This window comes from Pipistrellus hanaki (genome assembly GCF_964339955.1).
Source record: "Pipistrellus hanaki genome assembly, chromosome: 8".
NCBI classification, from domain to species: Eukaryota; Metazoa; Chordata; class Mammalia; order Chiroptera; family Vespertilionidae; genus Pipistrellus; species Pipistrellus hanaki.
In genome coordinates this window covers 40643736-40715824 of record NC_140510.1, presented here as the reverse complement: position 1 = coordinate 40715824, position 72089 = coordinate 40643736, and the positions used below count along the sequence as shown (strand labels likewise).

Genomic DNA, 72089 nt, shown 5'->3' with positions numbered 1-72089 from the left:
CAGTGTCCAATCCAGTAGCCATGAAGCACAAGTGGTTATATAAAGTAACGATATAGCAAATAAAAAATTGTAGTTGCTCAGTCCATTAGCCACACGTGGGCAGCAGCTTTCATTGGCCAGCTCAGATATGCAGCATGTTCGCCGACACAGCAAGTCCTGCTCTAGAGGAGAATGGAGCCACTGACAGTCCTGTCCCCTGAAAGTGGCTTCTGAGTTACCCCATTTTCCCGTCACCACAGAGCTACATGATGGCGTTTATGAAAACCATTTACTATACACATTGACATTATTTGGCAACATTTACTTTATCAGCCACTTCCTTCAGTCTGCCAACTTTTCCTTAATCAAAATCGCTGGCCAGATTCCACGGATTTTTCAAGGCTTCTTTTCCTTACATAACAGCCTTCCAAGTAGGTAGAAGTAGAGGTTTTAGTATATGTGATTTTTTTTAATCAAAGAAAATAAAGTTAGCATATTCTGTTCTTTACCTAAAAGTTCCACTTAACTTCATGTATTCCTAGGAAAAACTAACCTTTACCACGTTGTTTTCTAGTGAGGTGAGCCCATCTTAGTTCCCTGAGATAGGCTCACCTCACTGTGTCTCTCAGAATTGTATTCAAATGAATGAAACAATATCTGAATTTATTCTCTGCAGTATTATATTCCTCATAGACTGGCAACAATTAAGACACTGTGCCAGCAACTAACAAAATTTAGACACACACACACACACACACAAAAAAAATAAATAAATAAATAAAAAAATAACACCCACAAACATGATTGTTTTATCTTAAATATTAGAGTAGTTCACCCATAATCTCTTTGGCTAAAATGAATTATAATTTACCAGAGGCCGGATACATGAAGATTCATGCAAGAAGGGCCTTCCTTCCCCTGGCTGCCAGCAACCCCTTTGTTCCAGTAGGAGCCACCTTTCCACCTTTGCTCTGGCCTGGAGCTGCCTTTCTGCCTTGGCTCCAGCCAGGAGCTGCTGCCTTTTCACCTTCTCATGCTGCCCAGAGGCCTGGTGCAGTTAGGGCAGTGTGAAATGCCTGTGTTGTCGCTATGGCAACAATGCAAGCATCCCGCCCCACCCCCAGCTGCTGAGTACCTGTGTATGCAAATTAACCCACCATGTTTGTTGGGTTGATTTGCATACTCACTCCTGATTGTCTGGTGGGCATCACAAAGGTAAGGACAATTTGCATCTTTCTCTTTTATTAGTGTAGATATTAATTTATCCGTAAGATGTTTCATTATCACTTACTACATACCTAATATTATATTAGGTGTGTCCCAAGTTCTTACAAAAATTGGGCTTAAATTTCTGAAATATAAAAGTGGTGTCTGTTGTTCTTTGAGTTCCTATAGGGGGATGGTGACTGCCTATGCTGAAATCTCTGCTCACAATCTCCAAATTTCACACAGATACAAAAAAGGGAGCAAATAAAACAATTCATAAGCCATGCCTACAGCATAGCTGGAAAACAAGGAATGTGACAAACTTCAGTTTACATGTAAGCAGAGAGCAAGCCTCCAAAGCCCAGGCCCACTCCAGGACCCAGGACAGGGAAAAAGTAAAGAGAGAGCAGAGGGCACACAGCAGCAGAACCCTGAAGGCTATAGCATCATTCCCTGGAGGAGAAAGTTTTACTTGGACTGGAGAAACTTCAAATATAGGGATGAGACCTGGGGGCTCAAAGACTTGAAAGGGAGAGGAAGAAAAATGCCCAGAAGCAGAGAGGGCAGTCGAGGGAACTTGTGGTCTCTGGGTAGAGGGAGGGAACTTGGGGGTCCCTTGAAGACTTGGTGATAAAGAGGAAATAGAAGCAAGTTTTAGAAATTAAAAAAAAACTAAGAGAATCAGAACCACTTATAACACTAAAAATTAAATAGCAAAATAAATAAATTTAAATATGAGCCTGAAACTCTAGAATAAACAAATAAACATTATATAACACAAGAAAGCACAAAAAAGAAAATGGTAAAAAGTAAAGCAGAAAATAATTTTTAGAAAAAATATTAGAATTAAAATTCTGTTTTATAGGGGGCAGGAATCACTTGCTAGCTTATTTAAGAATAAAAAGAGAGGAGGCATAAATAAGAAGTAGCCAATGAAAGAAAAGAAATTAAAATATTTAAGCAAGTACTTTGCACAACTCTTGCAAATAATAGAGATGACATAATAATTTCCTAGTAAATTTAATCTATCAAAATTTATCTTATTAAATATAGGTAGCTTAAGTATACTAATTTCCATAGGAAAATTTTTTTTTTTAATTATTCCAAAACTACTCCTATTAAAAAGGCAATAGGTACCTTTGATAGCTTCACAAGAGAATTCTACCAAACCTTCAAAGACCAGATAATTCTAATTATGATTAAATTATTCTAGAACATGGAAAAGGAAAGAACACTTCCAATTTTCTACATTAATAAAAGAGAAAGATGCAAACTGCGACAACCACCAGCCAATCAGGAATGAGTATGCAAATTAACCTGACAACCCTAGGGATCTTAGAGCGATAAGTACTGAAAGCCCAGAGCTTAACATCCCACAAGCACTGGGTAGCTATGTGTCCTGCTTGACTTGCTGGAGAGACCTGAGCCCAAGATTGAGTTGCTGCAGACACAGGGCCTGGCATTGCATCATCCCAAGGGAAACAGAAAAAAAATTATTTTAGTTTTCTATAGCCAGGCTGAGCTAGCTGCCTCCTGCCCCTGGCCAAATCTACCATCCCCTATGGGTTCAAAACATCTGCCTTCCCCCATCCCTCTACTCAAGGGATCCTTGTTTTTCTCTCTGTGTTTTTTTCCAGTGGGTTTGGGAGTTGGGGCGGACTGGGAAGGGGTTAGGGGGAGAAAAAAGTCAGCAGGCCTGCTACATCTACCTCTTGTGTGGAAATAGAGGCTCTGAAGAAAAAAAAAGATTTGAATGCTTTGACTAAAACTCAGCATTGTTTTTTTTCTTTTCTTTTTTTTTTTAAATATTTTTTATTGATTTTGTACAGAGAGGAAGGGAGAGAGATAGAGAATTAGAAACATCGATGAAAGAGAGTCATCGATCAGCTGCCTCTTGCACACCCCCTACTGGGGATATGCCCGCAACCAATGTATTATACATGTCCTTGACCGGAATCAAACCCGGGACCCTTCAGTCCCCAAGCCGACGCTCTATCCATTGAGCCAAACCGTTCTCAGCTAAAACTCAGCATTATTAAAAGGGAATGGTGGAGGATAAAGTTAGAAAGTTATTTCAGAATTATGAAGGGTGATAAATGAGTTAACTGTGGCCATAATCACTGAGTTCTACCAAATTTAGACTTGATAGATCCCTGAATTTTTTCCATCAAAGGAAATTTTTTATGAAAAGAGTGCTATAGAAAGATCAGTATAGTGATAATCATTAGGAGGTTATTGCAGCACAGGCCAACATCACCTGGGAACATGTTCAAATGCAAACTCCCAGGCCCCACCCCAGACCCATGGGGTCAGAATCTGCATTTTAATAAAATATTCAGGGGATTTATTGTATGTGAAAGTTTGCCCAAGGCAACATAAAATAGCAAATGGAAAAACAGAGGATCTGATCCAAGAGAAATGATACTTTAAAGATCAGAGAAGACAATAGGTTTTCAAGATTGGGTTACTGTATGTAAAAACTGGCCCCAAAAGCAAATTCATAATGAATTTGACTCTAGTTAAAGGCTTACAGTTGTCATGTGCCTTATTTTCAAAATAATTTAAATTGTAAAATCATAGTAACATTTCAATTTGGTAAAATAGCAATAGAAATCCTGTTATTATTTCTTTAACTTTCAAAGATTTACATGGCTTATGTTTTTAACCAAGCTATCCATCAGATTTCCCATTTTCTTCCTTACAATGTGGTAAATTTAGAGTCTTCCCCCAAAGTTCCCATTGTCACTACCCTGGGCATTTCTCCAAACCCAAAGATAGTAGTGAAAATTATAGGCTCTTCCTACATACTTTCCTTTTTTAAGCAACTAGATCTGTGTTCCCTATTAGCAAGCCTCAATCTTTCCTTATTTGTAGAGGTTTTATTTTCAACACAAGCCACTCCTTGGTACTGATTAAAACAGAAAGCCTTCAAAAGAATCTAAACTCATTAGTGTGCAATTAAGGGTGTTGGTTTATATAGTTTACATAATTTCTTACCAAATATACTTGAAGTTTTACAAATATTATGATAGAATGAGAGGCCTAGTGCATGAAATTCCTGCATGGGTAGGGTACCTAGGCCTGGTTGGCAATTAGGGCCAATCTGTGGGATGACCAGTGGGGCAATCAGGGGGGGGCCCCTGCCGGCACCTGCCTTGTCTGGCTTGGTACCATTTGCTTGCTGGCCCCACCCCTCACCTTTGCCGCTACTGGTCACTTCCCTCTGCAGGTCGACCAGTGAGGTGATTGGGGAACCCCTACTGGCACCCTCCTTGGCTAGCCTGGGGCCTGCAGGCTTAAGGAGCTCCTGTATTGAGCATCTGCCCCCTGGTGGTCAATGCACATCATAGCAACCGGTTGTTCCACCAGTCATTCTGCCGATCAGTTGATTTGCATATCAGGCTTTTATTATATGGGAGGATTGTTGAAATGTGAAAGCATGTTAAACAGTCAAGTGCTGGAAAAGGTAATCAGTATAGAATATTGTCAATTTGGTTAATATGATATAAATAAAACCATATATAATAAAGAGGTAATATGCACATTGACAGTCACTCCAGCACACAAGATGGCTGCCACATGTGGTCAAAGATGGCCACCCCCATGTGGACACAAGATGGCTGCCACAAGATGGGGAGGGTAGTTGTGGTTGATCAGGCCTGCAGGGGAGGGGAGTTGGGGGGACCAGTCCTGCAGAGGAGGGCAGTTAGGGGGGACCAGGCCATCAGGGGAGGGCATTTAGGAGCAATAGGGTTGGCAGGGGAGCATTAGGCATCGATCAGGCTGGCAGGGGAGTGGTTAGGGGGTGGTCAGGTGGTTAGGGGCAATCAGGCAAGCAGGCAGGCGAGCAGGAGCAGTTGGAAGCCAGCAGTCCTGGATTGTGAGAGTGATGTCCTACTGCCCTTGAGGGGTCCCAGATTGGAGAGGCTAGGCTGAGGGACACACAAACCTCCCCCCTCCCCACTGTGGATGAATTTCGTGAACCAGGTGTCTAGTATAAATAATGCTATAGGAACAAAAAGTAAAATCATAATAAAAGGTGAACCCTCTGTGTAACATAAATGTACCAACCTTTTTCTCAGGTTTTACCTTGATGCTAAAATTAAGATTAAGAAAATTTACTTGATCTCAGTAACATCCTGGTTCACTCTCAACAACAACAGAAAACTTAAACATTGAATAATTAAGCATATAATAATGAACTGCATGGTAATAGGAAAAAAGCAGTTTTTTTGAGGTATGTCAGCATTTTTTAACTGTCCCTTAGAAAACAGAAAATAAAATATATTTTAAACTAATAATTATTAATGCTTAAATAATTACATATCTCTTCTTTTGGTCTCTTAATCTCACTTAAAAAAAATGTGTCCCTTTTTGCTAAAAGTCATCTATTAATTCCACACCCATCTTAAACCTTCCATGTCCACATCTGCTTTTTCTCATTCTGTGTTCATAACCTACAACAAGTATACCTTTATATATCTCTCTAATTAAAAACTTTACTTTTAATATTTTCAGTTTCAAAAACTCAGAAAAAGGTACATTCAGGGACTCTGCTTATCTATGTAATTCTTTTATATGATTAATTTTGTTTTACATCTAAACACTATAACATACATAATATTTTCCTCCTGAGGAGTTGGTATGCACAAACACTCATCCGTTGGTAATATTTTTTCCTCAAAACAGTGTATGTGCACATTCCTTTGGGACATATTGCTACAAAGAATTATGAAGATTCCAATATGAAATTATCTCACTTTCCCTTATGCAGATTGTTAAATTGCTTTTCAGTCTATGTTATTGTCTTTATTTCTAAAAGTTATTTGCTTTTTGATATTAAGTAGATGACAATATAGATTCAACCATTTGTTATTAGACCTGCATGAGTCTCACAGAATGATAGAGACTATTTAGGAAATAGTTGCAAAATCATAGTTAGACAGTTGTTACCAGAATAGCCCTTGCTCCCAGATCATGCAGAATAATTAATTTCATCATATAAAATCTCAGTGGAGTCCAGAAGTTTTAATTGGTCAGGACAGAAAATAAAATATAGGTGAATGAGGCAGCATCTCCGGTGCTGGAGGAGTCCTGAGATCTGCCTGTGGGACAATTTTCACTTAAACCAAAGGCTCTTGAAATCAAACTGGATAAATAGGGAAGAGATCTAAAGTGTTCATTTACTCTGACATATACTATGGTCTTAGAAAATGGGCCAATTATGAAAAGGTCATTTTGTATGGTCAATAATGCAGATTTTTTTCATAAGTAAATAACTTTTAATGTCTCAGTGGAATGGGTCTCTATGAAATTTATTTTCACTCTCTACCGTTCCTGCAAATGAAGTATCAATCTCTACAACTCTGTGCATATAATGATAGATGCATGGATTTACCCCCATGTTTGCACAACCTAAAACTTTCCCTGTAGGTTTCATTTCCTTGGGTCTCCATTATAAACATCGTATTTCAGTCAAGAAAATTATAGTGGTATGAATTGTCTTTATTTGGGTTGTCCTTATTTATTTTTCCTACAAAATTGCTTTGTGAAATTGTTTGGTGCTTAGAGCTTCCTTAGGGGAAATAAACATGCCCCCTTTAAATATTGTTCTACATGTTTTTTAGGGCAGAAATAAAATTTTGGGGAAAAAATTATTCTACCAAATGAGATTCCCAACCTTTTTTGTAAGGCACTAAAACAACTATACTCAAATTAAATTTTAAAATCTTAAAGATCAGATCAGATAGTCTACATTTAACCTATTCCATACAACAGCAAAAGAAAGTTTCACCAATTTATTTTATGCTGATATAATAAACCCAATTTTCAAGACCCTGATAAAACAGTTTTTTAAATGTGCGTATCAATATTGTTTATGAATATGGATGGAAAATTACAAAAGAAACAGCAACAAGTTAATTCAACAGCGTATTAAAAGAGTAATAATATGATAAAGTAGAATTTCTATTAGGATTAAAAGTATTGTTTATACCCAACTGGCATGGCTCAGTAGTTGAGTGTTGTTGACCTGTGAACCAGGAGGTCACAGAATGACTCCCCGTCAGGGCACATGCCCAGATTGCAGGCTCAGTCCCCAGTGTTGGGCAGGTAGGCCATGGCCAATCAATGATTCTCTCTCATCATTGATGGTTATGATATTTCTCTCCCCCTCTCCCTTCCTCTCTCTTCCTCTCTAAAATCCATAAAAATATATTTTTAAAAAAGAACAGGCTCTAAGAATGGAAATCGGGGGTCTGCATATACAATTAGACTGCAGTGGTTCTCAACCTTTCCAATGCCGCGACCCTTTAATACAGTTCCTCATGTTGTGGCGACCCCCAACCATAACATTATTTTCGTTGCTACTTCCTAACTGTAATTTTGCTACTGTTAATGAATGGTAATGTAAATATCTGTGTTTTCTGATGGTCTTAGGCGACCCTGCTAGCGGTTCTCAACCTGTGGGTCATGACTCACAGGCTGAGAGCCGCTGCTATAGAGCCGATGATATAAAACATAATCTATGTCCTCAAGGAGCTTACAATTTGATTGAGGAGATAACACATACCAGGCGAACACACATGAAAATATAATAAATGAGGAGCTACAAAAGTAAATGATAACAAAAAGTAGACAAATGTGGTAAAAATGAGAGAGGAAGAAGCTGGAATAGGTGGAGTCGTGGGGAAAGGGAACCTGTCATTGCCAAGCGATTACATTTCTGCATGCAGGATGTGTGAAGGTGAGTGAAAACATAGACCTGAAAAAGAGGATGAAAAGATAGGCCAGAAAAAAAAGTGCATCCAAAACATAATTAAAAAGCAAATCTTCTCTAGGGACTCTGTAATTTTGAATTTACATTTTAAATGTCTCTGTAACTTCTCAACCATAAAGTCTAACAGGTTGGCCAAATTATTCGGTCCTCTGCCTAAGGATTATTAGTAAGACTCGCATAGAATCATTTCTTCTCTTGGAAGATCAATGAGAAAATGGCGGGTTTCACTGCAAATATCTGAAGATTTCCACACCACAAAGCCCTCCAGGTACAACTCAGCATTTTGTCGAGACCCACATTAAATCTTAAAAGCAGTAAAATGCTTCCCTCTAGTGGCCAAAGTGCATAATGGATGAACATCTAGCATTGTTCCTTCATGATGGTCCTCAGTGGTGAAGGCCTCAGCAGAGAGCAGCTTTCAGGTTTTATTTAAATGTTTTTGCACTTTAAAGGAAAGAACAACTTGATGTAATGCTATTGAATCCTTCAAGAAATCACATTAAAGTGTTTCAAAATGGGACCTACTGTTCTAATTACTACTATGTCTAAATGCAGCTCTAAAAAGTTCCAAATTTGACTTAAAATCCTGGTCCAACCCTTTCCGTCTATACAGCAGAATTACTTAGACTAACTTTTCAATAGAAAATTTGTCAGACCCTAGCTCTTCTTATCCCCTGATTTTCAACCCTTTTCATCTCATGGCACACATAAACTCATTACTAAAATTTTGCAGCACTGACCAGCTGGTGTGGTTCAGTGATTGAGCATCAACCCAGGAACCAAGAGGTCGCAGGTTCAATCCTTAGTGGAGGGTATACAGGAGGCAGCCAATCGATAATGTTTCTCTCTCATTGATGTTTCTAGCTCTCTAACTTTCTCCCTTCATCTCTCTAAAAGAAATCCACAAAAACATATTTTTTTAAAAAAATAAAATTCTGTGGCACACCAAAAAAATGTTATATTTTTGCTGATCTGACAAAAAAAGATAATTATAATTTTGATTCATTCACATCGGATGGCTATTGTTATGTTAGCTGTTGTCTTATTATTATTATTATTATTATTTGACAATCTAAGAGAAAAGAAGTCAGTGTCCCTGACTAAGTGATCAGGCACACTGCATGTTTTTAAAATTTTGGGAGTACACCAGTGAGCTGCCACAGCACACTGGTTGAAAATTGCTGCTAGCCAGACGTTTCTTATCTTGCTCTGATTACCAATAACACGTGGTTCTATGCTGGAAACCGATAATTCTCTCACTAATGGAAAGATGTAAAAGGCTGGTCAACCTTGAAGCTCTGAAAGGTCAGAGCCAACCACTCCCTATCTAATTGAGACAATGGTAACTGAGGCAACTTCCCCAACTTGTAATTATGTAAATCCTTACTGATATGATAATCTGCTTATTACCTGCCTAAGGGCTATGGGGATATCCCAAACCTGCTATATCCCATAGTCTCAATAAAAGGGATAACAAGGCCAGAGCCTAGCAGTAGTCCTCCCCCTAGAGGTGGGCTCCCACCTGGCCCCCCATATAGCCAAATTCAATTTCTTCTAGTCTCTCTTTAATTTGTGTGCGGCCCTTCTCCAGAACTCGGACCTGAACTGGAACCCCGAACCACGTGGGACATGAAAGGGGTTCCCACAGTCCTACACTTGTTTGGGTCTTGTTTCCTATTTTTAAGAGCACATTTAGTCCCATTATGGCCCTTTTGATGGGCACGGTACATGGTGTGTGCCTAATAAATATATGAATGGATGAATGAATGAATGCAAATTGAATGACGAATGGACAGATGGATATGTGATAAGTGTTAAAATAATCACTGTTATTTAAGCAGAGAAAAAACTCTTACTTGTTATGCAAATACAAATACAGTTGACCCTGAGCAACACAGGGGTTAGGGGAACCGAGTTGAATTCTGGACTTTATCTCCATAGAGTCTTAGGAAGGTGGCACAAGAATCATTATTTGAGTAAGACTGAGGGTTTTGCAGAAAAATGGTTTATACTACATCTCACTTTAAGGTAAAATCACCTCATTTTGTGTTCTTGGCTTGCCTGGTGAAACTGCTAGAATTAAGTATCTTAGCAACCTAAAGGCAATGGGCATAAAAGAAATGTAAGGAAAGCACACTGTCTAAACCAGTTCTTTTTTTAAAAAAAAAAAAAAGCGTTTCTTACACATCTTTCTTTTATCAAAACTTTAGATTTCTAATTCATTTATCACTATAATTTTATTCTAAATTTAAATTAATACTGTTGATGGGAAAGTAATACATCTCATAGATGTAGAGGCTATAATAAAGAACCAAGAAGCACACAGATTAATGCAATTCTTCACTGACGATTTCCACCACCTTGATTTACATGGGCCTTAACTTTCAAAAGATTCAATCTGGCACCTTCAATAAAAAAGTGGATCCTGTATTTGTTTCAACATTTGAAAAGAATTCAAAACAAACATTTCTTTCTATGCCAATATCCATTGTAAGAATCAGTCTGCATCAGCTCAGTGACTCTATCCGTGTTTGTTTTTCTTCCTCAATTGTTCAAAGCTCCTTTATGGCTCCAGAGTAAAGAGGAAGTCCATGCGGAGGAATAGTCATATAGGACCAGGCAAACAGAAACCATCTCCAGTGGAGCACGGGTGGTTCTGTAGAGAACGTGAAAGCTGAGAGTTAAACAAAGGGCTGTAACAACCTAGGACGTTGACAATAGCAGGAAATCCTTACGGTCCTTAAGCTGGAGGAACAACGGGAAAACATGCAATGACTGGAATCACGAGGCCAGGCTGACCCTATGGGAACTGGGAACTGTGGTGAGTCTGGATGCAGTGGACGCTGGAGTCACAGAGGAGACGAAACCATTAGAGAAGCCATCCTACGCTGAAAGGAAAAGGAGGTGTCTTGACCCTCCTCCAAACCACTCCTCACCCTGTCCTTCAGTCTTCAACCATTGATTTAACCTTGCCTCCCCCTGCCTCATCCTGACAGAAGGTGACTAAGGCAGGAGCCTGGAAAAGTCCACCTGGAGGGGATCATCTGCACCTTAGCAGGAGCCTGGAAAAGTCCACCTGTAGGGGATCATCTGCACCTTTAAGGTGCAGAGCCGGGGAGCAGTGAGGAATGGGTCTGAGGGCATGCAGGCCCAGGATAAGCACATCCTCTGATGAAATGATTGTATAGTGTTAGATCATGTAAAATAGCATTTAATTCTTCCCTTCCACTTTACAGAGAGGAAGTGAGGGCCAGAGAGACTAAAACCACGTACCTAATTGCACACACCCAGCAAGCTTTTAGGCTCCAGCACACAGTGTGCTTTTACTAAGATCTACTATTTATTGTGAAACTGTGTTCTGTTTAATTTAAACCACATTAAAAAGTACTTAGTAGCTGGGCCTATCTCGTATTCATCCCCGGTATCTGATTCGGTACCTGTTGTCAAGAAAACAAAGAAAATATTCAGTGAACTAAGTGAAAGAGAAAATATAGCCCACCAACTGATTCATGATAGCTTTAAATAATTTCCAGTCAAATATGAGTTACTGAACAAGTAAAACAAAGGAAATGGCCACAAACAATCTCTTAAATGTTTTAAAAGGGAAGCACACATTTTTATTGACTGGTGATGGTTTAAGGTTTCTACCATACAAAACATGGGCAAAGATAGAATCCTCTTTTAACTATCGTAAAAGTTTTCACTTGAAATAAATAGGTAAACAAGGATGTCAGCCAGAAAAGCAAAAAACAACAACTGTATAGCTTGTATAGAATGGAATTAAAAACTCATAAATATTTATGGGGTCGTGTGTGGGAGGCGTTGCCTGGAGTGTTTTCTCCACAACATGACTATCAACAGAAAAGGAAACTTAGGGAAAAACATATCCAAAGAGGAATACTTAAATAGCATGGTGGGCCGCTGGGGGAGTGATGACTAATACTACTGCTGGTAGTGGTTTAGAAACAAAAGAGATCTGCTAGCGATCTATTGCCTTCTGCTACCATTCCCCTTTAAAGTGATGCTGGAAAGGAAGCCGGAAGGAAGGAAGGGAAAAACGGAGGGAGGGCAGAAACCAATGAGGAGTGGACGTGAGAGAGAATGCAAGCTGAAAACCCATTTCCTGCCTCTGACCAAACAGTAATGTACATGTTTAAAAACTAATTTGTTGGCAAACCCAATTGAAGTGGAATTAATGAAAATCCTACATCACTTAACATGTGAACATTAGTTCACTTCCTTTATCTAGGAAAACTTAACATGCATTGAATTAATGTAATAACACCTGATAGAACTTAAATAACTACAGTTCAAAATTTAAAGGAAAATTTTTTAAAAAAATCATTTAAATTAAAGTGAAGAGAAAACGAAAGACAGAGAAAATGGCTAAATAAATAGAAAGGCTTCCTTTAAAATTACAGCTATTGGGGGATTTTATTATTATTATTATTATTATTATTATTATTATTATTTATTTTATTTATTTATTTTTTTTTCCAGAAAGCTTCCTAGGGATCAGGATAGAAGCTCTGACTCACAATCAGTCATTAATTACCCAACCACTCTGCTACTACTCATTCAGTGGGGAATGGAAAAGAGATCAAATGGATAAGAAAAAAGAAGGAAAAAGAGAGGAAGGGTGATGTGGAGAAAGAGTGGGAGGATAGGAACTATCTGTTTCAACAAGACCATGCAAGGTAAAATCCATTACAAGTTTATAAGAGAAGTCACAATGGCAGGTTATGAACCGTCTATGAAGAATTAAGAAAAACATATTTTTTTTTCCAAAATTTAAAATTACATTTCTAGGTAGCTTAAATAAAATTTGAAGTAGTTTATATGTTAAATAAGTTTGTTTTCAATCTTTTATGTTATTCAATTTATATCAGGAGAATATACATAGAGGGATTAAGCACATACAAAAATTATTAGCCCCACAGGTGTGGCTCAGTGGTTGAGCATGAACCTATTAACAGTTCAATTACCAGTTAGGGCATATGCCTGGGTTGCAGGCTTGATCCCTAGTGGCAGGCATGCAGCCAGTCAATAATTCTCTCTCATCATTGATATTTCTATCTCTTTCTCTCTCTCCCTTCTGCTCTGAAATCAATAAAAATACATTAAAAAAATTATTAGACCTCAAAGTAAGTATAGTGTAGGAGATGAGTAAGTTAGACAATTTTAGCTATATAAGAGGTTTTCATTTCTTTTCTTATGAGGAATATAATTGTATTACACAGTATGCAGGAAAACAAACTAGAAAAAACTCAGGAGAGGACATTGAAAACTTGATAAGGTAGGATAAAATTGAAAAAGGCATTTCATATTTTGAGTGCCTGCTAAAAGATAATTCCATTTCTTAGGAAAGAAAGCAATATAAAAATTTCAAAGTTTGTATTAGAAAGACACATCACCTATGTAGTATTTTTGTCAAAAATACTTCGTCTAAATATAGTGATGAAATTACCCAAAAAAACACACACCAATTAAGACAATCTGTAAAAGGAATAACCTGGACTCTTTATTAATATAAAAACATAAAATAAATTTAAAAAGCAGAGAAACTATTGCATCCAAATGTTAGAACTGTACTTCCTGTCCCAATTGTGATGGGTGGGTCTTAGGCTCTACAGCAGCGGTTCTCAACAGTGGGTCTTGACCACAGGTTGAGAACCGTTAGCAGGGTCACCTAAAACCATCAGAAAACATAGATATTTACATTATGATTCATAACAGTAGCAAAATTACAGTTATGATGTAGCAATGAAATGGTTGGGGGTCACCACAACATGAGGAACTGTATTAGAGGGTGGGGGCATTAGAAAGGTTGAGAATCAGTGGTTTAAATGAACTCCTGAGTTCATTGTTTATTAAAAACATTTTCAGTGGCTAGTAATTGTATATTTGGCTTAGTGTAAACAAGACATTCCCATATTTCTTTGTAGAGTTATACATTTATTTTTATGGGTTTTGAAAAACTAGAAGAAAATTTACTATAAGAACACATGAATATAGTATCTTTAAAAAAAACAATATATATATATATATATATATATATATATATATATATTTTTTTTTTTTTTTTTTTTTTTCACAGAGAGAAAGAGAGAGGGATAAAGAGTTGTAAACATCGATGAGAGAGAAACATCGATCAGCTGCCTCTTGCACAACCCCCACTGGGGACATGCCCGCAACCAAGGTACATGCCCTTGACCGGAATCGAACCTGGGACCTTTCAGTTCTCAGGCTGAAGCTCTATCCACTGAGCCAAACGGTTTTGGCAAGAACACATGAATATAGTATCTTGAAAGAAAAATGAAACGTTCTGTTTTGTAGAAGGCATTAGTCCATTTGTCAATCAAATAAAGATTAACTTTTCATTAGAACTTAATCTTCGGGAGTGAAAGAGCCAGAAGCTAATGGACAACACATGACTAAAGAATAAATTAGCTTTATTCCAACAGTTGCCACCCTGAACTGTGTAAATTTAACCAGGTCAAATGCTTTCAATTTTTTTCATGTGTGGATAAGATGACTTTAGGCTAACCAGACAAATCAAATCCTTATTAGTTATTTTACTTAACGAACAAAATACCATGTTATTTGTATTATTTATGCCCTTACCTTGTTTCAACATGGATTTAAAATATAAATCATAAAATTATTTTGTTAACACATTAAACACACTTTATTTAATTTTTTTAATTTTTAATTTTTTAAAATTTATTTATTGGTTGTGGTATCACATAATTGTCCTCATCCTCCTATTCCCATCCCAAACCCCTCCCCACATATACCTCCATCCCCCTGTTATCCATGACCACTGGTTAGGCATATATGTAAGCATACAAGTCCTCTGGTTGATCTCTCCCCCTTTAGTAAACCTGTGAGATTATTGTTTTCCCCTCTCATACTTTTCAGAATATTTTAATCATATTATAGAATTTATTTACTCATGAGTATAAACAAAAGTAAAAAAAAAAAAACCTCTTCTCTAGAACCTCTACAATACTAAGCATAGAAACAAAGAAAGAAGATCATATTTAGAGAAAGTGTGTGTTTGACCTTTTACCTAATGCCCTGATGTCCTGCTCCAGATACTAAAATTATTGCATTTACTCAAATATAAAATACTCAATCTCTTAAATTCAGGATGATGATTTACACACTTTAGGTTTATAGATTATGTATAAATTAATGGTATCTTTTTCACCAACTAGTAGAAAGCATTCAATAAATGTTATTGTTATTGTTTTATTGTCTTCCAATATATATATGTATATAATCTAAAATATTGAAACATTACTAACCTTACAGTATAATTGAATACAAAAGGTGATTAAATTAAGCCAAGAAAATTTTAACAGACTAATTTTAACTATTCAAAAACTAGGTAATTATTTGAAAGTCATTCCTTTTGTAGAACACAAGTTTATAGGGTATTGCTAACAAAAACCACCTATACTACTTGGATTTTCAAAAGTCTTCATAAATATTAAATCATAAAATCTTGTGGATTTTCCAATTGTTAAATGTCTCTCTCCCTAAGATATTTTGTAAATTTTTGCAATTGTGTTTTAGATAGAGCATGAGCTTTGTAATTAGCCAAGCATGAGTTTACCAGTCATAGCGTTTAGGACATGCTACCCCAAAATATGGTACCTTGGCATACTAAATATCTTAAACTGAAGAAATCTGAGGAAACTGCAGAAGCAGGAAGATCACTCAAACCTCTCCTACCCACTTCTTCTTTGAAATAGGTCATAAAACTCCCATGTGAAAAGTATCCTACCTGTCCCAGGGGAAGGAAGACATTCTTATCACCAGAGATGGGTCATTCACCTGTACAAAGAAACCCTGTTAAATTAAACCTTATCTTTCTAGTTACTTCTTCACCATTTACTACCTTTAACTCAAAACCCTGTGTGTTGTCAATTCTTAACAAATTTATTGTGACTTTGTCTTAAAGGAATAAAGACTTCCTGCTGTGGTCCCTTCTTCAGGTCTTCATTCTCTGTGAAGGCTCCCATGGACATGCAAAATTTCAATAAAATCTGTATGTGTTTCTCCTATTAATCTATCTTTTTGTCAGTTTCATTTTCAGAAGCAATCAGAAACTGTAGATTGTCAATAAAAACATTTTCCTCCCTTAAATTACCTTAATTAACACGTGTTATATAACCTTTATCTACTTAACCTGAAAGGCTTCATCAGCAACATTTCTAAGTAAGATATATTATTAATTACCTTTTGGAAATATTGTTAAGCAATTCATGAGGCTATGCAACTACATCCAATAAGGTAATAACCCACACTATGAAGAATATCTGTAATGAAACAGTAAAGTTACATAAGTCAAGTGGCTACCAGAAATCATGTATTCATTAATCAATCCATAATTCCCCTTTTTCTCAACCCCAAGTTCTAATAAGTATAAGGAGAAAAGGGAATATCTCAAGAAATTTTCTTTAACTATCTAACTGGGATAGTTGAGGACTCATCCATTCATCTACCTTAATCTACAGTTCGTTCCATGGCTATTTTTGTGTCTAAAACCAAAATTAGACATTATTTTTTAATCTCTAAATTTCAAGTCAGTTAAGAGCTGATTAAACTACTAAAGAGTCTTGGCTGAATAATGAGCATTGACTACAAATTAAATTGATTACTACATATTCTACCTGGTGTTTTGAGAGGCCATGTCTCATTGTACACTATAATTTCATGAAAAAAAATAGCATACACAAAACAAGTACTTAAGAATAAGAAAATTTTGGACTTAAAAGAGCTGTCAGTGTAATGTGCCATGTTAGAGATGAATAGTAATTAAAATGTGCTTCAAGAGCTAAATAAGACTCCCTCCCCCTTTTTTCTGTTAAAAAACACTACAAAGGAGTGGGCATTTTTTGGTAAACAATTCAATCAAAATGGCCAAACCAATGATGCTTACAGCAGTTCTCTGTTCTTGATATCTGAGCCTTATTCTAAGGTCCTAGTTCCTGAATTTATTTGCTGAAATAGAATCTTGCTTCAGGCAAGTTTTTATCTGAACTTCTGTGCGTACCTAGAAACCAGGAAAGCTTATTGAATTGTCTCTCACCATCCACTTGATCTTAACACAGCATTGAAATAGTACTGAGCCTGGGTCTTGCCATGGAGTGCCCAGCCTATCTGCTAACTGCACACAGGACCCGTCCAGCTCATCTGAGCCAAGGCTAAATGCAATTACAGGACTCAGAGCTAATACACAGAGCACTTTTTTTTAATCAATTCACCTCTGAATGGCTTATAAAATAGTTGCTTAAAAATAATTAGGTAGCAAACAAAGATAATATCTAATAAGTAAGTCTCCCTAAATGAATACTGGCTTAAAGGTTTATTTTTTAAGTTATCTGAAATACATTTTCGTGAAGAAAATCTATTTTGAATGATTATTAGGTTTTTATCATAGAGCTAAAGTTTGCAATAATGAACAAGAAGAAATAACCAGCAAAACAGTAATTGAATAAGAACATAAATTCAATAAAATGGTATAGAAAAACCAATATTTTAAATTTGCCCTGAACAAAACGGTCATGGCAATGTAAAATACGGCATAAAAATACAGTTAATACAATTGTAATAACTATGTGTTGTGCCAAGTGGGCACTGGGATTACTGGGGGTATCACTTTGCAAAGTCTATAATTTTTCCAACCACTGTGCTATACACCTGAAATGAATCATTTAACTACTAAAGACCATGTCTCTCTGACTGTAAATATCTTTATCATAACTGAAATCATTGAAAGAGTTTTGTTGTCTCTCTTGAATTTTATTGGTGGACACATCACACACAAAAAGATGTCAGTAGCTTATGAGAAACATAACTGGAGATCATTTGAGCAAACACAGAAACCATTACAAATGGATTATGGGATAATAGCAATTTCAGATTCTGTTGTGTTTTCCATTTCATTTTTTAACATTACTTTTAATCCGGCCTTTTCCCATAAATATTTGGGGAATAGATAACAAAAAAAAAAAAAAAAAAGACTTATATAACACAAGTATGTATAGTCATTTGACACAAATTTATTTCAAAAGGCATTTCTAAAAGGGAAATTTTTCTTCTAATTAGGATAAACAAAAATGATTTTTAAAGATAAATTTTATAGGATTTTTAGTAAGACATACTATACACCAAAAAATTCTCTGGTTTTTAAAATTAAACCTTAAAGCACACACAGTCTTCTTACAGTTTACATACTGTGGTTGTTGCTACTGTTCTACATTTCTTTTCTGCCTGTGCAGTGGGGACATTTAAGGCCAGGCCAACACAAGGGCTTTGCTGTCCTCTGCTTCCCACCACCCGGGTCAGCCCCTGGGAAGCAAGGTCGTGAGAATGCAGCTGCTGCCTGCACTGCGCCTCCTCCAGCCCTCAGGGGGGCCCTTTGCACATCATGTTGAAGAAGGTAGTAGTATTTAGTGCATGCATTCTTATTATTCTTGCCCAGACTATTTTAAAACAACTTCTTGTAATCAGGCTGACTTTCTATCTGGCAAGAGGCCACTGTGTTTACATTGGCCTTTTTCTAGAAAATGTTTTAGATAGAGAGTCTCATACTGAGCGAATAGCTTGGAAGAGCTGGGAGAAAGGAGCACAGCTGAGAAAGGGAAAATTAAAGCAAAATGATCTGAAATGAAAAACAAACGGCTTTTAAAAAAAAAAATGGAGTAAAAAAATGCCTTGCTTCATTCTTGCTTTTATTTCATTTTCCCATATGGCTTTCTATATTCAGAAATCAGCCACTAATAAGAATAAAACCACTTATTACAACATATTATTTTTAACTTCATAAAACACTAATAGTACTTTATATTAAAAAAAAAAAAAACACCCCACATTTACATCTTTGCAAATCAAGCACCTTTTCTTTTGTCTAATATACCCATGATGCCGCTCCAGTTAACAGGAGGAAAGTATGTAATACAAGGCAATTTTACCAACTGAAAAATATTGAGAAATAATAATAAAATTAATTGGAATTTACCTTTATCAATTTTTCAATACCTTTGCCTCTTTCTTATTTACCCTAATAATACATGTGTTGGTCTTATTCCCCATATTAGAAATTGCCATAACTTCTCCTTATCTTACTTTCAATGACAAGGTCCAACTCAGACCCTACCTAGCATCATGAAGAATTACCCATTCCAAGGGAAACTTTAAATTACTTAGTGTTTCATTTATACGTTCAAGTCACTGCCCAAGCCCACCTTTACTTCAAACTGTTTCCCCCAATCCATTCCCCAGTGCTTGGCAGGTAAACCATAGTAGCTGGCCTACAGCATGGCCATTGACTGGATAAGGGATTGGAATCTAACTCAAGGAGAGCTCATCCCTACGCTGGCAGCCACCCAAGAAGATGTGTGGTTCAAAAGGCTGTGCTCAACAGAGGTGACTGTAGTTAGCTTGGCGGGTCAAACTTATTCCCTTAGATTTTGCCTAGGAGAAACGAACAGCTGGGAGGAATAAGGAGCCAAAATGAAGATAAAGATAAGCTGGCCATGACAGACAGAGAGAGCAAACATCTAGAGCTATCAGGAGCCCTGCCAAGTTTCCTAGTCCTAGATCTATTGATAGTATATAAGTACTTCTAACAGCTACCCCTCCTCATTTCTACGGAGCTCAAGTAACTTTTTCCTACTTGCAAGCAAAGCTCACCCAGCCCACTTCTTATCCTTCATCATCCCCAAGTATACTCTATAATACAATGTCCCTGCCCAGTGGTCATGCCTATGTTTAAATATCTCCACTAGGAATTTACCACCCAACGCATCCCAGAATATCTCTAGGTAATTAGAATATGAAGCCATTTCTTATATTGAGTCAACCCTTAATCCCCTGAGTCTTATATTCTTGAGCTATTTAAAGAGTCAGGAGACCTTTCATCATTCTGATTCCTCTCTTCTGAAAATGGCCCAATTTATCTGTAAATTTTCCAAATTGTGGCTTCCATAGCTGAAAATAATAGTCTACACATGTGTGGTGTAACCAAGACAGATGGCCTGGACTACTACTTTCCTTGTTCTGTGTCATATGTTTCAAGTTTTATTGCCTAAGACGGCAGTAGACTTTTTTGCAATGACATTGTTGAATCATTTAAAACTCATTGTTAATTAAAAACATTAACTCATTTTGAAATGAGTTTCAGACATCCCATATGTTTCCACCTTTTACCTATATAGTTTATTTTCTTTTTTGGATCCAAGGTTAGAATGTTAAGCTTACAAATTAAATTTCAACTTTGATAGGCTAAATTTTATCAGTTTCCAGTCTTCCATCAAATGTCCCTGACCACTCACTCAGCCTTTTAAGATAAATTGATCCTTTGAATTGTTCTAGCAAATATATCTATTTTACTCATTTGCTACATTACTTATACTACCTAGTCAAGTTATTCATCTTTTAATGAAGGTTGGCTCCCAATTACAGAGTTAATATATCTTATTTTCAGAAACTATAGAGTGCTATACACAAAAACTTTATCCATCATAATAATGTTCAAAAAATGAAATAATGTTCAAAAATGAAAAGAAAAAAAAAGTGAGCATACCTGATGGGTCATACACTACTTTTCTAGTCAGAGTCTATGAGCTTCCATATATGTGACTAGTGTGGGACTATGAAATGGAGCATAGTTAATTTCCCCCTTCCTTATATAGGACAAGCAGATAATCCTCTTAAAACATGAGTGGATAATTGATACCTTTAATTGCTAGTATTTGATGCATCTTTTAAAATATATGTCTACTAAGCATTTGTAAGACAGACAGTGCCTGTCACAGGTAGTTGGAAGGGTCATTTGGCTTGAGTCTTCAGTGCTTGATGAATCTCAGATTTAGACCTTAATACTACATGAAGTTATATATATATATATATATATACAGTTGCAGAGATGCATTAAAGAGATTAAACTTTGTCCCCCATAATCAGTTTTAAAAATTAAAACACCATCCCGCTGTTATGCATTATAAATAAATATATTTTAATATATCCTATTATTATCATGCCAGAGGTCTAGTGCACAGATTCGTGCACCAGTGGGGTCCCTTGACATGGTCTGTGGGGATTGGGCCGAAACCAGCAGTCCAAAGCTGCCTGCTGCTCCTGACAGCCGCTCCTGCCTGCCACTCCCGCTCATCCTGGCCCTGCTGTGCCTGCTGTGGGCTCATGCTGCTGAGTCAGTCACCATCCAGAAGAGGCTTGCACTTGCAACCATGAGCCCTGCGTCTGGCACCAATAGGTCAGCTGAGTAGCCCTCCCACTGTGGGAGTGCACTTACCACTAGGGGGCAGCTCCTGCATTGAGCATCTGCCCCCTGGTGGTCAGTGCACATCATAGGGACCGGTTGACCTGTCATTTGATCATTAGGTTGCTTAGGCTTTTACATAAATAGATGAATAACAGTGATATTACATTGTATTTTGGAGTTTAACAGCAGAGGATTAATTTGTTAAATGAAAACATTTAAAACTGTGTCACAATCATGTGACATCCTTTCCTATATTTTCCTTATTTTTTTCAATATTTTGGTTGAATTAATAAATGGAGATGATCCAGGCCTTTCTCAGTTTCTCAGATGCCCTAGAGGCAAATGAGCATCATGATCTCATTACTGAAATGTTCTCCTGATGGCCCTGATTTCTGGCCACATTAAACTCATTCTCTCTTAACGAGACTTTTTACTAACTGATTTCTCTTGAGATTGTTTCTTCGACTTGGTACATTTTTAATGAGCAGCAGTAACTATAATAGGTTCCGTGAAGAAATAAAATAATCATCATCAACAAGAACAATATAAATGTTATCCATCCCATTCCCACAGACAGTCCACAATTACATAGAGCACTAAGTAAATGACTGGGTATTACATTTTAGGAATAAACAAAAGTACCTGAAACCAGAATGAAAGAGACACAGCCAGATTAGGAGGTTTAGAAGTTTTCCAGCCCCATATTTTTATACTATTGGCAATCCAGGCTCTAGTCACAAAGTTATTTTGGTCCCTTAATCCCACTTCCTGATCTTAAACCCACTTGCCATTGTTTTTTGTTGTTATTGTTGTTAATCCTCACCCGCAGATATCTTTCCATTGATTTTTAGAGAGAGTAGAAGGGAGGGAAAGAGAGAGAAAAACCCATCAATGTGAGAGAGGCACATCAATTGCTTGCCTCTTGCACATGCCCCTAATAGGGCCAGGAATCAAGCCTGCAATCAAGGGCTCTTCAGTCTGCAGACTGATGCTCTATCCACTGAGCAAAACTGGCTAGGGCCACTTGCTATGCTTTGTGATGAAGAGCATTTCTGTTACACATCATGCATGAGAAGGCAGCCTTCCAGCTAGGAGAGAATACACACCCGTAGGTGTCACTCACACTCCTGCTGCCAGGGTCCCACCTCACTCTCTGCTCCAGTTCTGCTAGTCCTTGAGATGATATAATCTCTAGAGCACTATCTGGGAGAGACTCTTCCTACCAGCTCAACTGAGGGCACAGAGTTTCATTTCTCCAGTTTAGTTCAACTGATACAGGATTAAAATATTGCAAATGGAACTTTATTAAAACAAAAGAAAAAAGACCAAAATAGGCAAATCAGCTCTTATTTATCCTAGTATAATCTTCATAGGATAAACGAGGTAACATAAAAGGTATGAAAGGGCAGGTAGCACCCAATTTCACTTCTTCAACATTGTCACTTTACAGGTGCTTGGGCATATTTATTGAGTGAAAAAACTGGTACCATTTGAGGACAAATCACAGCTTGTTCACCTACTGTCTTACACGATGCTCTTCATATTGTGGTGGGTGTGGAGTGGCTAATGCATAATAGCTGCTCAGCTCCAGCTGCTGGAGTTGGGGGACGGCTCTGAGATTACAAAGTAAGCACTGTGAGCTGTACAGATGTAGGTCACATTGGAGTTCGATCCCCAGCAGAAACACTTCTTTACGGAGAGGCGCTAGATGCGCTCCCTATCCCATGTGCAGAGATACAGGCAGTAGTGCAGAAGGGGCTGAGAGGGCACTCAAGGCAGAGTTATAGCTCCAGTTTTTCTGGGTCAGTCCTCGGGTTAGTGATCCAAATCTAATAATAATTCTCTGTGATAAGCAATGCAGACCCTGAAGCAAGACATGCACAAACAGTGCTGACCAGACGCCAAATGATTTGAGATTGATCTCACTCATTTATGGATAATAAAGAACATTATAAACTGATGAACAAAATTAGATACAGAGGCAGATAAGACTACCAAATGACAGTGGGAAAGCTGGGGAGGGTTGGGGGCGAGGGGGAGGTAAGAGGTCAACAGAAGGACTTGCATGCATGCATTTAAGCATAACCAATGGACTCAAAACACTGAGAGTGGGGTGAGGGCATGTGCGGGGGGAGGGGGGGCAGGGGGAAGTTAGGGGAAGGTCAATGCGGGGGGGGGGGGGGCAGGGAGACATATGTGCTACTATATGTACTACTAATAAAATATAAAATAAATAATTTTAAAAACCCAACTAACATGGCACACAAGGAAGAGAACTCACACCATATCAACAGAGATAACACCCCCCCCTGGCCATATTAGCCAAGGCTTTCACCAGTTTATTAATGAGGAAAAACTAAGAATATCAAAATCAATTGACTTGTAGTTGATTATATATGCATTTAATAGTAAACGGTGTACAATGAACATTTTTATTGTCTCACAAGGAGCTCTGTTAAAGACCTTCTTTAGGTGCTGTTATTTAAAAATATCTGGATTGCATGAATCCTTTTGATTATTAGAATCACAGTCTTAGTACCGATAGGAGGTGTTATTAAGGGTAATATTTGTCTGTACATGACAGAAAAGCCCAAACAGCATAGTTTAAACTAGATGAAAAATTTTTTCCTTCTCATATAACCTGGACAATCCAGATCTAGCGTATCCACCAGGACCCAGGCCCCTTCTATCTTACTAGGCCTTCTTCAAACTGAAGTGCCCAACAGGCCATGGTCCAGGATAAAGCACCATCTTCCTCCATCATGTCTCTGCATTGCAGCTAGGAGGAAGGAGCAAAAGGAGGTAAGTTGATTGAAAGTTTTTATCTCTATTCTCATGCAAATTTGACTCTTAACAATGTCAGAAAGGAGTCAGGTTAGCCATCAGGAAGAGCTTTATGAATTCAGCCTTCTGCCAAGAGAGATTTTTCTCTGACTATCTCTAAGAGTGCTGGATTCCCTTAGAAGTCACATAGCCTGGACTGTAATCAAATAGTGAAGAAAAGTGATAATTCTACATGGGCATAATATGCTATCCACATTATTATGCCATCTGATAAAAAGTTCAGATTAAGGCTCTCTACATTCCTCAAAGTCTGGCTCCCATGGCCTTTACCTGGGGCCAAGACAGACTTACTAAAACTGCTTTATGTGCATGTAATATGCATTAATTCTCTGACTCAAGCACTGTAATATCTGAGTACACTATAGGGTTCTAAAACATTATCTATGTTTACTTCTGCATGGGTGAATTGCCAATGATTCTATGTATCCAATTCTTTCTTCTTCATGTTTTGTCATTAACACTATAGTACTTTTGAAATTATATTAAATAAATAATACTTTTGAAATTATAAAAAAATATTTAAGATAAATTGTTGAAATATGTATAATGAACTTCTAATTTCTGGTCCAGTATACAAAAACCTGTGACCAGAAGCTGGAATGCTCCACTCCAACCAAAAACAAGTAAAAAGCTGAACAAAGTCAATGTTATGTATCACATAAGGCTACAAATGAATGAATTAAAATATAAAGAATGGGTAGAAAAGATACACACCAATTTCCTGAATTGGATGATTCTAGGGATGAATCAGAATAAGTGGGGTTTCTATTGTGACATTAAATGTTTATTTTTGCAATTTGACAAAAAAAAAAAAAAGATATCAATGATTGTTAATTTGATGGTGGAGAGTATAGGATACTTTAGAATTCCCTTAGTTTTTCCATGTTTTTAAATGCTTCATAATTTTAAATAAAAGTCTATGAAGAAGAACCTCCTTAATTGTTCGATAAGGACTCATGTGACATTACCACTCTTATTGTCCCTGATACTGCTCTCTGTGCATCCTCTGTGTGATTGGATATTTGCTGGGCCTTTTCCTCATCATGAATAAATGGACATTTAAGTTTGTTTGTTTGTGTGCTTGTTTGTTTTTTCTAGCTCAGGTGTCTTCCTTTTCCCATCACCTTACAAACTACCCCCTTTAAAACTCACTCCTTGAATGTCATCAATCCATATTCCTTTCCCCTCTTCAAGCCTCCTTCCCTGAAAAGTCACAGGAAATATTTGACCAAAGCACGGTCGGTAATCGAGTTCGCTAAAACTCTAGGAAAGTTGTTTGTTTTCCACTTAAATTAAAAAGCCTGCCTTTTCATCCGTCCTATTTGCCGCAGAGGTGATATAGGGAGGAGGAGGTAATAGAAAAGATACTGGGGGAGCGGGTGCTGCTGCGTGCTTACCTGGGCATCAGGCCAGCCCGGGAGCAGCTCACTTGGGGATGGACTAAGACGAGGCCATCGTAACTGTACAATCTGGACAGGGGCCGTGGGCAGAACAAACTACACTTTGCAGCTGAAGCTGGAGTTGGAGTGGGAGAGGGAGGAGCTGTCCAGGTCAAAAACATCTGGTGGCTTCTCTGCAGGAGGAGGAAGGTGCATTGAACTGCGCAAGTCCCTGGGGCAATCACCTCGGGGCTGAGCCAGCTGGGGGAGCTGCGGGCTGCAGCCTGGGCGGCGGGAGGGGCGGGGGAGGGGCCAGAGGACCAGGAACAGCTGGCCTGGCGGAGGTTTCCCGCCGCGTGGGACCCCGGATGCGAGAGGTCTCAGAGGAGGCAGATGTGGCGAGAGTGGGGTTCCCAGGACCACTAACCTTCCACCTGCTAAGGACCCGGCTGCTGCCATGGGCTACCAGGAGCAGCAGCCCATCATCCCGCCACAGGTAACGCTGGAGGCCGGGGCAGGTTCTGAAGCCAAGTCCCCCAAAGATCCATTCACCTGCAGCAGAGGGCAGCTTACCTGCACTGGGTCCTGCGTTAGCACCACCGAGAAAGTTCTCCAGGAGAAAAAAGTTTGGCCTTGATTTGACTTGTTTTTTGTTTTGTTTTCTTTTCTTTTTCTTCGAAGGCATTTTTAATGTAACCCCTTTAATTTCACAAAATCACATCGTTGGCTCCCTAACGGATCCTTGACTCTGAGGTCCCGTGTAGCAGTCCTTGAACTTGGTGAAGCTGTCATCGGGACATTTTTATTAGCTTCATCATTATTTTCTCATCAGGATGGATGTTACTTATCATCCTTACTGATATTGTTAAGTCTCCTACATTGCATACGTGTCTGACGCGTTTCTGTCTTTTGAACCAGTCAATGTTTGTTTGATTTTACATATTATTGGCCATTTTATATATGTGTAAACAGAGCGATCCAGCCGACAAAGAAACCCTTGTTTCTGAACATAAGCACAGAGGGAAAACTGGCCGTCAGTCTGCTGCTGTTTTTAATGTTGTCAACTCCATTATAGGATCCGGTATAATAGGTAAGTGCTGCTTTGTGGTTGTCTTTTTAAATGTAAGTGAAAAGGCCAAGTTTAAGACTCTTATTATGTTACTGGTGTTTATTAAAGTTTTTAAAGGAAAGATCTTAAATGATAAGTTGGTAATTTTCTTTCATAAAAGTCTTCCATTTTTTCCAGTGGAACAATGGGCATTACCTAAGTCCCCCTTTCCCTGAAGGTTGAGTGGTGACCTACACTCTTTCTACGTTTGAGCGCATCCTCCACGTGGGTTAGGTTAGACTCATATGAGGGATGCTGAAAATTTTCCTTAGGCTGCCTGGCTATTGATAATGCTACCTAATTTACTTTGTCCCTCTTCCTGAAGTGTCCACCGTTACTTGAATCACCTTTCTATGACCTTCTTGAGGTGTAAGACCTCAATATTTGGAAATATTGGAGGTACAAACATTTAATGTGAAAACATAACAATCTTGTGAAAAATTAAATCCAGACAATATTTCCTTACCCATCTATAGAGTGTTAAATTTAAAGCACAAACTTGTGAATTATGTCAATGTTAAATAGTATGATTTTTTAAACAAAAGAGCCAAATCATAACTGAAAGGAATGATCAGCTCATATTTTCTCAATCTGTGGCAAGGGGAAAGTTATGGCAAAATTAAGTTCATGGCATTACATTAAAAAAGGTAGTTATTTTTTTCTTACTTGCTTTTATTTTTGTTATTTGAAAATATCCTATTTAAGAAAAAGTTGGGACAAAATTGAACCCTGCACTATTTGTTGAGAATATTCTTTTTCCCAGTAAAGTTTTGACATTTTAATCACAGTTATCACTGAATAGTTACCCTTCATAAGTTAATTTTTTAATTTTATCTATATATTGGTTTACTATATAGATAATTTTATTTTCAAATGGTACATCAAGTGGAGGAAGCTGAAGCAGAGTAGTAACACACAGGGTGAAAGACGTGTTTGAAATGTTGCCTCTATGTGCCACGGATGAGTGGGCAACCCTGCGTGGCAGAATTCCAGACTTAATTCCTGATGTGACTAATTTATGCTGATCCATGTCAGCAACATGTAAAACCCCTCTTAATTTGTTCAGCAGGCTTTTTAAAAGAAAAAAAATACTTCAGAAAGTAAACTTTCGGGGTGGAAATATTTTGAATATATTTTACTTGTACTTTATTTGTTCATTTCCCAAACAATCCATAATGAAATATTTCATATTGCACCCTTCAGCTTTATTAAAAATAGTTTGGCCTTCTCATTTTTCTCTCCTTTTCTTACATGGTTGCCCATTTTGACTACTCATATTCCATCACCCTTCTGTGCTCTTTTTATCCTCTCTGTCTGCCCAGGTGGCACATGAAGAAAGCTTTGTGTCTTTACTCTCCATATCCTAGGTCATATGATCCCTTCGCTCTGAACATTATTTGTGTGAACTGACATCTATTTTTCATTGGCTTCTTTCTTATTCTTATTTCATCACTTATAAATTTGCTCTCTTGACATGTCCTTAATTTAAAACATTTTATTCTGAAATAAGCCTTCATGTATTACTGTTTGAATGTAGTAGCATATGCATTGTTTATAATTGTGTCATATAACTATGTCCATTTACTTAGCCTATTATATACAGGATTTGGAGAAAACTTCTGTATGTCTATATGTTTTATTAATATGATGGATGGGGCATTTTGTGTTTTTTTTCAGGGTTGCCATATTCAATGAAGCAAGCTGGCTTTCCTCTAGGAATATTGCTTTTGTTCTGGGTTTCATATATTACAGGTAAAATACTATATAATTGCTAGTTCCTGCAACTTAAAGTGCACAACTTACACACACACACACACACACACACACACACACACACCCTGTAATTGACTTTACTGGATCAAAGAATCCTAAAGAATTTAGACATTATGTCTGAGGAGATTTACTTTTCTTGCTAATCCTCTGGACAGATTAGAAAAGCATTATATATTACCAAGCCTAAATCCTTTTCATGTGCCTTTCATTTTTTGCAGCAAGTGGTAGGTGGGAAAGTCATCTTACAGGCTGATTAAAGCTAAGTCAGCTCTGTGCTGAAAGTGGACTCATCAGGGCTTCCTTTCCCACAGTGACCATGGGCAGGCGCACAGGAATGAGCGGCCTTTTCCAGCTACATCTGTGCAGGTGGAACTGAAAGCCCTGGCTTTCCCACCTTCCCCACGCCTGCTCAGGCTCCCCACCGACCCCTGTTCCTAAGTGCAGCAACAGGGTGCTTTTTACGACTTCTCTTCTGCTTCCCCCTTTTCATGGACCATGTTCCTTCACGCCCATGTCTGGCCACTCCCCCCTTAAGTGCAGACTATACATTCATGATCAGCTCCTCTTCCTGCTGTCCTCTCTGTCTTGTCATACCATCAACTCACATCATGACAAATACGGGGTCTCTCCTCTACCTCAGAATCACTGTGAAAGAGGCAGCAATCACAGAAACCATCTGCTGTGGTTGCTGCTATGGCAGCCACTCTGCGTAGCCACCCTGATGTGCAAAACACCTCAGAGTTCCCTTCTCCAGAGTTGGCCTGAGCCTCAGTGGCACCACCTTCCTTTATGAGGTTGCGGCCCCCAGCTGCCATGTGCCCACAGCCTCCAGCCAATGACTGACCGGTGATATAGGAACTTGCCTCCAGGAAGGAACCGATGTGTGGTGCCCTTGCAGCTCCAGAGCATAGCTAGTCTCCACCTGGGACCTCAGCTTTGCTGACTTTCACCCTGCCCTATCCTCTCACTGACCTTCTCCTGGGAGCACACCCTCAATTGACCAAGAATCTCTAGCTCAGCTCTGCTCTGGAGACCCTGCCAAGATATTATCTCCCACAAACTCTCAGGCTTCCAAGCCCAGTTTGTAACTACTGATTTTCTCAGGCTGAGAAAGAGAATAAAGCATGAAGTAGACACCATGGTCTAGGCTGTGAAGGCACTGGGCTCCTTCCTCCTGCCTTCTCCTCACCACCCAAAACCTGAGCTGCTTTTAGCTTCTATGGTTCTGAATGTGTAGCTTAATTTTTAACTTAGTAATGGAATCCATAACATTCAGAGTTGCTGGAGTTTAAAAATTGCATTCTATTCATACAAGCATTTATCACACCAAAAAATAAATAAATAAAATCCCATTTAAGGATTTACCCTTAGCGTTTCTGATTTCCTGCTTCAGCAGTAATAAATAATTAATTTTCACCCAGACATAATAACCATGGTTTATTTAAGTGCACTGTAAATATTTATACATATTACATAAATTAAAATATATAGATCAACTAAGAACTAAATACTTAAGGAGAATGAACAGTTTACTAAAGCTAAATCATATTATATACAAATAAAGCAAGCTGTGAATAACTTTCTCAACTGATGCTATATATATATCTACAGCAGTCATTGTGAGCTGTCCTTTGTAAAATCATATATTAGGTGACTCATAATTTAGCTATGTGGTAAAAATTTTTATATTATTTTGATAAAAAAAGGATAACACACAAAAGCAAAAATTTTAGAGATTATGATTAATTTTGTTTTTTAATTAGACTTTTAAGAGCAAAATTTATAAAAAGGGTATAATATTACACTTTTCTTTAATTTTTTCTTTAAATTGACACTGTAATTACACAATAATTTGTCTCTACTACTTTTTTTTTCTTTTTAAGGCCTTTAATGAAATATGACCAATTCAAAAGGGAGTTTTTCAAAGTTCTGTTTGCATGTTTGTGAAATGTTGAGACACAAAAAAAGAATTACAACTATTTGCAATTGTTTTATTTTAAATTGCCCCAAAATTTTGTTATTTATTGATTAGAGTAAAATAACTTTAATTGTCCAAACTTAAAAGAAAATTTTCATGTTGAATAACATAGACTCATTCGTGGATTAACTAAAATTTGCATATAATATATTTAAAGTGAGATCAAAATGTTATAGTGATTGATATTTGAGATTTCTAAAAGGCTTAAGATAATATATTTATAGCTTATATTTTACAAGCAGATAATCATTTATATTTATTATTGACTAAATTTTTACCAAATTGTTAACTTTAAGCAATACCCTTGGAACTTTTATGAAACTCAACATTCTCATTCCAAGCATACAGTTCTTTACCAAAGTTTACAACACCGTGAAATTGGTTATTCCTCTCTGTCACTCGGGTTTTCATTGATTATCTTCTTTGGCCGATAAGTTGCTGTTATACTGCCTTTAGCAACTGTCCGCTTTCTGAAACTCCTCCATGTTGCTTCAAGTTAACTTTATAAAACCTTGATCCGATAACTGTTACTCCTCAAATCAAAGCATTCCAAGATTCCATAATGACAACAGGAACAAAGTAGTATTGCATTCAAATTCCTTCATAGTGTAGTCACAGTATGAGTTTTCAGTCTCATCTCCAACCATTCTAACCTCTCTGTTACACTGTCACCAACACTGTCACGTGTGGACCTTATGTTTTAGCTATTCTGCATATATCATTCCTCACGTAGAGAATATGCTTTCACACCACCTTCCCATGGATAGTCCCCCCTGCTTGACATTCTTTTCTTTTTCTCTACCTGGTAAAATCCTGTTCAACCTTTAAGGCACTACTCAACTCTTCTGTGAAGCTTTTCCTAGTTTTAAACAAAGAAATTAGAATTAATTGCTATGCCCTTTGTGCTTGCAGAATATTTTAAAATATATTTATTAGGACATTGTCAAGTTAAATTTGAACCATATTATATATTAATCATTGATTGATTTAATATTTACTGACACTGCTGCCATTTAGCAATGAAGAGCATTATCCCTGCCTGTATGAAGTTCAATATGTAGTGTCTCAGGCAGACAAAAATACATAGTTACAATACTTCATTAAAAAATCCTATCTAATAAAAGGTTAATAAGGACATTGACCATCACTCGAACACACAAGATGGCCACTCCCATGTAGACACAAGATGGCCACCACAAGATGGCTAGCAGGGGAGGGCAGTTGTGGGCGATCAGGCCAGCAGGGGAGGGCAGTTGGGAAGGACCAGGCCTGCAAGGGAGGGCAATTGGGGGCAATCAGGCCTGCAGGGGATAGCAGTTAGGGTGACCGGGCTTGCAGAGGAGGGCAGTTGAGGGCAACCAGGCCTCTAGGGTAGGGCAGTTTGGAGGGACCCAGGCCTACAGGGGAGGGCAGTTAGGGGCAACCAAGATGGCAGGGGAGGATAGTAAGGGGTGACCAGGCTGGCAGGGGAGGGCAGTTAGCGGCAATCGGGCTGGCAGGGGAGCAATTAGGCGTCAATCAGACTAGCAGGGGAGTGTTTAGGGGGTGATCAGGCTGGCAGGCAGAAGCAGTTAGGAGCAATCAGGCAGGCAGGCAGGCAGGGAAGCAGTTGGGAACCAGTAGTCCTGGATTGTCCAACTGCAGTCAGGCATCCCTTGAGGGGGTCCCAGATTGGAGATGGTGCAGGCTGGGCTGAGGGACTCTCCCCCAAGCACAAATGTTGTGCACTGGGCCTCTGGTACCATAATAAAAATATGTACACGATGATAGTGACATTGGGATTCAACACAGCAAGCATGTTTTGGGGAGCAGGAGATATATCTACTAAGTGTTTTTGAAAATATATTAGTGAGCAAAGAAAATGGACAATTACTCTAAACAGATGGGAATGTGGAAATGCAAAAGAGACTGTGTGAATATTCAGTCTAGTTGAAGTTTAGGGCTGATGTTTTTAAGTAGAAAAAGATGCTGGTAGAAGTCTGCAGAGGTGTTTATGAAAGCTCTCATGAGTGGCTCCTCATCATTACCATTTCCTGAGGACTGGCCAGATGCTGAGCATGAAGCCTCCACTATACTTAATCCTTCTGACTCCAAGAAGTATTAATGTTCTGCTTCTAAGGAGGAGGAAATTGAAACTTTAATGGATTAAAATGACTTGCTCAAGGTCTACAGTTACATGCAACAGAGTTGAGGCTTTGATTATGTACATGGATCCTGGGCCAAACTATCAGGCCCTGAATCCTGACTGTTCCATTGCTAACTCTGTGAAGTTTGGCAATTTACTTAACCTTCTGTACCTCATTTTTCTCATTTATTAAGTGGGGATAATAATGGCAACTACCTAGGACTGTTATAAATAGTAAATAAGTTAATATAAGTTTAGAAAAAGGCCTAAGGAAATATTGTGTAAGTATTTGCTAACATTTTTGTGGTTGTAAAATAGTAGTAACTCAGAAAAGTCAAGTCTTTCACCCACTCAAGGTCACACAGTTAATACATAATTTTTATGCATCATAAAAAGAAGTTGTTTTTTATTCAGATTTATTAAAGGATCCCCTGGAGTATTTTGAGCAAAAAACATGATCAGATTTATGATATTGTTAAGACCCATTTGAGAGGGGAATATTAAGAATGTCTTAGCAGATGTAAAAATTGTTTTGGTAGGGAGAGAGATTGGTGGATGAGAAAACTATTTGAAGGTTATTATAGTAATCCAGATGGTATATGATAAAGGTCTAAGCCCTTTTCATATACCAGGCTAAAATAAAGCAGGCTAAATATTAGAAATGAGGATATACAGTTGAATAATTTATGATGCAGTAATAGACTTGGTGACCAAAGGAATACAAAAGATGGTGGATAATGAGAAGTCTAGGCAATTCTCAAATTTCTGTTGATACTATTCAGGGATTGGAGAAATATGGATGAAGAAGCAGGTTTGAAAACAAATATATAAATTAGAATTTGGATATTTTAAAACTGAAATGTCTATGAGATCGCCAATGTAAAGTATTTATTAGGCAGCTAGATGTAGAAATCTGGAGTTTTGGATTCTGGGCTAGAGATACAAATTTGAGGGTTACTAACATCTATGGGAAATTGAAACCATGGACATGAATAAGATCACAGTAAGACACTTTGTATTATGAGAAATAAGTCTTAAGAATTCTGGATAAAAGAAAACTGGTGGAAAACGGAGTATATAGTAAATGGCAAAAAAAAAAAAAAGCAGGAGGAAACTCAAGAAAAAGAAGTCACAAAAGCCAAAGGGGGATGATTGAAAAAGAGGGAAATGGTAAACAGGAAAAAAATGTTACTGAAAGAACAAATGAGATAAAGATTTAGGGTGTGTCAACTGGATTCATCAACTTGGAGCTTATTGAAGAACTTGAAAGAAGTTTCAGTGATGTGAGGGAGGGACTCAAGATGGAAATCATACTATAATTATTGGCATTTTCATCTTTGTCTTTTAATGCATTTCCAAGTTACTTAAAGGACAAAAAGAAATCACCTGTGGTAGAAACATGAGTAAGAGAAAAGAGCGATAATCACACCATGTACAGAGCTATGTACCAAATACATTGTATTGTTGTTCACTAGGTTAAATGGCATTCACTAGATTCATTGAGTTAAATGGGGGGGGGGAGGGAGGGGGGATTAACTTTTAATTATATAATATTTATATATTTATACCTTCTATTTCAACTCTAAAATTGAAACTTAAATTGTAAATTTCAAAAAAAATTTTAGAGTGCTCTCAACCATAATAACTATAAAATAGTTACTAGTTGTACTTTAAAAACAAATGATCTGAATCTCATAAATCTATTTTTTATGTATGCACCACAACATTTTTCATTCTCAGCCTTCAGACTTGAATGCCTATGAAATATTTGATTATCTACATTCCATTGCATAGATGGTTGAGCCACATCCTGATAGTCTTTGCATTGGTTAATTAGGAACTAAAATGAAAAACTGATGCTTGACTCTAGTTTGTACACCTTCTTCTGTCCAATTCATTGCATGGATCTGTTAAGTATACTGGTATCTTGATTGAAATATATATATATATAACTGGAAACAAAACCATTTCATGAAAAGTAATATATAATGAAAAGAAAGTAAATTTTGCTATTCTACTTTACTGTAACATTAAATTAATTTTTTTAAATCCCCTTTTTATTTAAGTCAAATACATGAAAAACCTTTGTATTAAATATAATCTGACATTTGTTTGTTATTTTCTCCATAGACTTTTCCCTTGTTTTGTTGATAAAAGGAGGGGCTCTCTCTGGAACAGACACTTACCAGTCTTTGGTCAATAAAACCTTTGGCTTTCCAGGATATTTCCTCCTCTCTGTTCTACAGTTTTTGTATCCTTTTATAGGTAAGGTGAATGTGAAGATGCTTATTTGCATAAACATACTTCCATTTTGAATAAAATAGTTTTAATAGTTATTGCTTAGTCATTAAAGAGTACCAGTTGTTGAGATATATTCTAAATTAAGTATTTACTTTTTTAGCTGTTTCTACTTATTTCCTAGTCCTTTTGGGTGGTTTTCTGAGTATTTCAATGACATGAAATGAGAGGGATTTTCATTAGGTTAATGCTTGTGCTTCCGTAGCTTGGTGAAAAATAGAATGATCTGGGATTCAAAGTGAGTGAGAGAAACAATAGATTTCTTCTAAGGCAGAAATACAATTTTTAAAAAACTAAGGATTAGTGGAAGCCATGTACCATAATGGTGAAGATGTCACCTAGCACTTCTTAAATAAGTAAAATGTTAACATTCAACAATGGCCAAATTGCAATAGTAATACACAAGATATTGTTTAAACCATTAGTTTCTTATGTCTCCACCAAAGGCTAAGAACATATTTCTCAAAAACCTTACTTTTTAAATGATGAGATATTTTGGAGCCTTTAGAACTTTCTGTTATTAATACTCACTTTGAGAAATACATGTGTTCCTTAAAAACAATTTGGAAACTGAATTTTAATGACAAGTAAGTCACATTTTAAATGACTATCAATCACCATTATTCAAAAATGCTTAAGTGAAAATATTTTTAATACAAACTGATAATCTTCCATAAATCTATTGTCTAGTTATTTTAAAGTTGTACATATTGGTAGTCAAAGTTTATATTTGAAAGTAGTAAGATTATACCAATACTTGTGAAGTAGTAACTGATTATTTTCAAACTATTCAATATGAAGATTGTTGGTGACTGTATTATTTTAATTATGTATTTAGCCATGATAAGTTACAACGTAATAACTGGAGACACTTTGAGCAAAGTTTTCCAAAGAATCCCAGGAGGTAAGTAATATATTTATTGCATATAGTTAATGTAGTTCATAATAATTTATAAGTAAAGTATTTGCAAGTTCAAGAGCTGGATGACCTCAAATATTTGGCACTATTTATGATCCATTCTGATCCTAAAGTATTAATCTACTTTTACATATAGGTTAATTCTTATTTAGCTGTTTAAAAATGTTATTACTATTATTGCTGTACTCAGTAATATTATCACTATTAAACTAGCATAATAGTAGTAATTAACAGTAATATGTATTATAATTAATAGTAAATATTATGATAATACATATTATTACTATATTTAGAATATGTATATTTGAAATATCTTATGGTATATATCACCATCTGCTAGTAATATTTTCTCATGTGCTATTTTTACTACATCATTTCTTAGATAAGCAAGCAATCTTTCCCCAAATGACTTCTATTAATATGTAACTTAATATAGTAAAATAAACCCTTTTATTGGATAGTCTTGTAAGTTTTGACAAATGCATGTAGTCATATAGCAACAGCCACAATGAAAATACAGAAAAATTCCATAATGTCCAAATTTTCCTTATTTCTCCTTTTAGTCAAACCCTCCCTCATCTCCAGCCCCTGGCAAACACTGGAATCTGATTTCTCTGTCTAGTTTTGTTTTTCCCAGAAGCCCAAACCAATGCCATCATATAGTATGTAGTCTTTTGAGTCCACCTTCTTTCACTTAGCATAGTGCATTTGAATTTCAGCCATGAATTTTGGGATATAGTAGTTTGCTCTTTAAAAAAAATGCTTGGGAGTATTTCATTGTATGAATGAATAACAGTTTATCTGTCACATAGTTGAGGTACATTTGGGTTGTTTCCAGTTTGGGGTGATTATGAAAAAGCAGCTATGAATATTCTCAAGCAGACCTTCTTGCCACAGGACACAGCCCCCTCCCTGTTCAACCTTTCATTCTATTATGGCTATTTGCATAATTCAGAGTCTTTGTGCTTTGAAGAGCTTCTCATCCAAGCCACATAATCCCCATATATTGTTAACTAAATCTATAGCTATTGTAGTACAATAACAATAACGCCTGTCCTCTTAGTGCTTGAAACACTCATTCTAAAAGACCTAGAAAACAAAACCTAGCTCTAGCTGGTTTGTTTCGGTGGATAGAGCATTGGCTTGCGGACTGAAGGGCCAGGGTTTGATTCTGATCAATTATATATGCCTGGGTTGTGGGTTTGATTCCCAGTAGGGGGCATGCAGGAGGCAGCCAATCAATAATTCCCTCTCATCATTGATGTTTCTATCTCTCTCCCCCTCTCTGTTCCTCTCTGAAATCAAAAAAACATTTTAAAAAAGTAAATAAATAAAACATCATACACAAGGCTAAAGTTCCCTTTGAAACCCATTCCTGGATATTAATTTTATAAAACATTAAAAATTACTTTTAAAACATAGGTTACATAGCAAAGAGCACACTTTTATTATCACAGTTTCCTTACATCATTGAATGTTATTTTGTAATGTATGATTATTTGTAAAGATTAATATGATGCCAAAGTTTTTTTTAGCATTAGATAAAATCTTTAGTGTTTTTTTTCTCCTGAAATAGATCACCAGTGTCTTAGACTGACAAGTGGACAATTGCTTATACCTTTTTCAGATAACTAAATTCTTGGATCATGATATAAGTCAAAGTAATAAGAAACATTGATGTAAGAAGTAGTATGTCTTTGATTTTGAAATTTTTGAAATATTACGATGTCCAGTACTCCCTACTATTGTTAAAACACTTAGAATGAATATTTGGGTAAATTTTTGTTAAAAGATAGGTATAGATCTCATCATTGGATTATTAGTGAAAAATGTCCTTTACATGGCTAGAGAGCCTGCTACTAAGCTTCTCCAGGCTGTTCGTAGCAGTCTGTTTTAGTGATTTTCTAGGCTTTAGAATTTTCCCAATAAAGGAAATATATTTTCTACTAAATATATCATAGGGGGAGCGGTTTGAAGGGGTAAATAGTAACAGATAATCAGATAATTTAATTCAAATTATGTTCACCAGAAATATGTAAATATTTACATTCAGGAGTTTGGCTACTTAAACTTTTATTGTTTTTAATTCACAACTTTATTATGATTATTAGCTATGACTGAGTTAAGCACTCATGATTAATTATTTCATTTGTATGTGTGTTTAAATTCCTATTTTGGAACTTTCTTTTAGTTAATTAGCCATGTAAGAAAATTAGTTCTACTTTTCAGACTAATAGCTTCTTTTTTTATTTTTTCAAAATCACAACCACTTATTTGACAGATTTGGCTTTTATAGACTTTAAACTTCACAGAATTAAAAACACAAAGACTTGGTACTACTAAGAATATTTTTAAAAATATAACTACATGATCTCTGAAGGAATTCAATATGAGCTAAAAAATTAAAACAATGGCTTTTTCATTGGAATAGATGTAGAGCTCCTGAAGCAGATACAGTACTGTGATTAGCACAGCTTTAAAATATATATAAATCCCTGTATGTTTATATTTATGTTTACAATTTTGGGGGTATTTGACAGTAGACATACACACACACACACACACACACACACACACACACACTCCTCTCTCTCTCTCTCTCTCTCTCTCTCTCTCTCTTTCTCTCTCTCTCTCACATCTAAGACATTGTATACTACAATAGGTTTCAGCAGCTTCCCTATGACTTACTTTTCTATTCAAGTTGCTTCTCTTTATTTTCCTTCAAGGAAAATACTTCTTTTTCAACAAAAGGAAAAAATATATAGTGAATATTTTTATCTTAATAATTATTTCTGAAACTTTGTTAAAGTTTTACTGTTGAAGTTTCTTTGAAATACAGAAAAATATTTGTTAAAGCCTCCGAATAGCTCTGGCTGGGTGGGTCAGTTAGTTGGAGCATTGTCCCTTGGTTCAATACCCAGTCAGGGCCTGTACCTAGATTCTGGGTTCAATCCCTGGTCCAGATACATATGGGAGGCAACTGATCAATGTTTCTCACTTCAGTGTCTCTGTCAGTCTCTGTCTGTCTGTCTCTCTCACTAAAAACATCGATATATACATATCTTTGAGAATTAAAAATCAAAAAAGCTCAGAACATGCCTTGTCTCTGTGTAGCTTACTTTCTGAATGAACAGTTTGGCCATTAGAGGGTTTTGGACAAGGAGTGACATAATGTTTTTTGCTTTTGGAAAGGATTCCTGTAGTTTCCAGGTTAAGACTACACTTTACTCTAAGGAGACAATAAAAGGTAGAAACAAGGAAACTGACCAGGAGGCTATTAAAATATTTAAATATAAAATATTTTAACATTATTTGAACTGTAGGTTTATCCTTAAGTTATTCTGTATTTATATTTTCATGTTTTATTTCTAGTTTTACATGTTTTTATGAAATGTAATTGTTCTCAAAACTTTGTCTTTTAGATATTATTTAATATTAAAGTCATTTGATAATTCAGTATTCACTGTGTCACTGCTATGTTGCTTATACCTATAAACACTTTATAAAATTTGTGTTTTAGTTGCTCCCGAAGACTTGTTTATTGGTCGCCACTTCATTATTGTGCTTTCCACGATTGTCTTTATTCTGCCTTTGTCCTTGTACCGAGACATAGCAAAGCTTGGAAAGGTAAAATTTTTACATTTTAAGTTGGCATAGAAATGTACTTCCTAATTTGCATTAATTTTGTGCAACTGCTGTCTGTATGGCTAAGTTCTTATTTACAGTATTTATCTTTGGTTTCTTTTAGTTTAATTATAATTGTGATAGAGTAAACTATGGTTGGATCCTTAGCTTACTTTTGGGAATGGGAGGTTAAATAGTTGAAAAGTGTGAACTAAATATGCCCTTTCTTTTTCTTTTCTTTTTTTAAAGAATATATTTTTATTGATCAAGCCAGCAATGAGGCAGGTGCCCTGACTGGGAATCAAACTGTGACTTCCTGGTTCATAGGTTGATGTTCAACTCTTGAGCCATGCTGGTCAGGCCCTTTTTCTTTAGTAAGTAGATACTCTAACTGATGTCAGGCAATACCCCTTTACATTTAGAAAACATAAAGAACTATACTTAAACCGAGTTTAAGTTTCAAAAAATGTTTTATTGTTTTTATAGACAGTAAGTTAATTAAAAAGTAAACTAAATTTAGCCCTGGCTAGTTTTGCTCAGTGGATAGAGAGTCAGCCTGTGGACTGAAGTGTCCCAGGTTCCATTCCCATCAGGGGCATGTACCTTGGTTGCATGTACCTTGGTACCCCAGTAAGAGGTGTGCAGAAGGCAGCTGATTGATGTTTTTCTCATCGATGTTTCTTACTTTCTATCCCTCTCCCTTCCTCTCTATAAAACAAACAAACAAAAAAAGTAAACTAAATTTAGAAATAGGGAGGAATCACTTTATTGACTTAAATTTTTGTTTATAAATTACAATATCTGTTTTGCCTATTTTTCATCTATTGCATGTCAATGTGTTGATTCATGAATTGTTGAGAATCTAATAAACATTTATGATTTGCATTGCTAAAGACAAATGCTGATTTCTTTCTAATGAGACCAATCACATAATTATTCAATTTTCTGCATATGCTCATCAACATAGAGTAGCCTTTATCTGGTTATATTTTATTTCCTTACTAACAAGGATGTTTGTATTTTATCCAAACTATTATTGATGCTGTATTTACATTATGCCAAGCATTCCAATGAAACATTTTAAAAAATAATTATACTTATATTTTTGCATTCTGTTTTTAGAAATCCAACAGCTGATTGAATTTTACTTTTTACTGTGATGTTTGATGTGTGTCTACAATTAAGATGTCCTACTTTTCAGGCAGATTTGAGAATGGAAATGATCTTCCAGAGTATTCTGACTATTCTACCTGTCTTCCCTAACAGTCATCTGGAGATAAACAAGAGTATTTCAAATGGGGCTTTTTATGGTGAAATATCTGAAATGGCTGCACTATTTTCCATTCACATGTTCAATGTGAACATAAATGTTGCCATCACAGAGCAGAAGACAAGGAGTTCATGAACAGAAGGCTGCTAATACTCTATCATATTATTACCTGAACATTTTCCCCTAAATGCCCCTTCAAAGTGTCATATAGAAATATCTAAACAAATTTCCTAATGAGTAAAGCAGGGTAGTTAGGAGCCATGATCTGGAGTCAGGATACTTGCATTTGAGTTTCTCCTTTGCCACTTTCTTGCTGTGTTACCTTGGGAACGTTACTTATTGTAATATTTCTGTTCCTCAGTAGATCAGAGGGCTCATAATAGAATTTTCCTTCTAGTTAAAAAGTAGCAACACAGGAAACAAGGTTAACAACCATTAAATGAAATAAAATGAAGTTTGTATTATATTTATCTTATCAGAGAAAAAAGTCTAAAATGTGTTTATCCATTAAAGAGTAAGAGATTAAACATAGATCTAATGTAATGAGTGTGTAGAACACATACCTACACATATCAGTTTATATTTTAACCTGTTGAAATGGAGACCAAAGAGAAAGGAAGAAGCAAAGAAGACTTAGAAATACAGACAAAATGGCAAGACCACAAAGGCAAACAACTAACGCTAGAGAACAAAAAGGAAACATTAAAAACAACCCAAAAATGTGAGAGGGGATTGTTGGGTTGGTGGGTAAGATAAAGACAAGCAGAGGAGCAACTATAGACAGAAAAAGCATAAGTCAACACTCACATAGGGCCTGAAGAAAAATAAAGATATTTTCACTTTCATAAAAGAAAATCATCTGTTTCATATTCTACACAGGAAGCCACTAAAATCTTGTAAAGCCATCTTGCAAGATTACAACAGTCATATATGATACTTGCTCTCCTATTTAAGTGGAAAAGAAAAAACAGACTATGATATGATAAAAAGTTATATACTTGAAATTATCAACCCAATCTATAAGCATAAACTACTAAATTATTGTATTTGAAACTTGGCATATATTTACTCAAGTAAAGAGAGGAACACCTAATATTTTCAATAAAATAATCCCTCTACCAGCGCTTTTCAAACTTTTTAATCTCCTGTCAACACATAAACTATTAAAATTTTGTGGCACACCAATATATATATATATATATATATATATATATATATATATATATATATATATATATATATATACCTTTTTTTTTTGTTGATATGACAAAAGAAATAGGCATATTGATTCATTCACACCAGATGGCTATTGTTGTGCTGGCTGTTGTCATTTTTTTATTTGACAATCCAAGGGAAAAGAGGTCAGTGAATCTGACTAAATAATTGGGTATTACATTTTTAAATATTAATGCAGCACTGCTCTATGAAGCAACTAATGGTATCATTACACTTTCTTTTGCAGATCTCACTTATTTCCACAGTTTTAACAATCGTGATTATTGGAATTGTAATGACCAGGGTAATTTCATTGGGTCCACACATGTAAGTTTTGTTGCTATATTGATTGGTCTTTGATTTATGACCTTCATATAGGTATTTATTTGGCGTAAATTCTGAAATGTAAAGTAATAGTGGCACCAGAAGCATCATTTTTCTTTCTTTATTGTTTGCAAAAATTAGAGAAAATAATGACATGTAGGTAGGCATGCATGTTTACCTTGGACTCTGCATAGCTGATAAGAATGATGAGAAATAGGGTCTAGGAGGAAAAGTGGTAGATGATAGAAATTTCTATAAATACCTCAGATAGATTTTGTTCTTAACAAATTTCATCAATCAAAGATTGAAATGAGAGGAAGAATATTTTTTATGCTTTTGGCTGTTAAACAAAATGTAGTCACATTGAAAGCCACCCTTTACTCTCTACTAAGATTATATTCAATTATTTTTTGTTAACATGCTTTGTCATTTGTGAACTAATAGTGAAAAATGATAATGATATTTGTTTTTAATGCTAATAGCTGTCAACTTGGTATCAGTTTCCCAAATTTTATTTATTCATCCATGAAATTCAAAGTGTGAGTACTGCTGATCTAAACTGCACAGTTTTTATTATTTGGTTATAGAATAGATTCACCAGATAAGGACTAAGTAGTTCATCTCCATAGTCTCAAGAGAATGCTGGAATAAAACTAACTAAATTGGCTTTAAATGCAAAATTAGATTCCCATAATGCACAATAAGTATTTATTGAATAAATAAATCATACATTATGGAGTTTCCATGAGCCCTTAAATATTTTTATTATCTCAAATAAGACATAATGAAATTAATTTAAGACATAATGACAGGCTGGATCTTCAAAAAATGTTACCTGTGAGAGAGGGGAGAAAAAGGAAACCTGGTGAATAGCTACAATTAACAAGTGGTCCCCAAGGTAGCTTACTTTTTTCCTATTGATTAACTGTTCTGATGCAAAAATCACTTCATTTGTTACTCGATGCTGCATCAGGTAAATGCCACAAATGAAGCCTCAAATTTATTGGAAAGAAAATATGAAATATTTAGTCTAACTGCATTTGATATGGCCTTTCCTTTGTAAAAAACAAACATTTTTTAAAGACTTACATAAAAGGGAAAATGTGTGATTATCTATGATGCTTATATTAATGTTCTCTTCAAACAACTTAATCCCAGCTCATAATTGTATTAGTCAACTTGGGTTGCTGGAACAAAATATTATAGGTGGGTAGCTTAAAAACAGACATTTACTTTCTCATAGTCTGGAGCACATGTGTCAAACACAAGGCCCGCGGGCCAAATCCAGCCCGCCAGGCCTTGCAATGTGGCCCGCACCGCGCTGTCATCACTGCACTCCGCTGTCAGTTTATGACATTGTCAGTTTATGACTGTTCAGTAAACCATTCGGCCCGCAATTTAGGCTGGATTTTAGATTTTGGCTCCTTCTCTGATTGAGTTCGACACCCCTAGTCTGGAGGCTGCCAGTGTGGTCAGATTTTGGTGAGAATTCTCTTTCTGGTCTTGCTGTGTCTTCATGTGTCAGAAAGCAAGCTGTCTTGTGTCTCCTCTTATAAGAACACTGATCCCATCAAGAGTGCCCAGACCCCATGACCTCATCTAACCCTAATTATCTCCCAAAGTACCCCTCTCCAGATACCATCTCACTGGAGGTCAGCTCTTGAACATGGTTAGGGGAGACAGTTTAGTCCATTACTACATACAATAGAGCTTTTGAAATGCACCTGATTCACTTCAATGTGGCCACATACTCTTTCATATAGTAAACTCAGAGTGCCTATTGTTTCTGGCCATTTTGGGGTGTGCCCTGAGAGAAAAAGAGCAGGGAGGCATAAGTCAGCACCTGCTGCAAGTTGTTCACAGTCAGTTATAGAGAAAGGATATATTAAAAAAAAATGACAATATAGTAGGAATGCTAAACAGAAACATAAATGAGGGGTAGTGGCAGTGCTGCATAAGAGAGTGTTTAAAAGTCTGTCTGAATCAGGGAAGGCTTCCTGGAGGAAGAGAAACATGATCTGTATGTTTTGAAGGATGAATCTGAACTTTTCCAGATAGATAGGGTGTAAAAGGCAATACAGGCCCAGGAAAGGAAAACATAAAAACCCCAAAGCATATATTAAATTCTACTGACATTTACTTAGCATCTATTATGTAGGTCTGTATTGAGTTCTGATTTTCAAAAGTTGATTGCACAGCAACAAAGAGCTAGGAAATATATTGAACACAGAATTCAATTAATAATTTTGGCTTAATTTTTCAGTTGTATAAGACAACTATTTTCACTGAAGTTTTTATTATGAAAAGTGATTCTAGAGAATAAACCAGTAGGTTATACTAAAAGGTCAGAGATTTAGTATAGCACCATGATACAATATTGAGGGGGAAAAACAAGTTCTTAAATGTTGATGGAAAATAAATTATTATTAATTGACCTTCAGGAAAACCATTTAAAACAATGATTTTTCAACTCTGGCTTCTCATTAGAATTACCTGAGCTGAGCAGCTTTTCAAAATACTGATGTCAGGTCTCTACTTGCAAAGATTCTGAGGGATCTGCATAGGGACCAGGTGACTGGATTCATTATTGAACAGTTATAAATCTGTGAACAAGGATCAAGAGCTCCTTGGTAAAGAGATTAAAATTATGAGTATACTTTTAACTGATGCATCATTTCTAAAAATAGACTGGAGGTTTTGTTATTTTAGTTACTCTTTAGTCATCATTTTTCATGATTCATTTTCCACTAACTTTTTTTAGGATCTTTTATATACAAAATGTTATGTGAGACACTATTTTGAATACAAATAGAAATAAAATATCTCACACATGGTCATCATAAAGGCAGCATCTCTCAATACAAAGGAAGAGAAAGGAGAAGCCACTTCCTGGTTGGCCTTAATGAATTGACTTTATGGCCACAGAACTATTTATTTCCAAAATGAGGCCTGCATCTTTCTAGGCCTCCACTAGTGGTGATGTCTTATTTTATCTGAGCCTTTGAAATTTTTCTAATAACAGTGGTTATTTACTTAACTCTTTCAATATTTAGATGTTAAAGAAGTGTGTTTCTCAATACTGTGCCGCCTTTTATTTCTGTTTGAATACTACTGCAAACAACTTCTATTTGTCCAGATTTACAATCAGGCTAATCAAATCCCATCTTCAGGGATTGGCATAGTAGCTGGCCAGTCAGGCTTCTTTCTGAAAATATGACAGCCACAAATGCTTGTAATCCATAAAACATGAGAAATTCAGTACTCCAATGTGTGTTTTTCCTCATTCTTGGTTAAAGATGAATGATCAGAAAAACTATTTTTTTTCCATACGTTTTTTTTTTAAATTGGTATTTGAAAGAGACCTTTAAACCCACTATCAGAAAGGAGGAAGGTCTGTAACGGCTACTGGTATTGACCTTGTTACTATGGAAACACCTTTTCAGTGGTTGTGTTTTTAAAATGAAACACAGTTCAATTTCCTTTTTCATAACTGAGAGGGCCATAAATTCTGCTTTTTTATATGATTTCAAATAGCTCACAGTCCAATGACTTTCAGTTCTTTATGGAAATAATGGTCAGTTTATTGTATTTTCTAACCTTTTGTGTTTTGTTTTTTTTTTAAAAAACTGAGGCAGCAAATTAATTGCTATCTAGAAAGCAGGCTAGTATGAAAATGTAATAGCACAGTCCTCCCATTCTTTCCCAAACTAGTATCAGAGACATTATTGCTATGAAAACCTTCATTCTGTGCTTTGTTAATATTCAATTCTTTATATTCATATAGAAATGATAGCATGCAGTCCATATTTGCAGCTATTTTCTCTTCAGGTGGCATCTCTTTTACAGCATTTTAAACAACAGTGTGTGTGATTGGTGTTCCAAGTATAATTGCAAAAATGCAGCTACACTTTCCCCAGATATTTATGCACATAAAATACTCTTTCCCCAAGGATCTCAACACATATTAGTTCCACTACCTTTTATCCATTCTAATTCTGAAATTCTACAATATAATCCTAGACATAAGAAGTAACTACAGGGAATAAAAGAAATGATCAGAAAAAAAATGTGTTAAGATAGAGGAACAATGCATACTTGAAAAAATGGAATAATTAGTTTTGTTAAATGGGATGTTTTGATAATGTATACATTACTGCTCTTTTTGTTGCCAATGACAACAACCACAGAACCCTAACTGAATGAAGCAAATAGAATTGATTGTTCAGATTACTGTAAAGTTCAAGGGTAATTCTGTTATGAGGTTTGGTTGAATATAGGAGCTCAACCAATGAAATCAGACATAATTTCTCTCCTTTTTTGTAATCTCTTGGCTTCACTTCCTGTTATATCTCTGGTTTCTGACAGGCTTTCTCTTTATCATGACAAGATAACAGCAGAAGTCTCAGCCTACATCCATTCAAGTTCAAGTCTATATAAAAAAGTTATTTGTTTTATAAATTATCTCCAACTTTACTTCCAGTGTCAGTTCTGATTGGACCTACTGAGGACCTGTGACAATCCCAAACCCTATCATCATGGCCTCTTTGAGTTGCTCATGTTTAGATTACTTGATTACTCTCCATGTTAAGGATAAGGTCAACCAAACTAAATCACACGTACTCAGAGTGAGGGAAGGACGATCCTAAAGGAAATCAAGGCAATGATGCCAGGAGCAGATACTGCCTGGTGCAAACCACAGGTTCCTATGTCAGATGATAGGAAGTTACTGGTAACCTTCCAGAGATTCAATCAAATCATATGGGTAGAAGCAAATGAGAAATAATTAAGATGAAAGCAAAATAATAGGAAAGTAAATTTTGCAAATCCTCTCCCTCCTCCTTCTTATTTGTGTGTGAAGAGCATAAATAAATGCAAATAACATGACAAAACAGTGGTGTGAGGGAGTAAGAACCCTAATAAAATATCTTTTTGCCATAGAAGATATTGAACTGGTTATAGATCAAGACAGGAGATCTTGAAAAGTTGGAATTTACGATATAGAGTAATCCTTGGAGAGGAATTGGGATACTTCTTCTTGTTGAAACAGTAAGAGTATGGAGAGTAAATATGGTTTCATTCTGAAGACTAGTAAAGGGAATTTGCATGTTCATGCATGGTACCCTCTATTTATTTTCTGAAATGGGATTATCTGAGAGTGTGGTAGACAGGAGTAGGTTCAGAACTTGAATACTTTGGTTGGTTAAATTTGGAAGGGACTTATATATATGAATAAAATAATGCTATTTGTAAAAATTATCTTTATTCATCTTTTGTATGTTTTGTTGTGTATTTTATGTATTTCTCACCATATTGTGAACTCCATGAGAACAGAGATCACATTTGTTTTATTTCACACCGAATCCCCATTACTCAGCACAGTGTCTAACAAAGAATTAGAATTCAGCAAAGAACTGTTGATTAGTTGGATAAGTGAGTAATTCTATGTTTTTCTTCCTGATTTTAGTTGATTTCACTTGAGGACTGACTGATCAAATTTTTGAAATAATGAAAAAATAAAAATTATCTTGGGAAATAAAAATTTCATACAAAAATATTCCCTTGTCAAAGAAAAATTTCCCAAGGTTATTTTCATACTAGAAAATTTTTATAAAATATCCTTTGACTCCAAGTTCTGCAGCACTGTTAGAGCTACTGGTAAGTTTTACCAGTTTGCCTACATAAAGCAACAAATAAAATGTGCCCTTGACTGGGAATCGAACCTGAGACCTTGTGGTGCATGGGCTGATGCTCTAACCACTTCACAACACTGGCCAGGGCCCATCATTAATATTTTAATAAATGGCTTCCTTAGTGAGGTTGGCAACTTGTTTATTATTGCCAGTTAGAACACATACTGGTCTCTGGTAAAGATTTAAAATCAAAGAACAAAAATAGAGTAGCCTGTTTGCTTTGTTGGCCAGCAAGCATTTATTAAATGTCCAGCTGATGGCAATTACTCTTCTAGGAATTGGTACTGTGAAGATGAAGAAAAAAAAAAAATCCCTGGCCTTATACATCTATAGTGTGTAGATGGGGAGAATAGACACTGGAAAGATAATCTGAATAAAATACTTAATAGAATTATAGGAAAGCGCCATGGAAACAGAGGAAGAGTCCTTAACACAAGCTGGGCCGGCAGACGGGTGGGGTGGACAAGCACATAGAAGGTAACCTCCTTAGACTAATTTAATGGAATTTCAAGATAATGCAATATGTGCTCTACTGCTTAGAATGTGCTGGCATTAATTGGATGAAAAAGGAGAGTGGGAGGAGGCGGAAGCAGTTGTTGGCAGAAGTGTGTGAGGCCCAGAGGAATGATGCACATAATGACAGAATCATTTCAAGATTATCACATTAGGACAGGGATGTGGAGAGGACAGACACTTTGCCATGGATTAGGGGACTTTCAAATAAAAGTAAAGGTGTCTCCCTTAAGAATGGCCTCAAAAACTCTCTTGCTTTTATGTTGCAGCAGAGGGGAGCACAGATTGGGGGCAGAAAGACGTGATTCAAGGGAAGAGGAAGTAAAGAGGCAGGTGATGCCAAGGTTTTCTGTTTGGACAAGCAGACTGGTAGATGGTCCAGAGCTCACCACCAAAATGAGGAAATGGAAGAGTCTGTTCAGTCATTTAGCATTTACTAAATGCTTACTTGCTTTAGACACTTTTCAGGTACTGGGACTGGGAAGATCAATGAAGCATAATCCTTTTTTGCAGAACTCTTAAAACTTATTGGGGTGGACAAACACACCTCAGTAGACTACTTAATAGAGTTAGGAGCTGGTGTATTGAAATGTAGAGGAAGGCCCCCAGATTTTTCTAAGTTATTAACCAGGATAGGAGAGGAAACAGTCTGGGGGAAAATAATGAGTTTTTAATATTTCAATATCTTTATTTTGAGGAACACCTGGTGTTCAGAGAGAGGAAGAAGAAGGAGAAGTAACACAGCATTTTGGAAAGGCAAGTCTGGAGTTTAGGGAGAGTCTGCTATGCACAAGATTGTACAGAGACAGTGTATCAGGTGAAGAGAGGTAAACCCAAGGAGAACCCTAATAGAAAATAATTAACAGCATTACATTTATTTTAGTGTGAAATATTTTCATGTAATTCTGTTCTGTGAAAAACACAGCTGAGAATCAAAACAACACTCATAATTCTAACACATTTTTATTACATGAAGAAGTGAGGCCCTGGCCGGATAGCTCAGCTGCTTAGAGTGTTCCTGAGGCGCCCAGGTTGAGCATTCCATCCCCACTCAGCCCACATGCAAAGAGCAGCCAATGAATAAATGAGTGGAACAATGAACTGAATCGATGTTCACCTCTCTCTCTCTCTCATCAATTTAAAAAATAAATTTAATTTAAAAATTATATAAATGAAAAGTGAAATCCTGCCCTCTCCGATCCTCTCCCTGCTTTTTCAATCCAAACTGACAAAAACAGTTAACACCAAATTTTTAAAGAGTTAACAGAGAAATTAGAGCCAATAGTGGAGGAAGAAAGAGAGAGGAAGAAAGAGGTAGGAAAGAAAGAAAGAAAGAAAGAAAGAAAGAAAGAAAGAAAGAAAGGAAGGAAGGAAGGAAGGAAGGAAGGAAGGAAGGAAGGAAGGAAGGAAGGAAGGAAGGAAGGAAGGAAGGAAGAAAGAAAAAATCAAAAGTGGCTAGTGTCCCAAAGGAGAAAAAAAGAAGTATTCGTGATATTTGTGGTGCCAAGCTGTGCAAGCTTTCTATATGATTCATATAAAAAAGAAGATATTTTGGCCAAAAAAAAAAAAAAAAAAATCAGCATAATGTCTTATGTACATTTTAACTCAAGATTAGCTTTATGTAAAAGGTGTGTTGTTGTTGTTTTTAAGTATCAGTTTTTATGTTTAGAGTTATTCTCAAGAAGAATTTCCTGAATAGCTTTAATGTTCATATAAATCACAATTATGCAGAGAACAGAGTCAGAAGAAACGTGAGCTGGGAGCAGGAAGTGGCAGAGAGCTGTCAGCCAAGCCCAAGCTGGGGAAGTGGGCAGATCTGCCTCCGTCATTAGTAGCTGGTGGCCTGACAGGAAACGTGGAACCTTTGTTTGCCTGCCAGCTGGAGCACTTAACTCTCCGATGTGTCTGGTTGAAGAGGTTAATATGTAAGGCTCTTTTAACAAAAATGCAGACCCTGCCGAGATCATCTGATTTGGAAGGTGCCTGTGTGCAGCAGAAAGGAATCTGGGCAGGTACCACAGAGAGGTGTGATGTTTGATCTTTCGATCTGAAGTCTTCTGTTCTGGGGATCAGAAGCAGTCCCCCTGAAGCTTGTTTTCATAAGTCTGTGGAGACTGAAGGCACATTTGTTAGGGCTTGCTTCCTATTGCTTTGCCTTATTACCATCACCCAACTGCTGTCAAAGTGGAATTTGTCTTTCAAAATAGGATGAAATGCCTGAATCCAAGAATACAAGCTGAGATAATTTTGCAGAATGAAGAATTCTCCCAAACCTCCCCACTCCCACACAAAAAGGCTTTTTTAAAAATGTAACTACGTATATGACTGGATTTTTTTGAGTAAGAGAAGAAAGCAATTATTCTTTTGAAAGTATCTGCCATACCAAGGCTGCAAATTGCTATAAGCCAGCCTCTATTTTTGTTAGTATTAAAATATATTAAAACACTCGAAGTATTTAACCTTACATTAAGCCTCCATTATGTTGCCATGATCTAATTGAAGCTTTGTGGGGCATTTTAAAGAGTCCTGATTTCCCCCTATATTACTTTCATTTGGTTTTATTTTTTTCTCAAAAGAATACATTCATATATTTCTACAAAATCAAATATGACAGATGGCTTTTAATGAAACAAAGCGACCTACTACCAAATCTTTTCCTATTTCAGATATATCATTTGGCATTTACATTTTTTACTTCTACATAACATGCTGTAATTGCTATTTCTGGTTTCTCACTGTTGTCTTGTCATATAGTAAATGAGGATTTAGCTCTCTCAAATGATCATTTCTCTCCTTCCATATCATAATATGCAAATACATAGCACAATGTTCAAAATTAAAGTTAGAGCTCTCTTCTTGCACACCTGTTTTATTTCTTGAATTAACACTTACTTTTGGCTTTGTTTTTAACCATGTTTAGCTAGATGACCAGTTCAGATTTTTTTAAGACTTTGTGTTTTTGTTTTTTTTATTCACAGCAAAATTGAAAGGCAAGCATAGAGATTTTTCCATAAAGGTCCCCCAATTTTAGCATCCCCTACTAGAGTGGTACATTGGTTACAATTGATGAATGTAGATTAGTATATCAGAATCAATGAAGGTATATAATTTAAATAGAATTCACTTTTGGTATTGTACATTCTGTGGGTTTAGGCAAATGTATAATGACATGCGTCCATCATTATATTATCATGCAGAGTATTTCACTGCCCTAAAATTTCTCTTACTCTGCCTAGTCATCCCTTCCCCAAACTCCAAGTCCTGGCAACCACTGATCTTTTTACTGTCTTCATAGTTTTGCCTTTTTTGGGATGAAATATATGTGGAATTATGCAGTATTTCTCTTCTTACATACTTGTTTTTTCCCCCTACAATTAACACATGTATTATGGAAGATATGATGATGAATATTCTTATCCAGTTTCCATCTTTAACTGTAATATTGATAATTTCCCATTTCTAAATATGTCATGTTTCTATTAGGTTAAGGAAGTTCTATTTTATTAATATCTTGCTTATCAAAAAATATTTTGTAGGCTATTTAAAATATTTTTCAATGGTATTAGCTTTTAATTTGATTAATCTGTTAATGTGATGAATTACATTAGTAGGTTCTTCAGTTATTGAACTACCCTTGCATTTATTAGAAAAACTCTTTTTTGTCATGATTTTTTTCTTATATATTTTCTTGATTGCATTTGATATTCATTTTCTATTTCAGCACCAAAGTCTAAAGTCAGAACCATCTATATGTTCATTTTCTCACCCACATTGGGTATCAAGGTTTCAGCAATCTGATAAAATATAAAAAGACACTTTTTCATTTTTTTTCTCTTGAAATGGTTGTCTAAAACTCAAACACAGGCTATTTCATAAACAATTGCAAAGCCATATTCAATATCTTTTCATTTAATCTAGATTTCAACACATATTTCCCCCCCGCCCCCCCTGCCAAGCTATAACATCTTTTTTTTTTTTTTTGGTAATTTACATCTTATAAAATCAGCATCATTACACTGAACACAGAAAATCCAAAATGATGTCTAGTTACTGTTCCATACTCCATCTTTGTTAGGAATATACTGAAGGAACCATATGGGCCAAGAACATTTTAAAAAACTCAAATAAAGAAGAAAAATGAATATCAAAGTACTATATTTTTATTATTAATATAATAGCTAAAAAGTGAGATACCACTCCAAACTGTACTGACAAAAATAAAAAGAGTTTTATTTGCCTGCAAATACTTTAACAGGAAAAGTACATCATTTAAAATATATTAGAAAGTTAAAAATAGTCAAGTTTCTACAATTGTTAGTACTGCCTTTAAAAAAATCTTTAAAGACCATGGAAAAAATATGAATTTTTCCACATTAACGTTGGAATTTGACAGGTAGTAGTGGAGGCAGCAGGTGGCAGCAACTCCCACTCAAAAAACAAAGGGAAGTGGAGTGAGCTTTGTACCAGCCGGAGGCCTCCCTTGGAGGCTAGCTAGTTCCCTTGTGTCTGCATCTGCTCATTTCAAAAGTGGAAAGAAATGGCATCATGCGTACATTTCACTAACTTTGACAAAACCAATGGGATGTTTTTGCGTCTACTTTGCTCTAGAATTAATAACAAACATAAAATAGATGGCTTGGTGCTTTTTAGGACTTTTCTTCACCATCCCCTTCTAATTCCAGGCATTCTCTGGGTCTTGCTAAAGCCTTTTCTTTTCAGGGAAGCTAGCCATACTTTTTTATACTTTTACTACCTTTTAGTTCACGACAGTGGATAATAACGACAATACAGTGCAAAATCTGAACACTTAATATATTCTAGGCTCTCTGTCAGGAGTTTAGTATATGAACTCAATGAGTAAGGTACTATCATTATCCCCCTTTTTAGATATCAAAACTGAAACGCAGAGAGGTTAAGTAACTTCCCTAAGATCACACAGCTAATAAGTGGAAGGGGCCGAAAAACCAAAACAGGCTGTCCTACCTGGAGCCTATGCTCTTCACCATTACTGGGAAACCAATCCCTGCCAATAGAGAGGCTAGCAAATATTTTAATTCCACTGAGAAAGACGCTCCTTTGAGTTATTTAAAGTGTATATGTTTCCAGCCTTTTTGAGAAGCATGTCCACAGGTGGAAACAAGGTGATTGGGAGTTCAGTGTGGAGGAGATGTTGAGATAAACAGACCAAGGAGAAATCTCAACTTCTTCACTTACTATCTCAGGGAGATGGACCAGTTATGTGACCACTCAGAACTTTCCTCTCCTAATATATTAAATGGTGATAATAATACTTATTGTGAAGATTTAAATAACATAAAGATAGTTTTCCGAAGATGGCTAAGTATCATTGATTGACATTAGTTCATGTCCACCTTCCTCAATAAAGTAGTGCCAACTAAGAATATCTGTTGTGTAGGATGAATCTGGAAAAATTGGTTGGAGGTGAATAAGGGGCAGTATTGATTAATTGATACTGCATTATTGACACTGCATTATTAATTTTTGTATCTTTCTAATATATCACATGAGTGCATAACGAATGTTTGTTGTTAAATTAGCAACCAGTCACAAAATTCAGTAATTGGTGGATATTTAAAATACGTAATATAACCTTTCCAAGTATTTGACATGCATTTTTAGAGGACAGAAAGCATTGATATTCCTAAGGAATTTATTTACAATTAATGGAGACCCCTTATTATTTCTGACATAAAGAATGTCATTTATATTGTGACAGCATTCCTTATTCTCAGATATGCTTATGCTTGTATCTGTTTAATGGTTCGTTAAATTAACTATCTTTTAGACCAAAAACAGAAGATGCCTGGGTATTTGCAAAACCCAATGCCATTCAGGCTGTTGGTGTCATGTCGTTTGGTGAGTATATGGTTTCAAAGGCTCTTTCTCAATACAGAGTCTCCGGTGCAGTGAAGAAGTGCTAGGTTTCAGATCTGTGACTGGAGAACAGATGTCCTGTGTTTTAGACATCTTATTAGCAGCATATGATCTAGTTTGTGCCAACATAAAATTAGACCCAAACTTTTCTCACTCATCACTGAAATTTGCTTCCATTTGGACAAGTCTCTTTCTCATGCAGAACATTCATGAAAGCCATTTTTTTTTCCCACTTGAAAATCTAGCAAATGTTATGGATTTCTTTAAAACCTTGCACACCAACTACTAGGAGTTGGCCGGATATTTAAAATGCCTGTTACATCACAAATTGGAAAGGAAGCCGTGGACTGGAAACATAGTGTTGTTTATATTCCCCTTAAGATTGGAAAGGCCACTAGAAAACGGAAAATGGGAGAGAAAATTGAATAGGCCTGGTTTATATCAAGAGTGACATGAAGAGACTACACAGGCCTAATGTGAATGAAATTTCTCATTCCCCAAGCTGCTAGAAAGATTATTTTTTTATGTATCTCATAAATTAGTGTATTTGAACTTCAGTTCATCATCATTCCAAAGTAGCATGAATCTCTGAATTTTCGGAAGTAAAAAGAGGACACTGGTGCTTGTTTCAATAATAATTTTTGTTGTTTGTTTGCAGCATTTGTTTGCCACCATAATTGCTTCTTAGTGTATGGCTCTTTGGAGGAACGCACAGTAGCTAAGTGGTCCGGCCTCATCCATGTATCCATCTTGGTTTCTGTGTTTATCTGTATTCTCTTTGCTACATCTGGATACTTGACATTTACTGGCTTCACCCAAGGTAAAATGAGGAGTTTGGTTTTACCATAATTTGGTATTCACATAAAGTGGTGTTATCACTTTTCATTTTGGGTACAATTATACCCAGTGTTCTACTTCAGACAAATCTCTTTTCTGACTATTTTTTCCTCTACCTCCTTACCTCTCTGCTGCTCCTGTTTCTTAATTTTTCTCATTTTAAAACTGCTAAACTTGCCGAAACCGGTTTGGCTCAATGGATAGAGCGTCGGCTTGGGGACTGAAGGGACCCGGGTTCGATTCCGGAAGGGCATGTACCTTGGTTGCGGGCATATCCCCAGTAGGGGGTGTGCAAGAGGCAGCTGATCGATGACTCTCTTTACGATGTTTCTAGCTCTCTATCTCTCTCCCTTCCTCTCTGTACAAAAATCAATAAAATATATATATTAAAAAAACAACAACTGCTAAACTTAAAAAAAACCATATTTTAAATTTTTCTTTTCTTTATTGATTAAGGCATTACATATGTGTCCTTATCCCTTCATTGCCCCCCACCCTCAACACTCATGCCCTCACTCCCCTGGTGTCTGTGTCCATTGGTTATGTTTATATGCATACACACAAGTCCTTTGGTGATGAGAAATAATCATTGATTGGCTTCCTCCTATACTACTGGGGATCGAGTCTGAAACCTGGGCATGTGCATGTGCCCTTGACCAGAATTGAACCTGGGACCCGTCAGTCCACAGGCCCAAGCTCTATCCACTGAGCCAAACCAACTAGGGCTATAAAAATAAATTATTAACATTAATCTCATCCTTTTTTCACTTTTTAAAAATATATTTTTATTGATTTTTTACAGAGAGAAAGAGAGAGGGATAGTTAGATACATCAATGAGAGAGAAACATCGATCAGCTGCCTCCTGCACACCCCCAACTGGGGATGTGCCCACAACCAAGGTACATGACCTTGACTGAAATCGAACCTGGGACCTTTCAGTCCACAAGCCGACGCTCTATCCACTGAGCCAAACCGGTTTCAGCCAAACTTTTTCTCTGGTCTTCTGTTCACCCAGGCCCAACAACTAAGTGGTCACCTCTTCGTTTGACCCTCACATTCCCTCATCTATGTAGTATAATATTCAGTGTGACAGCCTACTAAATGCTATGATTCATGCATCTCACAGCTTTTGCAGGTTTATTATCTCATTTGACCTTTAAACAACTCTAGGAAGGTAAGTGGAATAACCAGCTTGACCCCCTGTTTAAAACACAAACAGAAGTGACTTGCCCAAGCTGGCTGGTGACAAAGTGGAAAACAAGTCTCCAGACTTCCAGTACAATTTTATTTTCATTTTTCTCGCTGCTTACCACATTTTGGTCAAGTGTGAACCATTAAATGCTATCTCTTAGATGCCTGCTCCTCTTAGGTGAGTGTTCAAACAGAGGCTACAGGTGACTATGATTCAAGACAGATATTACTTGAGAAATAAAGATTGTTTCAAAAGAGAGTGATTAACGTAAGCCCAATGCAATAAAAATATAATATATGTGTGCACCATAAAAGTGCAGTAATAAAGTCCCTTGAAAGTCTTGTTAAGAATCTTCTCAAAATATTGCCAAGTATCACTATTTTTGCCAAGATGAATGGTTTATAGGCTCCAATCTATACAAAACCTTGCTTTTTAAAATGCCTTCTCCGTAACACACAAACCCTTTTTATTGGTCACACCTCATTGGTATATTTAACAGTGGTAATTGCTCAGATATAATGAAATCTTTATATAACAAAGCTGGCAGGTTTGGTAGGGTTGGTGTGCGCGCGCCTGTGTGTGTGCGTGTGTGTGTGTGTGTGTGTGTGTGTGTGTTTCCCTAGCTATAATTCCCTAAAATACACTTAGTCTCAAACTAGAATAAGCTGACATTGTTTTTTTCATTTCACCTAAGGCAGATCTGGTCTTGTTTGGGCAAACTGTGTGCTTCTTTCCCTTCCCTTTTCAGTAGATTAATTTCAGCTTGTGAGGAGGCAGTCAGAACTCTAGATTGTTCTTGACATTCCCAGTGACTTTTGAGCCTGTGTTGGCTCGTTTTTTAGTGGAGGTTAGTGAAGGGGAGCGTCTGTCCTGTTTTCTTAAAGTGCTGGAACCTTTCCTAACAACCTTGAAACAGGTCTCTGCCATTACTGCTCTGTGGTTAATCTCCTTCGGCCCCAAAGGAACACCAGGAAGTAATATACATTTGTGCCAGTGGATGGTGAGAGGAGAGAAGATTCCCTTGAAATAAGTCTTAGGAAGAGGCAGTCCATTTTGCTTTTTAATGAAAGAAAGTACAATAGTATTGTTTTCTTTTCTAACAATGTAGTAGTGTGTGACTTTGAACTAATTTTCTGTTCAGTCTAATGGAAACTGACCAAAATTCTAAGACATAAGTGTGCTAATTTAGAAAATACACAGACCAAAGGTTTTTTTTGTTACAGTACTGGAAAGCTTTTTTTGCTGACCTGTCTTCTCTGCCCTTTCCAATCACAGAGGTATCTGAGAAAATACAGTCTCTAAATAAGAACTGGTTCAAGGTATATATGGTCCCTCATTGAGTTTGGGACTAATGAAATATACAACTCTTCCATATTTTCAGTTTTGAATCAGTGCATTTACACTGGAGTTCACTGGATACCCTGAAAGATAATGTATGTTGGGAATTCCTTGCTGTGGCCTGAGTTTGTGATTAGACCCTGTGGTGTGATAGACAGGAAATTCAGATCCCCAGACGCAATGGTCCACTCTTCCTTTTAGGATTGTCCTTGATCTATGAATAGCATTTCAAAAGGAAATTTGTTTATTTTAAAAGACCCTTTAAAAAAATAATGAAGTCACTTACCAGAAACAAAGACCAGAAGCAAGTTTATAAAACCAATGCACAAGAATTTAGGGAGTTGATTCTGGTGTACGAAGACAATGGATAAAAATACTTTTCAGAAGTTGATACAAATTTAAACAAATCTACCAAAGGAAAAAATGAGAATTAGAGGAAAACTACTAGTGATTAATTCATCTTCAGGTGAAACATATACTAGTTTTCATATCATACAATAATTACATAATTATTGAATTCAAAAACATATTTAGATTTGGCAACTTATCCTAGGGATTAAATAAAATGAAGTTTATGTAGCTTCAATGATATAATAAATATCCACTATATTCTTTATTAGATATTTATATGAATGTATAATATTTATTAAGTAAATCTATTTTATATCATTCTCTAGGAGACTTATTTGAAAATTATTGCAGAAATGATGACCTGGTAACCTTTGGAAGGTTTTGCTATGGAGTCACTGTCATTTTGACGTACCCAATTGAATGCTTTGTGACGAGAGAGGTAAGCACAATTTATTTCCAACACTATCTAGGGGCTCTCTCTACTACATTTAATTTAGAAAGATTTGTAAGTAATCTGAATCTGCAAATTCCCCAAATTTTCTTTTCAACCAGTTTAAAGATAAATGTATATTCAGTGTTTACAAGATCTATTTTTTTAAAAGTTAGATTTGGTTTAGTTTATATTAGCATAAGTGTAAATATTTACACAACTGCATTCCAAAATGAATGCCAGTATTTAATAGAGCCAAACTAAGTTTTCAAAAACAAACAAAAAACAACATTCTTACAAAGAAATTAAGTACTAAAGTTTAAAAACATTTCACAAAATTATCTTTTTGCTAAGATGTTTCATAAAGTCAACATGTATTAAAGGCACCAAAGGACAGATTCTGATCAATTTTCTTATATTTTAAAAACAAAAGTGTAATTTCCATGGAAACCCAAAATTCCACTTACACCATTCATTTTATGGATATATTTTATATATTTATTTGTATTTATATACCATATAAAAGATTATAAATAGTATTATGTATATTTCACTTTTAAATCAACTCCAAGTTATGTTATCTATTAGTCCACCTGGATTTTGTGGCGGAAGATTAGGTGAAAGAGAACTAATCCTCTTTGTATAAAATTCAGAGGACATGGCTTGTCTGGAGCTCTTTATGCAAATTAGCTAAAAATCCACTGTACCAGTTAGCAAAAAAACATGATCCTGCTTCACAGTGGTTCTTTCAGGGATCACACTGAAAGGGGATTAGTCTTAGGATCTATTCCTAGACACTGTTTACACAGTGCACCATGTGAACGGCTCCAATGTGTGAAGTGAAACTCCTGCAGAGCCTTAAACACACCAACTAACGGGCAGGCTTCTAGAGGCAGAGCGGTTCCTCATCCTCTGCCAATGCTGGGGATGAGGAACAGCACAGGGACATGGAATAAGGGAATGGTCAGCACTAGGTAGGTCCTTCACAGTTAGCACTTGTCCTCCCCTGCAAATGTGCAACTCACTGGGCAGTTCTCCACCTTGAATATAATGAAGACCTAGAGTGAACTTTATGTTGATTTTTTTTTTTTAATTTAAGAGCTTTTAGAATTTTGTCAACTAATGTTGGAGGCAGGAAATGGCTTTATTTTAGCTTCTTCCCAGTACTTTAGGTTTAGTTCTGATCTCTAGATGAGCAATAACAGATGGTCATCCTCATATGGTTTCTGGTGAACTGTCTGTGGACAGTCTGAGTCATTGCACCTGCACAGCTATGTCTTTAATACTTGGAACTTGTATATTCTTTCTAGCTGCCGTGACAGGAAGACAGAACTAAATCAAGATCTCTGCCTTCAGAATAATTATCTGGCAGAGGAATCTTGCATATAGCTCACCCATTCACTTCCTTTCTCTTTTTCTTTTTCTACACACACACACACACACACACACAATGTTTTGATAAAAACACAATCACAGCAATTTTTAATTATAGGTAAAGTGGCCAGCTGCATATAAGGGTGTCCAAAAGCGTGTCTCACTATCCTGCCTCACTAGTGACTTTCCACAATTACAATTCTGTCATAGAGGCCTCTATAAACATGAATCTTAAACAAGTTAACATTTGGAAAGACATTACCAATTGTAAAACCATAAATGAGTAAAGGTTATTAGTATCCCCATTAAAGTATTGCCAAGGTTACAGTGGTGTGCCTCTGTGGGGAATGTTACTTATTTAGGGCGTTTACTTATCACAGTTTAGAGAGTTGGCTTTGGGAATGTCCCCACCCTCTGGCAATCTCCTACCATTCCCAATTCTTGCCTCATGTTTTTTGTGGCACAGTCACCACCCTGTTCAGACTGTCTCCTCTTTGTCCTTCATAGGTTTCATTCCTGTTCTTACCTCGTTGTTCTTTTTCACACTGTTGCATCAGTTTATAATTCTGCTCCAAATCCTATCCATGTTTCAAGCCCTACCTCAAGACAAGGTAGAACAAGCACATGTCAGAAATTCTGTAAAACCCATTACTATAAGGAAGACAGATCTAGATAAATGAAGCCCCTCTCATTCTAAGTTCTATTTGCTCTTTTTTATCCTGACACAAATTGATCACTATTTGTTTAATGAGATTGGTTGGATCACTCCAATTAGAATAGGAATCATCTTTTCTTTGCCAACATATCACAGTATAGGACATATTAAATAGTTAACTGTTGATTGATTTCCTAATCTAAGTATCAGTGGAAAATGGTGATCAATTTTTCTCCATTTACGTTGAGGAATGGCAAGAGAAAGTAGATTTAACTTGTATCAAATAGGATTTAGATGACATAAAACTAATTTCCTGTCAGTAAAGGATATTACACATCCATTATCATTAAAGAAAATTATGGTAACTCCTTTTTTAGAGGTCATCAAATAATCTCAGTAGCATCTGTGGATTGTCTTAGAGGTAACCTTGTTGGACTCAAGGAAGAATGATAGGCAACTTTCAAAAGTCTCTCTTACACTTGAGAAATATATTTATTCACACATTAGTGTGCTATGTACTGCCTGACAAATAGTTCAACAAATAATCCTTGTTTTTGATGTGTGTATGTCTATGTATGTAAGTATTTGGAAAAATGTACAACATTCGTATGGCTTAAATTTTGATTGGCAGTATTTTATATAGCCCTAAGTACCATAATATGAAATACTCTCTTAATAAATCCTGCATGTGTCTGAGAATCCCTTTCTAAATAATCTGTTTATTTGGCAGGTAATTGCCAATGTGTTTTTTGGTGGGAATCTTTCGTCAGTGCTCCACGTAATACTAACAGTGGCTATCATCACCATAGCCACGCTCGTGTCATTGCTGATTGATTGCCTTGGAATAGTTTTAGAACTCAGTGTAAGTACATTTAAAGGTTTACTCCTTCCACTCTAAACATCCCTTTAAAAATGATGTTTACATTTAACTTAAGATGTGTTTTCCTCAAAATTTTCTCAAAAATTCACTTTCTGAAGTAAATTTAAAATGTGTTGATTTTTAAATAGTAACTATTTATAAAAATGATATTTTTAAAAAAAATCTTTATTGCTGAAAGAATTACATAGATCCTCCTCCCGCCGGTCCCCATTAATCTCTTCCTAAAATGATGATGATATTATGCACTTTATGGGACTCTACTTTTAGAATAGTGGTTCTCCAACAGAGGGAAATTTTCCCTTCCTTCCCCATGGAACATTTAGCATTGTCTAGATGTATTTTTACAATATATTTTTATTGATTTCAGAGAGGAAGGGAGAGGGAGAAAGAGATAGAAACATCAATGATGAGAATCATTGATAGGCTGTCTCCTGCCCGCCCCCTACTGCGGATAGAGCCTGCAACTGGGACTTGTGCCCTTGATAAGAATCAAACCTGAGACTCTTCAGTCTGCAGGCCAATGCTCTATCCACTGAGCCAAACTGGCTAGGGCTAGAGACACATTTGAAGTCACAACTGGATAGGCAGATGCTACTGGCATCTATGGGTTAGAGGCCATGGATGTTGCAAAACATCCCACAATGTGCAGGACAGCCCCCATGTCAAAGAATTGTCCAATCCAAAATGTCAAAGTGGTTGATGTTTAAACACCCAGGTTTAGAGCACTTTTTCATATTGTATTTCCTATAATACGTAGATATTGTTAAAATAGCTATAAATTAATGCACCTGGAATTTCATTGCCAAGTAAAAATAAGTCTAGAAAAATTAATTAAAATATGTGGAGAGAGTGATATCCATGCTCCACATTCACTGACAATGATCCAAGCTCTTTTTCTTTAAAAAAATTTTTTTCTGTCTCTAAAACTTTCTCTTGTAAACCCTACTGTTACCTTCCTAATTTGGGTCCTCATCATATCACATATGAATTAATACTGGCTTTTTTTGCTTCAACTAATACATATTTAACTTTTCCTTCCAGTTTATCCTGCTTAAAAAATGTCCCCTTTCCCATAAACTCTATTGCCTCTATAATCTGACCCTATGCCTTCCATGGAAAGTTATTTACCATTTACTCAAAATCTACCCTCATTTCTAGTCCATCTTATTTTTGGCCTACAAGTCATATTAGTTACTTTAGCTTATGTTTATTATTTCTTATAATTATTATTCTCCTTTCATTTCTGTACAAATCTGTACACAGATTTAAGGTCGATTGCAGCTTCTAATTTATTCATTGAACAGGTATATATTGAATAATCACCGTGTGCCACATAATAATGATATAGCAATGGGAGAAAATCAGAAAAGATGCATGCTTTCATGGAACTAACAACCTCACAGGTAAACATGAAAGTTCAGCTGCTATATAGGCAATAAAGAAGACAGAGGGAAATAGATGAACTCCCAAGGACGTTTTTGAGAAAAAAAATGGCAGGATTTGGTGACAGATTCAATTAGGGGGACAGAGAAGTAGAATGACTCCTTGGTTTTACCTTGTGGAACTAGGATAATGATGTCATTTGGTGAGACATAAATAATGCCTCAGAATCACAGCACTTAACATTTATTAATCATGAATTATGGAGGGCTGACTTTTATAGATGGGATCCCAAGACATTATTTACTTACTCCATTGAGAGAGATAGGTGAAGGTATTATTGTCAGTGTCCAAGACACTGTTCCTTCCAGATGACACTTGGATTTGAAGTTTCAGGCAAAGGCAGTGGGAGATTTAGTCAGGAACGCACTTTACAGATTTTCTTGTAGCAGAGTATGTGGGAAGTAGGGAGTAAATATCTTCCCAAAGGCAGAGGACTGGGGAACCATGTATTCGACCAGCAATGGAAAGAAAGCTCATGAGCCGCCTGGCCGGTGTGGCTCAGTGGAAAGAAAGCTCATGGGAGAAATGGACAAAATTCAAAGTAACCTTACCTACTTCCTCATTTTGCATAGGCCAAAGCCTAGTAGGTTCACCCCAAAACATTTTTTAATTTAGTTTTAGTTTTTTTTAATTGTCTTAAGTTTTACATATGTGTCCTTTTCTCCTAATTGACCCCCCCCCCAACCATTCCCACCCCAGGCAAGCCCCCACAGCCCCAGTGTCTGTGTCCATTGGTTATGCTAATATGCATGCATACAAGTCCGTTGGTTTCTCTCTAACCACGCCTCACCCCACCTCACCTGCCATTTGTCTATGGATCTACTTTTTGTCCATCAAATTATGTTGATCATTATATCCCATATATGAGTGAGATCATGTAATATTTATTTTTCTCCAATTGGCTTATTTCTCTTAGCATAATGCTCTCCAGTTCCATCCATGCTGTTGTAAATGGCAAAAGTTCCTTCTTCTTTTTATAGCAGCATAGTATTCCATTGTGTAGATGTACCATAGTTTTTTAATCCACTCATCTGCTGATGGATACGTAGTTTGTTTCCAAATCTTAGCATTGTTTCCAAATATAAATTGTGCTGCTATGACCATAGGGGTGCATATATCCTTTCTGATTGGTGTTTCTAGTTTTTTGGAATATAGTCCTAGAAGTGGAATTAGTGGGTCAAATGGGAGTTCAATTTTTAGTTTTTTTTTTTTGTTTGTTTGTTTTTTTGAGGAATCTCCATACTGTTCTCCACAGTGGCTGCACCAGTCTGCATTCCCATCAACAGTGCACAAGGGTTCCTTTTTCTCCACATCCTCTCCAGCACTTGTCATTTGTTGATTTGTTGATGATAGCCATTCCGACAGGTGTAAGATGGTATTTCATTCTAGTTTTGATTTGCAGCTCTAATATTATTAGTGACTTTGAGCATGTTTTCATATGTCTCTCGGCCTACTGTATGTCTTCTTTTAAAAAATGTCTATTTTGATCCTTTGCCCATTTTTTTTTATTTTATCATTTGTCTTCCTTTTGTTAAATTGTATGAGTTCTCTGTAAATTTTGTAGATTAAACCCTTATTTGCAATAGCATTGGCAAATATGTTCTCCCATGCAGTGGGTTTTCTTATTGTTTTATTGATGGTTTCTTTTGCTCTGCAGAAGCTTTTTATTTTGATATAGTCCCATTTGTTTATTTTCTCCTTAATCTCCATTGTCCTAGGAACTGTGTTGGTAAAGATATTGCTACAACATGTCTGCTATTTTGCTGCTTTTGGAGTCTTGTAGGATTATGGTTTGCCATCTTACATTATGGTTTCCTATCTTATATTCAAGTCTTTTAGCCATTTTGAGTTTGTTTTTGTGTATGGTATAAGTTGGTGATCTAGTTTCATTTTTTTTGCATGTATCTGACAAAATTTCCCAAGACCATTTACACCCCAAATCGTTTCATGTTCCAACCTTGATTTATGTAGATGGATAACTGCTATCTTAAATGTACTAATTTATATATCATGTACTGTTTAGACATCCATAAACTGTCCTTCCATATCAAATTATAAGCTCTTTGAAGATAAGAATGAATTTAACTGTCTTCCCCATATCCACATATATGGCACAGTGCTAAGATCATTGTGCTCAAATTACTATATGGGTAATTGCTCTTTGGGGACCACAGTTTAGGAACTATTTCCACAAGTGTTCTTGGACATAATGGACATTGTTTAGTGTAGCACTAGGAAATTAAGTGTTATGAAATATTTTAGGGCCCTAGCCAGGTAGCTCAGTTGTTTAGAGCATCCTTCTCTGATATACTGGCATTGTGGGTTCAATCCCTGGTCAGGGCACATACAAGAATCAACCAGTGAATGCATAACTAAGTGGAACAATAAATTGATGTTTCTCTCTCTCTAAAATTAATCAATAAATACTTTTTAAAAAAATTGTTTGTGTTGACAGTAATAGTAATCTGCCAACTAGGCTGAGGAGATGATCAACATAATGCTTACCAGCTCTGTTATTTCTTATTTCATGACCTGTCTAATCTAAGTTCACTTTTTAAAAATAGTATAGGATTTTGATATGAGAGAAAATATGTTTATCAACTGCCTGACTACTCACCACATCTTGATAGCCTAACAATTTTTTATAGCCTTTACATTCACTAAGCCACACACATGTTACTTATTCTTCAGGAATGATTTATCTTTAAAATTTGACCATTATTTTCTATTAATTGCTAATCTCCCTGACACTTACATAGCAAATAGTAAGCATTCAACCATTAAATATTCTCTATTGTACTTATGTTGAAAATTTTTTATGGTTAAGATAGAATTCTAGTATTGTAATCAGAGAAAAATATTCCGTGAATATTTGTTATAAAGTCAAGATCTGAGCTGGCAGTAGAGGCCTATTTTTTTTTTTTAATTTAAAACATCTTGTAGGTTTAAGATTTTTAAAAACTTGGTTATATAGACATTCATAAAAAATAATTAAAGAAGAGTGCTAAATTTTCTGTTATTATCCAATAATCCAACACCATTATACTAGATTTAAAGCACTTTGTATGTTAATAAAATCTAAGATCTCCTTTTCTTTCAGACCACCTATGCATATGTTTTCCAATGAAAAGTCTTTTGGTAAACAAATAACATATTTAGGTATTCACTCAACTTACTTTTGTGTGGACATTTGTCATGTTTAATAGAGTCACATTAGGCATCATTTCTGTCAATAACTAATGCAGGCTGGACTATACAGCACTAAAAGTAATGAAAGCATGCTGTGTTCCATTTCAGAATGACACTGTGAGTTAATGTGTATTGTGTACTTATTCTGTGTCATGCATTTTGCATGCACTATTTTCCTTCATCTGCATTAATTTTACCGATGAAGAAACTGAGGCACCAAGTGATTAAGTATGTCATCGTGTTTACAACATTTGAACACAGGTGTTCAGACTCTAAAGCCCACATTTTTAATCATTATGCCAGTCTGAGGTTTCCAAAATATGGGCACTAAATTATGTAAAATAAATATGTTCACTTCCCTATTCATTTTTTAAATTAAAAATCTATGCATTGAGTTTATAAGTAAGAGTTATCCATAATATATAGGATAAATTTTAATAATGGTTTAAAATGAATACCATGAGATGAAATAAAATGGGACTAAAAGCTTTGCATCTAAACTAATAATTTTTAACTAATTGGTTTTATCTTAGTTAATAATCATAGTACTTTAGGAATTATTTTCTATTGTGGCTTCTGAATCATCAATAAATAGAATAATGATCTTCACAGATGAGATGTATAATAGAATCAGACCTTCAATTTGTAAAATTATTGAAATGCTGTTACTTAGTATAATAAGAAAAATAGAATAAATTATTCAAGGTTACATTTCTTGTTTAATAAAAAGCAAAACCTCATTTAGAACTTAGCTTCCCTTTAATTTCATAGTTTTCATGGCAATAGACAACAATGACAAGTTTTTCCAAAGCAAACTCATCCTTGATTTTAACGGACTCCTTTTAGAAGCAAGTAAAATAAATGTAAGTCCCATTCTTGGTAGCATCTCACACTGGTGCTGTCATTGGAGAAAAGAGGCATCGGTGTTAATTGGGCCCTAGGGGTTCCCACCTGCAGCAGCATAAAAAGAAATGATGAAGCAGCTGGTACCCGTGGCCAGAGTAACCAGCCCAACAAGCATTGTGTGCATCTTACAGTGGGAGGGAAAAAGTACGCCAGTTGCCCAGTGAGAGCCCACGTGTAGAGAGCCAGCCATGAGGGTGAGCAGGCCATGGTTCAAGCTACCAAAGCCCTCCCCAGACAGAGTGTGTTCTTAAGATTCAGAAACACATTTCATGAGTCAAAAGTTGAAATTTAAAAGCATTCTTTTATTTAGTTTTCAGCTTCACTTCATCATTTGAGAGGTTCCTATTCAGGTAGGAGAATTCAGATACTTTTCCCATCTGTCTTGCCAATAAAAATCTTTAATACCTTCTGTTATTTCCCTACAGCAGACTGCAAAATGCCCTGGCATAAACAGTATTACTATCAAAGGAAATGCTGTCCTGGGTTTATAAATAAGGCTATATTTTATTGTCTCTTTAGGAAACAGTTATGGTATTTTTATGTCCTATCAAGCAATTTCAAAAAATTATTCCAAACCCAGGGGTGTATTCTGAATGATGGCCATATTAAAGAGATTAAATAAACTGCCCTTCTTTATGAGGATTACAGCAGATGGACTGCTCCAGGGGTCCTCAAACTTTTTAAAGTGGGGGCCAGATCACAGTCCCTCAGAGAGCTGGAGGGCCGGACTATATGAACTACTAATTCCTACTGTAACACCTCGGCTGCGCTCACTGCCCAAAAAACCTGGCGGGCAGGATCAGACTCCTCTGCGGGCCGCATGTGGCCCGCGGGCTGTAGTTTGAAGACCCCTGGACTGCTCCATTGTTTTACCCTTGATCTTGGGTCCTCACAACCACCTGTAGCAAGACTGGGCTTTCATATGTTAATGAAGTAATGGTTACCCAGGCAAGATACCCAACTGGCCTTCTTCCAGTGCAAACATCAGCTATATAGTCTAACTGCTGCTTTTTTAACACTTAAGAACCTATATAATAAAGAGGTCATATGCAAATTGTCCATCACTCCAACACACAATATGTGGTCAAAGATGGCTGCTGGCATGTAGACACAAGATAGCCGCCACAAGATGGCCAGCAGGGGAGGGAAGTTGTGGGTGATCAGGTCAACAGGGGAGGGTAGTTGGGAGGGACTAGGCCTTCAAGGGAGGGCAGTTGGGGGAACCAGGGCAGCAGGGGAGGTCAGTTAGGGGTGACCAGGCTGGGAGGGGAGGGCAGTTAGGGGCAATTGGGCTAGCAGGGGAGAAGTTAGGCATCGATCAGGCTGGCAAGGGAGTGGTTAGGAGTAATCAGGCTGGCAGGCAGAAGTGGTTAGAGACAATCAAGCAGGCAGGCAGGCAAGAAGTTGGGAGCCAGCAGTCCTGGATTGTGAGAGGGAGGTCCAACTGCCCAGGCAGTTTAACATCCCTTGAGGGGTCCCAGATTGGAAAGGGTGCAGACTGAGCTGAGGAACACCTCCCTCCACCCTACCCAGTGCACGAATTTTGTGCACCGGGCCTCTAGTATTATCCATATATTTTATTTCTTTTTAATTTTTTAAAATATATTTTTTATTGATTTTTTACACAGAGGAAGGGAGAGGGATAGAGAGTCAGAAACATTGATGAGAGAGAGACATCGATCAGCTGCCTCCTGGACACCCCCCACTGGGGATGAGCCTGCAACCAAGGTATATGCCCTTGACCAGAATCGAACCTGAGACCTTTCGGTCCGCCAGCTGACGCTCTATCCACTGAGCCAAACTGGTTTGGCTTATACATATATTTTAAATTAGAATACAATTTGGTACCTCTTAGTAGTTTCTCATTCTTATATTTCTGACTGTAGAAATACTTTCCATGAAATGTGGTCAGTCCTATTCATCCCCAAACTTTTAGATACTGCCTGGCTAGTCTGATTTTGTAACATATCCTCTTTAATTTTCATTCCTCTGTACATTTGCTGTTTTTGTAAAATAAATAAGTATACTTTGGGAATCATAGTTGTAATATTTCTGGTATGAGAATGGTACTTATTATAAAACCCAGTAATTTTAGTAAATGTTGATATGAAGAGAATATTTTCTTTAAAACTAGTTTTAGGGTATAAAATGGTTTACATCAACCACCTTCAAAATCTGTTTTCTATGATTTTACCAAATAACTAGAGTTGTGTCAAAATATTTTAAATCTTTTTTAAAAAATATATTTTTATTGATTTAAGAAAGAAGGGAGAGGGAGAGAGAATTAGAAACATCAATTATGACAGAGAACCATTGATTGACTGCCTCCTGCATGCCTGCTACTGGGGATTGAGCCTGGAATCCTGGCATGTGCCCTTGACCTGAATTGAATATGGGACCCTTCAGCCCATATGCTGGCTAGGGCTAAAAAATTTTTAGAAAAAAATTCAAACTTAAAATTACCCAAATACTGTGTCGTCAAAAATATTTTAGATAATAAGTTATATGTGTATAAGGTTTCATTATATTCATCTTTCTATGTTTCTGTATATTTACAAATTTTATACCTTTTTCAAATATAGCAAAACGTGAATTTTATGGAAAGCTTGATTTTAGTTCTAAACCTAATGTCACAGTATAAGTTATAAAAAAACAATTTGTGTTTTATGGCTTAAGAGAATATTGTTTGTTATATAATTATATTTCATTAATATGTGTCATATTTTGGTTAATATATAGTAATTAACATTTAGTAGAATTAGTAAATCTATTAAATGACTTAAATTTTAACATTATATTTTGATTTTGTTTTTTAAAATATATTTTATTGTTCAGAGAGGAAGGGAGAAGGAGAGAGATAGAAACATCAATGTTGAGAAAGAATCATTGCTTAGCCTCCTGCATGCCCACTACTGGGGATCAAGCCTGAACTCTGGGCATGTGCCTTAATCAGGAATGGAACTAGTAACCTCCTGGTTCATAAGTTGATGCTCAACCAGTGAGATGCCACAGCTGGGCAACATTATATTTTTATTTTTTTCCCCATCACCATTTATCCTCTCTATGCATTCTTGCACCTTCTTTCCCCTCCATCTTCCCTCCCCGACTCAATGTCCATGAGTTCTCTCACTTTTTTCTTTTTTGCTTAATCTCTCTACCACCCCAATACCCCTCCCCTCAACCAGAGCTGTCTGCCTGCTATCTATTAATCTGTCTCCAGTGTAAATTTGGCCTCCTCCAGGGGAAAGTTTCTTTTCCTTTGAAGTAAAAAACTTAGTGGTATTTGTATGCTAGATAAACACTACTCATAATTTTCTATCTGACATTCCCCTCAGGTTAGACTTCTCCACAAGCTAGTGTTGGGGAGGGCAAATGAGTCACAATCATTTTGAAGCATCCATCTTATATAAAAACTGCTGTTTGAAATTTTAACCCTTCTATTTGGCTTCTATAAATGCTTAAATAATAAGGATAATAAAACTACTCCCACTTCAGAGATGCCGTTAAACCTTCTCTGGACAAAATTATCAGTGCTGGCACCAGACCAGGCCTTTGGTTGAGGTCTCAAGGCCCCAGCACATAGGGGCTCTTTAAGAACTTGCAAAGGATGCCAAAAATACCCCATATTTGGGAAACAAAGAAGGTAAAAACATATAAACAGGGGAAATTCCTCCATGTTGGGGCCCAGAATTTGAGAGACATTTTCCTCTGGACCTGCGCGTAATAAATGTAATTCCATCTCTCTAAGTATTGCTTGGTTCTTCTCCAGTTTTCTGTAACAATTTTTTTTCTAGGGTAATTAATGTGTTTCATTTTACTTAAAAGTTGATTTAGAAATACGATTTCATGTTGAGTGCCCTTAGGGCTATAGTTATTCTTTCTCAAATAGGCTCCTACTTTTATAGAAACTCAAGTAAAAAAAAAAAAAAAAAAAAAAAGATGATATGCCCTACATGCATCCCAATAGTTCCCTCTCAAACACAATGACAAACAGATCTTTTAGATTTAAATGGAATAGTAGATATAGAATAATTTGTATAAGGTATTATGATATAATGAAAATATGAAAAAATTCAAGAGTTTTCCAGAAGTCGGTTTTACCATCATTTTTATGTTCTGATTATCTTTCTAGTCTTAATAATTTTATTTTATCTTATTCAATATAATTTTATTTATTTTACTGAATTATACTTTAATCTAATATATATATATATATATATATATATATATTTACTCTTATTTCACTCTCTCTTTTGTAAATATGCCACTAGAAAACAAACAACCCTATTTCTAAATTTATTTGGGGATTTTTTTTTTCTTTCCTTTGAGTTAACCAAACCTACCTAACTTTTAATATGTGCAATGACAAATACATTATGTAAATGTTTTTAAAAACTGTCCAAGGAATGTCCCATTCGATAGATAACTTTATCTCATTTCTCATTTTCAATACGCAGGGTGTGCTTTGTGCAGCCCCCCTAATCTTTATCATCCCATCAGCATGTTATCTGAAACTGTCTGAGGAACCGAGGACCCACGCCGATAAGATTATGTCCTGTGTCATGCTCCCCATTGGTGCTACAGTGATGGTTGTGGGGTTCATCATGGCTGTGACAAATCCGAAGGACTGCACGCATGGGCAGGAAATGTTCTACTGCTTTCCTGACAATCTCTCTCTCACCAACATCTCAGTTTCTCCTGTCCAACTGACAACTCAACTTTCACATTTAAACATCAGTACCTTCCCATGAGTTGACTGCTTTACAAAATATGTACATCTTCATAGACTTCTTAACCACATAATAGCATTCACACATGTTTTACTGCCTGTATTATAAAATTATTACCTTGGCATTTATTAAGACCTGGCTTTCCTTATTATTTAGCTCAATATGAAATATAAAAAGAAAAAGAAAATCCATTTTATCTTAAACTGAGACAAAATAAATGTTTTGTTTTACTGACTGCTGCCCTAATCTTAATTTCAGAAGGAAAGTGAAGCCTTTGATATTTGCTGTCATCCTCTCAAAGCATTATTCTTGTCTTTAATACTAGAGGCTCGGCACACAAAATCATGCTGGTACGGTCCCTAGGCCTAAGCCTCCATCTTCTGCTCGTTCGCCAGTCTCCAGACCGAATGCTGCCTCTGCTGCCAGACTGTCAGGCTCTTAGATCTCCTACTCATCCCTGGCTGCTCAGGGGCCCCGGCCTGTGGGAAGGCAGGCACTGGTGACTTCATCTCCATGCGCCTGTGCCAGGCTGACCGCTGATGGAACGC

General features: G+C 36.4%; 1 protein-coding gene across 2 annotated transcripts; it reads left to right on the top strand.

The window, feature by feature from the left end:
* Positions 1-25812: 25812 nt before the first annotated feature.
* Positions 25813-71774, top strand: SLC38A11 (solute carrier family 38 member 11). Of its 2 annotated transcripts, XM_084891611.1 has the most exons (12): positions 25813-25979; positions 26456-26573; positions 28269-28343; positions 34598-34732; positions 35604-35669; positions 39205-39311; positions 42041-42120; positions 54127-54197; positions 54874-55035; positions 58261-58373; positions 61124-61255; positions 71269-71774. In XM_084891611.1, the coding sequence occupies exons 1-12, from the start codon at positions 25941-25943 to the stop codon at positions 71560-71562; spliced, it is 1392 nt and encodes a 463-aa protein (XP_084747737.1). In that variant the 5' UTR covers positions 25813-25940; the 3' UTR covers positions 71563-71774. The 2 variants fall into 2 exon arrangements, with proteins under 2 accessions (XP_084747737.1, XP_084747738.1); XM_084891612.1 differs by lacking the exon at positions 35604-35669 and having other exon boundaries at positions 71269-71773.
* Positions 71775-72089: the final 315 nt, after the last annotated feature.

Coding starts and splice junctions, on each gene's coding strand:
- SLC38A11 (XM_084891611.1), top strand. CDS start 25,941: ATGGGCTACCAGGAGCAGCAGCCCATCATCCCGCCACAG. Junction 55,036..58,260: donor ATTTACTGGCTTCACCCAAG/GTAAAATGAGGA, acceptor ATCATTCTCTAG/GAGACTTATTTGAAAATTAT. Junction 61,256..71,268: donor GAATAGTTTTAGAACTCAGT/GTAAGTACATTT, acceptor TTCAATACGCAG/GGTGTGCTTTGTGCAGCCCC.